The sequence below is a fragment of the Prionailurus bengalensis genome, chromosome B4, assembly GCF_016509475.1.
Source record: "Prionailurus bengalensis isolate Pbe53 chromosome B4, Fcat_Pben_1.1_paternal_pri, whole genome shotgun sequence".
In the NCBI taxonomy this organism is placed as follows: domain Eukaryota; kingdom Metazoa; phylum Chordata; class Mammalia; order Carnivora; family Felidae; genus Prionailurus; species Prionailurus bengalensis.
In genome coordinates, this window is record NC_057358.1 from 88,911,657 (window position 1) to 88,983,745 (window position 72,089).

Sequence of the window (72,089 nt, forward strand, 5' to 3'; positions counted from 1 at the left end):
GGTGCAACTTTCAGTCTGATATGCTCTGCTTCCACGTGTCTGTCAAATATGGGCAATGGTCCAATATATAGAACACTTGTGTGGTTTCCACAGATGATCAACCAATTTAACAGGACTTCTAGATGAATGCAGTTGATAGTTTGGACCAAGAGAACATGCGGCTACAAAGAAAATTTTAGGGCACAAATATACAAACTTTGCCTTCTTAGTTAAAGAGTAGAAAATTCAACCCAGCAGCAAGTTTTTTGAAATGGAGGAGTCAGACCTGTAACAATGGAAAATGAAAAGCAGAATCTCGACCAGTGCAAGGGATTCTAAATGGAGTGCTTGAGTGGTAAATACGAAATGAGATAGCAGTAGTGTGGCGTGGGCTTACTAAGACTATGACACAAACTGCTGCTAATAAAATCTGTCGTAGAGCGAGGGAGGTGAGCATGTTCACCTGCATCAGTCTACATTAGGAGAATCTTCCTGAGTCAGTATTTAGACCTCAGATCTACCGTGCACATAATCCAGAGCTGAACTTTGATTCTTTTTTTTTTTTTGAACATTTATTTATTGAGAGACAGAAAGACACAGAGCGTGAGCAGGGGAGGGGTAGAGAGAAGGGGAGACACAGAATCTGAAGTAGGTTCCAGGCTCTGAGCTGTCAGCACAGAGCTCGACGCAGGGCTTGAACTCACAAACTGTGAGATCATGACCTGAGCCAAAGTCGGTCGCTTAACCAACTGAGCCACCCAGGAGCCCCTGAGCTTTGATTCTTAAGGTGAGGACAATGGAGAGGAAGGGATAGGAAAGTGCTAAAGAGATTATGGCATTTGCCTGGACTTTGGTTTGCATGTGTATATAAATACAATATATGTATATATGTGTATATAAATACTCTCACGTATATGAGAGTACGTGATTTAAATTTCCTTCCTAAATGAAAAGTAACACCCACTTCCTGTAAAAACAAACCAAACAGTCTGGAAATGCATTAAATAAACAATTGTCCTCTCTTCCAAGTACTGCTTTCCAACAGAACCACTATTAACACATGGTGTATGTTTTCACAAACATTTTTCTCTGTGATTTTACATAAATGTACATATGTTTACATAAGAATAAGGAGAGGGATAAAGAGCTTTATATTTCTTTCCAAATGTGGGATCATATTGTAGTCTAGCTCTGTTTTCACTTCATACCTTGTGAACACCAATCCATGTCCTTAAATGGAAATCTGCATTTTTAAATGTTCTGAAAACAGAGAATAAGTCTTCCTTACATTGAATGTACCATAGTTTATTCAAAGAACTCCACATGAATGGGCCTTTAGATTGTTTCCAGTTCTCAGGTATCAGTATTACAAGCAGCGCTGCATGGTGAATTGGTCTATCCGTGCACGCTAATGCAAGTATTTCAGCATGTTCTTTCACACCCCTCTTACCTCTCCAGGTTCTGTCCCCTGTGAGGAAGAATTCAGGACACATAGGCAGAGAAGGAGGCTACCCTTCTGATATGATATGAGGCTCCCTAAAAGCTTTTCTGGCCTGAATTCATCCCTTCCCTGGCCTGCTCAAAAGTCTGGAATTCCCAGTATAAACTCACGTCTTCAGTAGCCTTCCACATCCCCTCCCTAGTTGGAACAGGGGACTTACAACCTCCTCCCTAGGTAAAACATCGGTAGGAATTTACAAATGTAATTTAATCAGCATGTCTTTCCATTTCAATGCTTGATGAAAATCTTTATAAAATTTTAGTCTATTTTTCTGTCCTTGCGATTTAAAAGGATTAGATTAATTGACTTTATTGCTGTTATTTTAGAGAGTGACAAAGCACAAGTGAGGAAGAGGGGCATAGGGAGAGAGAGAGAGAGAGAGAGAGAGAGAGGGAGAGAGAGAGAATATCTTAAGCAGGCTCCATGCTTAATGCAGACCCCGACACAGGGCTCCGTCCCATGACCCTGGGATCATGACCTGAACCAAACTCAAAAGTCAGATGCTCAATTGACTGAGCCACTCAGGTGCCCCTAATTTGTTTTTAAAACGTGAGGATGTTGGGACACTTAATATCATTCTTAAAGTAATACCATATTTTTCCCAATGTATAATAGATTTTTAGATATAGTGGGTTTCTTTTACATACAGTGTCTCCTTCCCTCCCAACTATCCAGTGAGTCAGGTAGGGCAAAGAGTACTTTGGTTTTATATATGAGAAAATTGAGACTTAGAAATGTTAAGGGACTAACCTAGGACACATGAGAAGAATTGTCGGAATTTATCAGTGATGGGTGCATCATATGCTAGACTTAGAAGCTCTTGGAAATGTGACTGAACTTGAACTGACCTTAGGAGATACCTTGAAATCTTTCATACTGGGAGTTTCCTGGTGCTTAAATACTGTTGTTCTTTCCTTACTCGGTTCTTAAAATATAATGGTGTTATTTGATTTACTTTTTTCTTATAAAAGCAAAGTGTCTTTTAACTTATGTTAATTAAAAGGTCTGATTAGCCACATGATGCTTAAGCTAAGGTTTTCCTCTACTACATACACTGTGACTAAGTATGGATGTATGTGAGTTCATCACTAGTGGATACACCAGCCAAGTTAACGAGGCAAGTCTGTGGGCCACCAGCAATAACCTTAACAAGAGCTAACCTTTCCAATGTTTTTTGTGTGTTTGTGTGTGTGTTCATCATTCATCTAAGATTTATTCACATCAACTCATTTAATCTTTTCAATAACCTTAGGTGGGTGTTGTTACCATCTCTTTTGTACATAAAAAAAATGGAGTACAGAACCGTAAGTGACTTACCCAATGTCATGGAGCAAGCAAGCGGCAGAGCTGGATTATAAACCCCCTTGGGTCTGACTCCACCATCCATGCTCCTATTTTTTTGCGTGTTTTTTTTTTAATTTGTATTTTACATAAAATAAAAGGACAGAGAGAGCAGGGGAGAGGCAGAGAGACAGAGACAGAATCTGAAGCAAGTTCCAGGCTCCAAGCTATCAGCGCAGAGCCCAGCATTGGGCTTGAACTCACAAGCAGTGAGATCATGACCTGAGCTGAAGTCAGATGCTAACCAACTGCGCCACCCAGGTGCCTCTTATCTGTGCTCTCACATCACTGGGCTATGCTGCAAGGTCAGAATGGCAGTTTCCCACCGTCCTGTGTCATTTTCAAGTGCTTCAGGAAGCCAACACTTCAAACCACAACTTATAGACAGTCAGTTCAGTATAAAAATAACTCCAACCAACTCAGAGGAGCCAAAAAGGACAGTTGTAAAGATTCAGACAATTTCCTCAAGATCCCTACTCTTAGCTGCATCTGACCTAATGTGACTTTGCTGTGGGCCAAGAAAAATAATGGAAGGAATTTATTCAGTTTTATTAAATTAATATTCCTAAGTGAGCGAGCTGTACAATAAGACACCCATCCTTACCCACTGGATTAAATTTCATCTAAACGTGGCCCTTATGACCACATTCTCCTTTTATCTCCTAGAGGAAGCTTCAGTTACATGGTTGTAGGAAACTTTTGTTCTTTTCCTCTTGGCCTTAATAGGCTTTACTATGTTTTTATTAGCGAGAGTCCGATCTTAAAGGCATTTTTGTTATGCAGTAGTCAACATTTTAACAAAATGAGACCTAATCTTGAGAGTGACACTAAAATTTAACAAACATTTCTCACGTATACTAGAATTATGGTATACAGTCTTAAGCTACAGTGCTTGATTTCAAATCTCAGCTCTGCCACTTGCCAGCTGCATACTCTTGGGAAAATTACCTAATTGTTTTGCCTCTCCTTCTTCTATGAATAGGAATTTTGATATTAAAATTAGTCCGGGTTCTTGAGAAACAGAACCATTAGAATATACGTAGCTAGAGAGAAAGAGATTTATTATAAGAGACTAGTTCATGAGGCTAATGGAGGCTGAGAAGTCCCATTATCTACTGTCTGCAAGCTGGAGGCACAGTAAAGCCAGTGGTGCAGTTCCAGTCCAAAAACAATGGCCTGACAACCAGGGGGACCAATACTGTGAGTTCCCTGCCCAAGTCTGAAGACTCAAGAGTCAGGAGTACTGGTATCTGATGGCAGGAAAAGATGGATGCCCCAACTCAAGCAAAGAGCAAATTCTCCCTTCCTCTGCCTTTGGTTCTATTCTTGTCCTCAGTGATTAGATGACATCTTCCCACATTGATGAGGGTAATCTTCTTTACTAGGTCTACCAATTCAGATGCTAATCTCTTTTAAAAACACTCTCACTGACACAGCCAGAATTGGTGTTTTTTCAGCTATCTGGTCATCCCTTAACCCAATCAAGCTGACACCTAAAATTAACTGTCACATCTACCTCATGGGGTTGAGAATTTTTTGAGTGCTTGCTATGTTGACCACTGGTCAAGGCTCTTTACCTCTCTTTACTCATTCAGTCTTCACAACTACTGAGGTACTACTAAATTATGGCCAATTTAAAGGTGAAAAAACCTAGGCACAGAATGGTTAAGGATCTCATCTAAACAGAAAATAAAAAGTAAAGAGTAGAGTTTAGATAGGAACCTAGCCAATCTGGTTATAAGTCTAGTGTTAGTCACCGCTACTAACTGCCTTTTTTTTTAACTTCTTTTTTTAATGTTTATTAATTTTTGAGAGAGACAGAGACAGAATGTGAGTGTGTTAGGGGCAGAGAGAGAGGGAGACAGAGAAGCAGAAGCAGGGTCCAGGCTCTGAGCTGTCAGCAGAGAGCCCGACGTGGGCCTCAAACTCCAGAGTTGTGAGATCATGACCTGAACCGAAGTTGGATGCTCAACTGACTGAGCCACCCAGGAGCCCCGCAAACTGCCTTTTTGAAAATTAGCAACAGAACAGCAAATTTCAAACCCACTTGACAAAAGCAAACATGTTTTCTGATGGTTTTGCCACTCTGACCTTCTGTCTATAAGTAGCCGAATTAACCCTGTTTTGCCATTCAGATGGCTCTGGTGTTCAATCCACATAGATCATGATTAAAAGGAATCAAAAATCTGTTTATTTCTTTAATTCCAACTCCCCCAAGTCCCTTCGTCTGCCACCAGGTTCACACCAATTGATATAATAGATGCTTGGTCAGGGCCTATGACAGAACAAACTTCCTCATTAGAATCCCATGCAGTGACAGTTTTAGAATCACTGGAAATTCCAAGGCTTCTTTATTCTAAGATAAAATTTATAAGCGAAGCCTTTAGAAGAAAGACTAAAAAATAAAATGTCACCATGAAAATCCTGTATCCTCAAAGATTTTTTAATCCAATAATTTATGCTTAATTTTTTAAAAAAATTTTTTTAACGTTTATTTATTTTTGAGACAGAAAGAGACAGAGCATGAACAGGGGAGGGTCAGAGAGAGGGAGACACAGAATCCGAAACAGGCTCTGAGCTGTCAGCACAGAGCCCGACGCAGGGCTTGAACTCACGGACTGTGAGATCATGACCTGAGCCGAAGTCAGACGCTTAACCGACCGAGCCACCCAGGTGCCCCTATGCTTAATTTTCTTAAGTTTATTTATTTTAAGAGAGACTGATACAGTGTGAGTGGGGGAGGGAGGGCAGAGAGAGAGGAGAAAGAGAATGATTTATGTTTAATTTTATAGAGAAAATGGTAAAATTGACATTGTTATTTTGGATGTGGAAATACTTTATTTTCATTACTCTCATGCCTTTTAACCAAAATAAGATAGAAGACCAACTTAGAGGACAATACTTCAAAATATTTTCAAAATGAGCACTGTAGCCACATCATGCTTTTTGCTGAAATAGATCTCCATTTTCTCGTTCACTCTTGATAAATCCAGTTAGTTGCCCCCAACTACAGTACTTTGCTGTTTGAAGTGAGTCCAATCCTTTCACAAAAAAAGATTTGATTTTGGACAAACTGTGGGAAGCTATTTTTAAAAGGGCCAATTACTGTGTACTGAACTTTGATCAATCTTTGTGATTACTTTATAGTGTATATATGTATATATATATATATATATATATATATATATATAATTTTTTTTTTTAATGAAGAAACATGCTCTTTGAATTAGGCTTTAAAAAAAGAACATGTGACAACAAACAGTGTTTGGGGACTGATGAGACTTTTATGTTTAGTAACACTGCTCAGTGGTGCTGAAGGAACATTTCAACTCCTCCATAGCAGGAAGACTTTCTCTACCCATGGAGTAGGTGACTGCAGACACGTGATGACTTGAGAATTTCTGGAACAGCTATGTACCTCTGAAAGAAGCACAGAGAAGCTTACATCATAGAGTCATAGAGTCCCAAGATTTGAAGGAACGTAATGGTCAAATACTGCTACCAATCATTCTGTGTTTTAATCCCTTTTCTCTGTGTCCCTAGCACGTCCCCACCGGCCTATGAATCGTATCTCTGATGACAAGAAACTCGTTTCTTCCTCAAGCTTTAAATGCTACACAGTCATTCCTTCTAAAGACCACCTTTATTCCAAGAGCTTTTCTAGACTACAGGTGTTTCATTCATGTTTATATCATGGGTGACTAGTAAAACATGGACACACAGAAGTGCTCAGTGAAGTTGGTTGAAGTGAATTGAAATGAATTTCCTTGGATCTGGTACAGCCTTGCACCCTGGTCAGTTGTGCGTATGTTTTATTTCTCAATGAGATTGGAAAGTCTATGAGGGGAGGCATCTTTTTCAGACATCTTTATGCACTCTGCATTCCATAATGTACCATGTGTGTAGAATGCCCTAAATAACTACTTATTAAATTAAAAAGTGTGAATGAGTGAATGAATATCTAAATGAATCTTATTTCTATGCTATTTTTGAAAGATACATTTGTATACTAGTCTTCGAAATCAGGAACAAATATTTATATTCTATTTCCAAGACATCAAAGAATGACTTCAATTATAATATTCCTGTAACTAGAATTTCCACACAAAGCAACCTATAAAGACTATATAAGTCGAGCTCCTTGATTTTGAAGCTGGTCATTTCTTTCTTGGGAGCATGCCGGGGTTTTTATACATGATTTAATAGAATTCAAAGGCTTTTCTATCTCTCCTTTTTTTCTATCATTTTGAATCTATAAATATAACAGATTGGAACCACATTTAAGACAAAACTAGATTTACATCTCACATGAGATTTTCACATCCTTTTTGTACTCAAGGGATACACTGAATACAAAAATGAGCAACTGAAAATGAATAGAACCAATACATATATAGTATAGAATATAAAAGTCAAAAACACTTTATCTTTTCAGCAGAATATGTATAAATCTCTGCTTAAATGTTTTTGGAAAGACAGAAGTTGACATGTAATTATGCATATTTCAAACTTTGTCCATTTAGTTTGACCTAATGAAATAGTACATGCGCAGAATATACCCTTGTTCAAATTCTGAGTCTGCTACAAACTGATCTTGGACAAGTTACTAAACTTTGTGCCTCAGTTTCTACCTTGTAAACAGGTTTTTTTTGATGATTAATATATATATATAAACTATTTAGCACAGTATAAGTTATCCATAATTATCAGCTATTATGCATATATGCAGAGGAATAGTGCATGGCTGTTTATTGGAAGAATGATTTTAACACACCATTACTATCATTTATGCAATCAGAAAGAGCATACACTTTCAAATAAGGCACTTTATAAAGCTATTTAATTATTCAGGAAATGCTGCCTCTACTCAATTTTGGAATGCGTCTTCTGAAATTGCCCTAAAATTACTGTCTGAGCCACTTTGAGCAAGAAGACAGAATCCTAAAATCAACTTTATTTACTTTTAAAAAGTAGTAATATGCTTCTGTATTACTCAACTTATTCATAGGATTTGGCTATAAATGAATGACTTTGAGATGTTTATAGAAATCTAACCATTTTCCAAAGGAGAAAAAATTTCTACCATTGGGAATAAAACAAGATTCCAAAAATTCAGAAGACTATTACAGAAGGTATTTTACACAATGGTATTATTATTGGCGTTAGAGTCTGCTACCCTAAGAATTTTTGAAAGTAACTGCTATATATTTGATCATGTAAGTTCTATAAATACTATACTTTATTATATATTTGATAATATGTTTTACATATGTAGTGCTTTATTACTATGAAACTCTATTTAATTATGCAAGGGGGAAGAATGATTAAGGCATGTGATTAAGGCACTAAGTACTGTCCAAAATGGATAGCAAGAGTATCAGGTCCTGTGAATGCCTCAGCTCCCTCATCAGGCTCTGACACATAGCAGAGTGGTCCAGGACACTTAACTAAGTGCTACAGATTACCTTCTAGCGCTGGAGATGACATTCAGGAAGGCAAAACCATGGCAGGGAGTGCATAATCCCTTCTACTCTGATATTCTCCTGTACACTAGGAAATGAGATTTTCTCCCGGATATCCATTCAACGGTTTTCCTCATCTTTAATCTCTTAAGCAGAGGTTGGAATGCTAAGGAGTGGCCTTCATTTCCACATATTTTCTTAGTGGTAAGGTCTTGGAGAAAACAGTTGGGGGACAATTCTTGCGTTTGCACACATCATGTAAGGAAGGCACTAATTGTTCTTGGTTCCAGATCACCTTTTCAAGGATATCTGTATAGCAAGATAGAGATAGTGTCTCCATTCACAGCAAAGGGCAGGTTTACTTACTGTCTTAAAAGATAGAGATAGTGTCTTCTTCCAGATGAAACTGCAGACATGCTTACTGTCGAGTGTGATAAAGATAATGCAACACTGTAGAGCAAAGGGTAGGCGTGTTAACTGACCATTAAAGAAAATTAAGGTTTCCTAAGCTCAGGATTCTTCTGTAATGCCACCCTGTGAGTGTGTAGGTAACTTAATATTGCCCAGGGGAGCCAAGACTCTGGGAACTAGTGGGGGGAAAATGCTGATGTTCTGGCTACTACTATTGCTATAAATAACTATCCTTTAATTTTAATCCATGAGTTTTATGTCTTGGACTAGCATCCTTGAAGCTGTGGCAAGCTGACTTGTTAGCATGAAAAAAGGATGAAGCCTAGACCTTTCAGTTCTTAAAAAGAACCTAGACATCAGACAGAATACTGAGCAAATAGGACAGAGAGCAGTGCTGTATGAAATAAATAGAATTATGGCCAGTTTAAATTTCTAGTAGTCACACTAAGACACTTAAAAGAAAGAGGTGATGTTAGAAGGGCTAAAATGAACAACACAAGAAACAGTAGAAGTTGGCAAGGGTTCAGAGAAAAGGGAACCCTCTTGCACTGTTGGTGGGAATGCAAACTGGTGCAGCCACTCTGAAAAACCGTATGGAGGCTCCTCGAGAAACTAAAACTAGAACACCCTATGATCCAGCAATTGCACTATTAGGTATTTACCCAAAGGATTCCAAAATTCAGATTTGAAGGGGTACATGCACCCCAAAGTTTACAGTAGTATTATCCACAACAGCAAAAGGACAGAAAGAGCCCAAATGCCCATCAACTGATGAATGGATAAAGAAGATGTGGTGTAAACATAGAGTGGAATATTACTCCATCATCAAAAATAATGAAATCTTGGCATTTGCAATGACCTGAATGGAGCTAGAATGTATTATGCTAAGCGAAATAAGTCAGAGAAAGACAAATGCTGTATGATTATACTTATATGTGGAATTTAATAAAACAGATGAACGCAGGGGGAGAAAAGAGAGGGAAACAAACCACAAGAGACTCGTAGTGATAGAGTACAAACTATGGATGTCAGACCGAAGTGTGTGGGAGATAGGCTAGATGGGTGATGGGTACTAAGGAGGGCACTTTGTGTGATGAGCGCTGGGTGTTGTATATAAGTGATGAATTCTACTCCTGAAATCAATATTGCACTGTATGTTAACTAAAATTTAAATTAAAGGGAGGGATACCTGGGTGGCTCAGTCAGTTAAGCGTCCAACTTCAGCTCAGGTCATGATCTCACAGTTCATGATTTTGAGCCTTGCATCGAGCTCCATGCTGACTGCTCAGAGCCTGGATCCTGCTATGGATTCATTCTCTCTCTCTCTCTCTCTCTCTCTCTCTCTCTCCCCCCCCCCTCCCCACCCCCCCCATCCCCAGCTCGTACTCTGTCTCTCTCTTTCAAAAATAAACATTTTAAAAAGCTGTTTTAAAGGGGGAAAAGAAAAGAAATGGTGAAATAAACTTTGTTAACATCTTATTTAACCCAGTCTGTCCAAAGTACTGTTATTTTAGCACATAAACAAAATAAAAATTAAGATATTTTACATGTTTTTCCACACTACAGCTTTGAAATGCCATATGTATTATTTTTTTCTTTTCTTTTCTTTCTTTTTTTTTTTTTTTTTTTGCTTCAAGTCTTTATTTAAATTCCAGTTAGTTAAATAATTATATCAGTAATCCTATTTCCAGGTACGGTCATGTTCTGAGGTCCTAGGGGTTAGGACTTTGATATGTGCCTCTGGGAGGAATACAATTTAAGCTGTAACAATATATAAAACATATGCACTTAGCAAATATTTGTGAATGTTTACTATATGCCAGGATGCCTGCTCTTTTCCTCAATCTACAGATTCAACCCTGGTTTCCACAACTCCTCTACAAATATGTTAAACTATATCCAAACTGTACTACTATTTCCTAAAAAGGTATATTTTCCCATTGTATTAGTTTCCAATTGCTGTTGTAACAAATTGCCACTCAAAGACCTAAAAACACACATTTATTATCTCATAATTCTGGAGATGAGAATTCAGAAATGGATCTTACAGCCTAAATTAAGGAGGTAGCAGAACTATCTTCATTCTGGAGGCTCTAGGAGAGAATCTGTTTCCTTGACTTTTCTTGCTTCTGGAAGCCACCTGCATTCCCTGGCCCATGGCCCCTTCCTCCATCTTCCAGGCAAGTTACACAGCAACTGCAAGAATCGATCAGCCTCTCTCCTTTCTCCCTCTCTCTTTCTTGCCTATGCTTCTGTCATCACATCTCTTTCTTTGACTCTGACCCTCCTGCGTTCCTCTTAGAAAGATCCTTGATATTACACTGGGTCCACACAAAAAATATCCGTATTCCAAGATCCTTCATCACATGTGCAAAGTGTACTTTGCCATAGACGACAACATATTCATAGGTTTTAGGGGCTAGGACATGGACATCTTTGGGAAACTGTTTATTCTGCATTCTACACTCCTATTGTATCCCCCCCCCAAATATTACCTCACCATCACCTCCTTTTGAAACCTTAGCTATTTCAGGGGCGCCTGGATGGCTCAATCAGTTAAGCATCCAACTTAGGTTCAGGTCATGATCTTGTGGCTCGTGGATTTGAACCCCACATCAGGCTCTGGGCTGACAGCTCAAAGCCTGGAGTATGCTTCAGATTCTGTCTCCCAATCTCTCTGCCTCTCCCCCGCTTGCTCACGAGTGCTCTTTCTCTCTCTCTCTGAAAAATAAACATTAAAAATGTTTTTAAACTTAGAAAATTTTAGTCATTTCCCAAGGTCAAGATCAAAGATACTTTTTTTTTTAAAAAGGGTTTTCCAATCCTCTAGTTAAATATGCTCTTATCCTCCACTGACCTACTAGAACGCTCTGTACGCCCCTCTCCCCTACTTTTCTGGTATGTTAGAATTTGTTCTGCTCTTATCTCTCCTACCAGCAGCAAACTCTGGAAGGCAGGAAACTTATTCATTTGTGGATCCCCAGGGTCTCTTTCAGTTGCTTATAATTATTAACAGTAGTTGCTCAATTTTTTTATTTACTGATTGATTATTAATGAGGCTGTTGGGTCTGAATGGAGTCTGATGGAATTCTGTTGGCAGCCAAGAGGAATTCCTGGGCAATGGATTCAACTTCAACTACTTCACCATTTTTTATCTTTTAAAGAGAGAAAATATTCTTCCCTGAAAACTCCTCTGTCGGCTCATCCCAAACTTAATGCTCTAACTTTATGGAAATGTTTCAATCCGTGCCTTGATTCCCGCTAGCATCCTGCTTTGATTCCTAACTGTTTAACGTGTTCAGCTGCACTATCCCAGGGTTCAAGAACCATGCATGTTTCCTTCTTCTGGTTCCAATGGTCTAGCATATAGTGAGCACCAAATGAGACAAAAATTTGATTTATTAATAAAATCTAAACTCACCTTCAAAAGAAGTAAAACAAAGAAAAAAACATTTCCACTTCAAGGAAGGTATTTAATCCCAAAGCAAATCATCAGAATGGCATTGTTGTTCAACATTTCTTCTTGAAAAATGATTTTTTTCTCTTCCTCTCCCTCACCCCTCCCCTGGAGTTTCTACTCTATTGGAGTTAGCTTCTTTGCTGAAGGTATTTTCGTAGTACAATCCTGGAATATTGGAACATCAAAACAAAACAAAAAAAAAAATGGAGAGAGAGCATTTGTATGTATGAGTAAGGGAGAGGATTTAGGGTAGATTCAAAAGCGAAAGGTTTTGTCCTTTTTGTCCTTATCCTCTCTGCTAATCTCCCTTGAAGGGAACGCATGTATCTCTGAAGTAGATCCAGCTGAACTGTAAGCCCTGTTGTGGTCCCCACAGGTGGTTGCAAAATAAACACCCTTCCAACCATGTTTAATGGTCACTGGTTGCTATCATGCCAGGGTTTTACAAGTTGAACTTTCTTTAACCTCGAAATCCATGGAGCAAAAAACATGTTCAAGGGAGTCTAACTACAGCTAACTTATTACTTTTGATGTTTCTGTTTGATCTGATTTTCTATCATTATTTGTTCCTATTTATTGGATCCAAGTTTCCTAGGAGTTATTGGTTTAAAAGACCCATTGGAGCAACTGTGAATACCATTTAGTGATGCTGCTTTCTGGAGTCATATTACCAAACTACTGGCTTGTTCCTTTGGATTAGACCAATTAAGTTGCAATATAATAGGCTTATGCTGATATTTTCTTCCGTCTTAATCATTTCTATTGTCAAAGGGTGTACCAGGGTTGATTTGCCAGTATTCATGGGAGTGCTCAGGGCAAACACAATAAGGGATTTTCTAAACCTCACATTTAGTGCAGGGCAATTTCATTCTTTGCTGTGTTCAGAGTAATGATTCATTATTGCAATCAACTCCCACAAATACAATTAGCAAATGGTACTCTAAGGACTTGATAAAAATGCAAATCACAAATTCAATCTGCCTTTGAGTTGAAAGCAAGTTTTTCTTTATTGTCACCCTCTCTTTGGTGACTTTGATACATGATCTTTAGTCATTATTTGGGGGATAGTTTACTCAGCGTGATTCTTCCACTAAGAACACCTTTAAAAACACCCAATATCAAATATCTAGTATATGAAAATATCCCTTTGATAAGCAATATTTTCAATCCCCCAAACATATAGCATTACACAGACCCCACTTCACTTTTCCTGGAATGTGTATTTCTTGGGAACACATATGACCTTACTAAAGCCCTAACATGGTTAGATAAGAAAACTCAAGAATGAGCTTGGAGGATGGTGTTCTGCATTTTTAGAAGCAAAGTTAATAGACTGTCCCTAAATGTTCTCCTCACAATTAATGAGGAATGATTTCCATGTTTTCTGTATCCAGGCAACTAAAGATAGCATGATAGATCAGCAATACATAGGACAAAACCATCTCATTCGAACATGTAGTTCAAAGCCTTTTTTTCAGCTTCTTCATAAAATAGGAAGAAATTCCACCCTGGCTGCACAGAACCAGAAAAAAATTTTAGATAATTGAGCACCATCTCAAGATTCTCTATGTGAAGTTCGTAGTTTTGAATATCAAATGTTAAAAGAAGCTTAGAGATCCTTTCTTTTCTAATTCACTCTTTCTTCTCTTTTATAGATACAAACTGAGACCCAGAGAGGGTCTGTCCCAAACAGTTACCTAAAGGCAAAGCCCAGGCTAGAACTAAATTCTGACTCCTAACTCATTGATCTTTTCTCAGCCATTCCTTTTATCCAATAACCAGCCCCTTGTCTGTAATCAACTGACAACAGCAGAAAATTAAACTAATTTATCTGAAACAGATTTCTCAAGAGCCCTACCCCATCACCATAAACTTAAACCTTTTTTTTTTCTAAGTATAGAGGTGGTAAAATTTTTCTTTAGTATAGAGGTGGTAAAATTCAAAGACCTAGTTCAATCACTGGTTTTTATTACTTGCTCACTGTTTGACTTCAGGCCATGATGTAACCTCTACAAGCTTCAGTCGCTTTATTTATAAAATGAGGTGACAATTTTGACCTCTTCCTTTCTACTGCTCTTTAATAAGTGTTATATTCATGGAGCCATCCATGTGCAAACATGATGAGCACGTTAGATGCAAATTATTTTATTTTCATACAAACTCTTTTTTTATGTGGAAGGAAAAGTTTCCTCACACAAGGTGCTATGAAGATGAAATGATATATGTAACACACGTGTGTTGCCCTCAGTAGGTGGGTGTTTCTTGTTTTCTTCCCACATTCTGAATAGTTTACATAGAACTTTGTTTGACTTTACTCCATCAACAAGTAATGAACATGTATGTACTCATTGCTGTGATGAGTACTGTAAAGGTTACCTGAGCAATGGCTCTTGTTCTCAAGAGGCTTATAATATAATTGATGATGTGCAACTAGTATTTGAACCAATTAAATAAATTGGTACAAAATTATAAGCTAGTGATTGCGGTTAACGTATATTTAGTAGCTACTACTTATGAGACATGTGCACAGAGAAAGTATTCTAAAGCCACCTAATTCAAAGCACTTATTTCTCTCCCTTCAGCTCTTATTTACTCTGCAATTTCATTTAGCATTTATGAAAAAAATGTGTGAATTCTCACAAAGTGCTGTGAGAATATATATTTGGTCTCAAAAAAAAACCCACAGGCTCCTTTAAGATAAAAACTGTAGATGCCAGCCATTTGAGTATAAATAGAACCCTGAAGAGGTCTATACATGTTTATCAATTAGGAATTACCTCTAGAAAATTGTCCATGTCTTTAATCAGCTATAAAATTAGTCCTTCACTACGTAGATGTAACTGAAAAAAAATATCTATGAGTCACTTGGGATTAGGTTGTGTGAAAGAAGTAGAAAGAATTTCAACTGGGCTCTAAAAGTTCTCATTTAACTGATCGCTTTTAGTGTAAAAACAGACAAAAATGATCCTAAGTTTTGAAGCTCCTGCAATATTAGTGCATGTTCCACAATTGTATTGCACAATTGTCATAAACCCATTTTTGAGCGAGAAAAGAAAATGAAAATGGGAAGTCCCTCAGTGATTGGCTTTTGTAAATAACCAGTTATCCACTTATCCATAACAACATAACAGAAGTGTGGCATAGCATACTTCAAAGGGGTATACCTCCTTTTAGATTGGGCCGGTGGGTGAAGGGAGAGAAAAATTAGAAAAAGTCCCCAGAGAAAGGAATTCTTAAGATTTTATTCTCTTTTCTCTCAAATTTTGGTTAAGTGCCTGTTTGCAGGCTTAGAGTAAAATATGAGGAGGTCATCTCTGTTTCCTTCAAGAATTAAACAATAGATATCCTTTCTTTCCCAATGGAATTAAAATTCAACTTTATAGATAATGCCCTAGATAATTAAGAACTTTATATATACAGTTTATGAGATTTTATTTTGTACTTGCATGATGGTGCTTTTTATTCTCCGTATTTTTAACTGTACTTGACACGCTGTTAGGTTAGTTTCAGGTGTACAACATAGTGATTTGACAACTCGGGGCATTATGCTATGTCACCACAAGTGCAGCTCCCATCTGTCACCATATAATGCTATCACTATACCATTGACCATTTCCCTAGCCTGTATCTTTCATCCTCATGACTTATTCATTCCATAACTGGAAGCCTCTATCTCCCTCTCCCCTTCACCTATCTTGCCCATCCCCCTACCCACTTCCCTTCTGACTCCCATCAGTTTGTTTGCTGTGTTTATAGGTCTGATCCTTCTCCTTTTTGTTCGTTCATTTGTTTTGTTTTTTGGATTCCATATACAAGTGAAGTCATAGTATTTCTCCTTCTTTGTCTTACTTACTTCACTTAGTTCATAATACCCTCTATAGGTCCAGCCATTTTGTTGCAAATGGCAAGATCTCACTCTTTTTATGGATAATATCTCAGTGTGTGTGTGTGTGTGTGTGTGTGTGTGTGTGTGTATACACAAAAACACCACACTTTCTTAATCGATTCATCTATGGATGGATACTTGGGATGTTTCCATATTTTGGCTATTGTCAGTAATGCTGCAGTAAACATAAGAATACATGCATCTTTTCAAATTAGTATTTTCATTTTCTTTGGGTAAATACCCAGTAGTAGAATTACTGGATCATAGGACATTTCCATTTTTAATTTTTTTTTTTTAGAAACTCCCTACTGTTTTCCACAGTGGCTGCATGAATTTACATTCCCACCAATAGTGCACGAGGGTTCCTTTTTCTCCATATCCTTGATAACACTTGTTATTTCTTGTCTCTTTGATACTAACCATTCTGACAAGTGTGAGGTGATATCTCATTGTGGTTTTGATTTACATTTTCCTGATGATGAATGACGTTGAGCTTCTTCTCCTGTGTCTGTTGGCCATTTGTATGTCCTCTTTGGATAAATGTCTATTCAGGTTCTCTGCCCATTTTTTAATAGAATTGTTTGTGTTTTGGCATTGAGTTATATATATACTCTTTACATATTTTGGATGTTAATACCTTATCAAATATGTCATTTGCAAATATCTTCTCTCATTCAGTCGGTTGTCTTTTAGTTTTGTTGACTGTTTGCTTTTTATTGATTGAAGCTTTTTATTTTGATGTATTCCCAACAGTTTATCTTTGCTTTGTTTCCCTTGCCTCAGGAGACATATCTAGTAAATTGTTGGTATAGACGATGTCAGAAATCACTGCCTGTGCTCTTTTCTAGGATTTTTATGGTTTTAGGTCTCACATTTAGGTCTTTAATCTATTTTGAGTTTATTTTTGTATATGGTATAAGAAAGTGGTTCAGTTTCATTTTTGCATATAGCTGTCCAGTGTTTTTTCAACACTATTTCTTAAGAGACTGTCTTTTCCCCATTGTATATTTTTGCCTCCTTTGTTGAAAATTAATTGGCAACGTAATCATGGGTTTATTTCTGGGCTCTCTATTCTGTTTCATTGACTATGTGTCTATTGTTGTGGCAATGCTATATTGTTTTGACATTTTGATATCTGGCATTGTGATACCTCCAGCTTTTTTCTCCTCAGTATTGTTTTGGTTTGATTGTGCTTTCTTTGTATTGTTTCCCGTTACTCTAAATGTATACGTATTGTACCTACAACTGAATTAGGGATTCTTGAAACTGTATCTTCTTCCAAGGAAGAGAGTTGCACACAAAATAAGCAATTATTTTGCACACAAAAATAAGCAACTCTGCAATATCTTATTAAGTAAAGAAATTAATGAAAGGAATAAACACACTTATAAGCACAAGAAACATGTGGTAGCTCCTGTGCATGATTGGACCCCTTTCTCCCAGACATAGTTCCAGCCATTTCTTCTCAAGGACCTTTTCATCTCTCCTACAGCTCGGCTCAGAGAGGGGGCTTGAGTTTCTTCTGTTCCTGCACTCCACAAAAAAAAAAAAAAAAAAATGTGCGAGTTCTAGCTTCCCCCTGGGCCTGAAACTTCCTGCTGTGGGTTTAGGAGAGAGGGGAATAGTTCAGAGCCCCATTCTTTGACATTCAGTGGCATCTACGCTTTGCCTTTGACTCTCCTTCTCCCAACCCAGGAAACTCCAGGGTAGGAACCCTTACCTGATCCATTTCAAGGTCTTTCAAATCTCTTGCTTATGGTTGGAGCCCTTTGTATTTCCTTCAGAGTCAAGAATTTTGGAACTTAAGCCTAAGTAAAACTGCTTTTTTCTTTTTTTCCCTAAACCATCTCTTTCCTGATGCATTAAACTCAGACTGCTTGTGCTGCCTTAATTAGAGATGAAATGATCAAGAAAAAAAAAGAATTATCAGCAGAAAATTACTGTGGGTGTGTGTTTGGTGGGAAAATGAAATCCCTTTTGAATAGGAAGAAACAATTCCCTCAAGTGGATAGAGATTCTCACTAAGAAGCGTGGACCATGGAGGTGACATAAAATTAGATGTAAGAGAATCCTGGAATGTGCCCACAAGTATCCATTTGTTGGGGCGTCAGGATCATGCCAGTTTTCTCTTTTTCTCTGGATGGTAGAAAGAAGATACTAAGTTTATAATTTAAAATGACTCCCCTAGACATCTCACGGTCTTTGTAACCTATAACCATGTAGCAAAGCCTAATTTGCCAATACTGCCTTGACACTTGGAACTGAAGAGAACGAAGGTATTAGGAACAGAAAGGAGGAAGACATCTGCCATTCACTTCATGCCTGAGGAAGGCCCTGTGGACCCAGCAACACCATTTCCAGAGTGCACAGTGGCCCACAGTGCAGCTAGAACAGTGAAGAATATATCATGCAGAAAAGTGCCTGGTGGCTAGATGACCTTGGGCCAGACATGAGACACACTCCCCTCTCCTATCCCAGAGGAAGTTGAACTGGAAACTTCTTAGAAGGTGGTATGAGACAGGAGAAGTCTTGTGCTAAGGAGACATAAATAGCAGGAAAGATTTTTCAGGAGGTACTCAGCCTGTCCTTTTTAGCTCATTTCTTTCCACTTCCTTGACAACTTCTACTCTACAAAGAAGTTGAATGAAGATTTTGAAGTCTTTGAAGAATTAGGTCATCTTTCTCACCTTTCCTGAAACAGAGTTTAATATTTGGGTTTCTGTGATCCCAAAACACTTGGTTTATTTCTTCATGACAACATACCACATTTCTGGAGCTCTTCAGGAAAGGATTGTTTTCTCTCTAGTTTCTGATAGTTAATACGAGTGCTCAATATACTTTCAGTGAAAGAATGAGCGAGATTAGGCCCCAGGTTGCTGGAGACTATGAATCTAGAGACAAAAATACTTCCATAATTACACCATAGCCATCCAATTTATTATTTAATTTGCTTGCCACAATGCATTTATAAATTATCTCAAAAATTGCCTAAAGTTAATTCAATAATGTTGGGTTCAGTTATTCTAATCCAAATCTTCAATTGTCCCACATTTCCCAATATAAAAGAATCCCTTCAAAAAGATCTGTATTCACGGGCGCCTGAGTGGCTCAGTCAGTTAAGTGTCTGACTTTGGCTCAGGTCATGATCTTGCAGTTCATGAGTATGAGACCCGAGTTGGGCTTTCTGCTGACAGCTCAGAGCCTGGAACCTGCTTTGGATTCTATGTCTCCCTCTCTCTCTGCCCCTCCCCCCGCTTTTTCTCTCAAAAATAAATAAATATTTTAAAAATTAAAGAGAAAAGAAAAGAAAGAGCTGTGTTTACCAGGACGAGCCGGACTACATTCTGGAACAAACTGCCCTTCAGATTTCTCACTCTCATGCTACTTGTCTTTGGTAGATTGACTGGAGGCCCACTCTACATCTCCTCATGCTGGCATCTAGACTGATTTGCCCTCTCTCATGTTTTCAGGCATTTTGGTAAAGGGAAAGCCAAATAAGACTGTTAATACCAGAAATGATCCTCAAAGAAGATTCTAAAATTCTTTCACTTTCCAGCATGATGGTAACAAGGACCCAATTGCTAGTGATTAAGTGGGGTGGTAATAAACCAGTAGTGTGGTGGAACCAGCTTATACTGCCTTGTGTGACCTGAATGTGCACATCTCTTCCCAACTCCTTGTTCAAGGACCTTATAACGAAGGCTGGAATTTGCCACAGTGGGACTACTTATACCATCGATACTGGCCAATGCTGCAAGTCAGAGTTGGATTTGATTTTGATTTTGTGTTTTCAGGGCGTCCGTTTACTAGCACATCACTGTGATAAACCAAGGCACGCTGTAGCAATTAAATGCTTCAGCCTAGAAGGGGCACAGAATTTCTATCTCTTCTGCTCACAAATCCTTGTCCAGAACTAGTCACCGGGCCACAAGGTAACTAAAAAGTGAAATCCTTCCCTGTTGCCAGGAAGCAAAATTGGAAATATTTGTCTACCACAGCAGATGTATCTGAACAAGGTAGACATCAGCAACATATATAGTCACAATTCCAATGGACAGGGTAGACAGGTCAGAGAAACACCTCTTCTAAAAATACTGCATAAAAAGGACCTAACTTTTCCTGATCGGCTATACATTATAAGCACTGTATATATTGGCTGCCTTCCCTTTCCCGTTTCAGTTCCCTCTGTTTTTTTTTTTTTCTTCTTTTTTTCACCTACTAAATAATCTACTTGCACTCAAATTCTTGGGTTAGGGTTCTCTTCTTAGGAAACCCAAACCAAGACTTTAGCAGAAGAGATTCTGAGAAGCAGATCCTCAGGATGATAGATTGATTCACTGACCAAGTGGCAACAAGGACCCCTTACTGGTGAGAAAAACCTGGCTTTTTATAATATCATAATTATTAAAACTCAACTATGTAGATTGGGGTAAAATACAGGCAGAAGGAAATGTACTGGCTTCTTGCATTGCTTTCATATTTTGTAAATCTAGGGCCAACGGTAATTTTAAGAATTGCACAGGTTGTTGGTTGTTAGGTGCAATTTAAATGCTGAAGGACGACAATGACAAGTTGAGGTCAGCCTGAAATTTACACCTGGGATTTGACTGTGAGAGAAGCCAAATTATTAAAATTTCTAATAGTCTCCTGATGCTGCCTTAGCAAATTGCCACAAACTTAGTGGCTTAAAACAACACAAATTAATTCTGTCACCATTTTGTAGGTCAGAAGTCTGACATGGGTCTCACTGCACTAAAAGTATCAGGAACTCTGCTTTCCTTTCCGGAGGTTATACGAAAGAATCTGTTCCCTTTCTTTTCCCAGCTTCTGGAAGCCACCAACCTTCCTTGGCTCATAACCCCCTTCATCTTAAAACCTACAATATTATAGGGGCACCTGGGTGGCTCAGTCCATTAAGCACCAGACTTCGGATCAGGTCATGATCACAGGGTTTGTGGTTCAAGGCTCACGTCATGCTCTGTGCTGACAGCTCAGAGCCTGGAGCCTGCTTCGGATTCTGTCTCTCCCTTTCTCTCTGCCCCTGCCCTGCTTGCACACACTCTCTCTCTCAAAAATAAATAAAAACATTAAAAAAATTTTTAGACCCTACAGTATTACACATATCTATGACCATTTTTCTGCAGTCATCTCTCCTTCTGACCACAACTAAGAAAATTTCTTTGTTTTTAAAGACCCATGTGATTACATAGGGTTCCTACAGATAATTCAGCATTTTCTCCCATTTCAAGATCCTTAATCACATCTCCAAAGTCTCTTTTACTATGTAAAGCAAGATATGCACAGGTTTTAAGGATTCGAATGTGGACATTGGGGGGACCATTCTTTAACCTACCATAGTTTACTCTCAAGTCCCCAAAGATTCATGTCCATTGCACATGTAAAATAGACTAACCTATTCTAACATTTCTAAAAGTCTTAACCCATTGCCATCTCTATCAAAATAACACCAGCATTCTTCACAGAGCTAGAACAAATAATCCTAAAATTTGTAGGAAACCAGAAAAGGCCCCGAATAGCCAAAGCAATCTTGAAAACCAAAGCTGGAGGCATCACAATCCCAGACTTTAGCTTGTATTACAAAGCTGTAATCAAGACAGTATGGTACTGGCAGAAAAACAGACACTCGGATTAATGGGACAGAATTGAGAACCCAGAAATGGACCCACAAACGTATGCTCAACTAATCCTTGACAAAGCAGGAAAGAATATCCAATGGAATAAAGACAGTCTCTTTAGCAAATGGTGCTAGGAGAACTGGACAGCAACATGCAGAAAAATGAATCTGGACCACTTTCTTATACCATACACAAAAATAAACTCAAAATGGATGAAAGACCTAATCATATGACAGGAAGCCATCAAAATCCTTGAGGAGAAAGCAGGCAAAAACACCACCACAAAAACTTCTTACTCAATACACCTCCAGAGGCAAGGGAAACAAAAGCAAAAATGAACTATTGGGACCTCATAAAAAAAAATCTTCTGCACAGCGAAGGAATCAGCAAAACTAAAAGGCAACTGATGGAATGGGAGAAGATATTTGCAAATGGCATATTAGATAAAGGGTTGGTATCCAAAATCTATAAAGAATTTATCAAACTCAACACCCAGAAAGCAAATAATCCAGTGAAGAAATGGGCAAAGGACATGAATAGATATTTCTCTAAAGAAGACATCCAGATGGCCAACTAACGCATAAAAAATGCTCTACATCACTCATCATCAGGGAAATACAAATGAAAACCAGCACTGAGATACCACCTCACACCTGTCAGAACAACTAACATTAATAACTCAGGAAACTACAAATGCTGGCGAGGATATGGAGAAAGAGGAACACTTTTGCCCTGCTGGTGGGAATGCAAACTGCTGCAGCCACTCTGGAAAATAGTATGGAGGTTCCTCAAAAAATTAAAAATAGAACTACCCTATATCCCAGGAATTGCACTACTAGGTATCTATCCAAAGGATACAGGTGTGCTATTTCAAAGGGACACATGCACCCCAATGTTTATAGCAGTGCTATCAACAACAGTGAAAGTATGGAAAGAGCCCAAATGTCCACTGGCAGATGAATGGATAAAGAAGATGTGGGATACACACACACACACACACACACACACACACACACACATACATACACACAATGGAGTATTACTTAGCAATCAAAAAGAATGAAATCTTGCCATTTGCAACTATGTGGATGGAACTAGAAGTATTATGCTAAGCAAAATTAGAGAAAGACCTCATATGAGTGAAGTCATATGATATTTTTAAGATACAAAGCAGATGAACATAAGGGAAGCAAAAATAATAGAAAAAACAGAGAAGGTGACAAAACATAAGAGACTCTTAAATATAGGGAACAAACAGGGTTACTGGAGGGATTGTGTGAGGGGGGATGGGCTAAATGGGTAAGGGACACTAAGGAATCTACTCCTGAAACCATTGTTGCACTATATGCTAACTTGGATGTAAATTTAAAAATAAGTAAATTATTAAAAAGTCTTAACCCATCACAGCATCAGTTCTGAGGTCCAAAATCTCATCTAAATGTTATCAGCTAAAAAATCTCAAATCTCACATTCCAAATAAGATAGAGATGAGACTCTGGGTATAATCCATCAAAATTTCTCTCCAGTTGTGGATCTGTGAAGCTGGAAGACAAGTTATCTTCTCTAAAACATAACGATGTAACAGGCATAGAAAGTTGTTATGAACATTTCTATTCTGAAAGGGAAAAAAAAGAAAACATTACCTTCCTGAAAATTGCTTTCAACCTTAAAAACTGGCCCAAGGCCTCTCCTGTCCTCCCTAGAAGCAGCCTGCTTTCAACAACTGTTCAATGTGGATCAACTCTGAAGGGACTTCCCAGTCTAAAATCCCCTAAGGATTTTGTTGCTATTGCATTGATGTTGACCTCCCTTATCTGCCTAATCCTACTTTTTTTCCAAAAGTGTTGATCCTAAGAGCACTTTCCCATCAATTTCCTATGTGAAAATTTCTATCTCAGAATTTTTTCATCACAAAGAGGGTAACAGGGGTCCTCCACCATGGGATCTCCTGTGGCATAACTGAGAATCTGCCAACCTGAGAGAATGTCTGAATGTCCTCCAGTGTGGATGCAGTCTCCTTTGAGATATGATATATACTTGAAAGTAGAAGATAAAGTTATTTCTATTTTGCTACTGGTGTTTCTTTCACCTCCAAAATAAAATCTGTAACAACTATGCAGCAATCATAAAGTTGAATATTAGCAATCCCTCTTCTTAAAATTCTGGCAGAATTTCCTACTACTGAAGGATTCCCATTACTCTACTCATCTGCTTAAAGCATCGGCCCCCTTCCATGTTGCTTTTCCCCCTTCAAACTTCTTCTTGTTCTTCCAGTGTTCATTTCCAGTCCTTTTTCCTTATCCCATACCATCTATACTATGTTCAGATATCCTCTTCATAACCAAATAATAAAGATATGTTCCATAAAAAAAGTATTGTTCTCTTCCAAAGGCAATTTTTATTAGCTCTTAAAATTATACTTCTGTAAACCCAGTTGTTAAAACCACCGAGGACTATGTTACCAAGCACCTGGACAGCAAGCAGATTTTACACTGGACACACAGCTCCAAGCTGGCCTTCAAGATGAGCATATTCAGGATGGAGAAAGATCCAGAAACTCTGAAGCATCACCTCTTTGGTTTTATCATCCAAAGGTGAGACACTCTAGCAGTAGAGCTTAGGTAAGAAAACTAAACTAGGGGGATACAGCAAAAGCAGTTCTAAGAGGCAAGTTCAGAACAATAAATACAGACATTAAGAAATGGGAAAAATCTCAAATAAGCAACCCAATGTTACACCTCAAGGAACTAGGAAACATAAAATAAACTAAGCCTAAATTAGGTTAACAGAAAGAAGGAAACAAAGATCAGCACAAAAATATTTTGTAGTATACAGAGACTACAGAGACAAAGATCAGTGAAACTGAGTTATATTTTTGAAAAGATAGACAGGGGCACCTGGGTGGTTCAGTCGGTTAAGCCTCTGGCTCCAGTCATGATCTCATGGTTCATGAGTTCAAGCCCCACATCCCGCTCTGTGCTGACAGCTCGGAGCCTGGAGCCTGCTTCAGATTCTGTGTCTCCCTCTCGCTCTGCCCCTCCCCTGATTGTGCTCTGTCTCTCTGTCTCTTAAAGATAAATAAACATTTAAAAAAATAAAATAAAATAAATTTAAAAAAAGAAAAGATAAACAAATTTGACAACCTAGAAAAAAATGGATAAATTGCTAGAAACATACAGCCTCCCAAGATGGAATCATAAAGAAATAGACAGTCTGAGCAAACCAATTGCTATTAAAGAGATGGACTCAGTAAACAAAAATCTCCCAACAGGTAAAAATGCAGGACTAGATGGCTTCACTGTCAATTCTACCCAACATTGAAAAAGAATTCATACTAATTAGTATTAGTACACTAATAGAAAGCACTTCTAAACTCGTGTTATGAGACCAGAATTACTCTGATATCAAACCAGACCGGGACACTGCAAGAAAAGAATATTACAGGCCAATACCCCCGAAAAGATGGTCAACATGGGTCCTTATCAGGGAAATGCAAGTCAAAACCACAGTGAGAATGAGAACCTCACACCTGTCAGAATGCTAAAATCAAAAACAGCAAGGATTCTCAAGGATGTGGAGAGGAGACTTCTCATGCACTGTTGGGGGGAATGTAAATTGGTACAGCCACTGTGAAAAATAGTATACAGGTTTCTCAAAAATTAAAAATAGAAATACCATACGATCCAGTAATTCCACTACTGGATATTTACTCAAAGAAAACAAAATCACTGATTCGAAAAGATAGGGGCACCCATACATTTGTTGCAGCAGTTTTGATAGTAGCCAAGATAATGGAAGCAACCCAAGTGTCCATCAATAGATAAATGGGATCAAGAATATGTGGTATAGATGTGCAATGGAATATTACTCAGCCATAAAGAGGAAGATTGTGCCATTGAAGACAGCATGGATGGACCTCGATGGCATTATAAGTAAGTGAAATAAGTTAGAGAAGGATGAATACCATATGAATTCACTTATATGTGGAATCTAAAAAACAAATGGACAAAAAATAGTCTCTTGAATATAGAGAACAAACTTGTGGTTACAAGAGGAAAGTGGTGGAAAGAGTGGGTGAAATAAATGAAAGGGATTAAGAGGTACAAACTTCCAGTTATAAAACAAGTCACAGAGATAAACAGTACAGCATAGGGAATAAAGTCAATAATATTGTGATATCATATATTGACAGTGACTACAGTTACTATATGGACAACTGAGTAATGTACAGAATTGTTGAATCAATATGTTGTATGCCTGAAACTAATATAACATCGTATGTTAATTATACTTCAATTAAAAAATTAAAAAGATACTAGGGATGTGTTGGTAGAGAAAAGTCCATATGAGGACACATAGAGGGAAGATGAGGACACACAGAGAAGGGAGAGAGGCCTCAGAAAAGAACCAACCCTGCTGATACCGTGATCTTGGACTTCTAGACTCCAGACTGCGAGAAATAAATGTCTATTGTTTAAGGCAAAGGAGAAAAAAAGGGGGGGGGGCTGCATTTCTTCAGAAAGACATAACAAACTTAAATATATTTTCACCTAATAACAGTGCCTCAAAATTCATGAAGCAAAAACTGGTACAACTTAAGAAAGAAGGAGACAGGGATGCCTGGGTGGTTCCGTCAGTTAAGAATCTGACTTCGGCTCAGGTCATTGATTTCACGGTTCATGAATTCAAGCCCAGCATTGAGCTCTCTGCCATCAGCTGTCAGCACAGAGACTGCTTGGCATCCTCTGTCTGCCTCTCTCTCTGCCCCTCCCCCACTCATTCTCTCGCTCGCTCGCTCTCTCTCCCCCTCTCCTCTCTTTTTTCTCTCTCTCCCAAAATAAATTTAAAAAAAGGAAGGAGACATATTCACAAATATAGTTGAATTATTACCAGCTCACTCATGCCCCAGTAACTAATAGAAGAAATAAACCAAAAATCAGCTAGAATGCAGGTAATCTGAACAATAGTATGACCAATTTGACTTTGTTGACACCTATAAAACACCACATCAAAAACTGTAAGATAACCTTTTTAAGTGCACATGGAATGTTCACCAAGATAAGTCTATACTGAGCCATAACATAAGTATCAATAAATTTCTAAAGATTAAAATCTGAAGAGTATGCTCTCTTACCCAAATGGAAGTAAATTATAAATTCATACCAATGAGATATCTATAAGATCCTCCAAATACTTAGAGGATTTTAAGGGTCAAATAACCTATGGGTCAAAAATAAACCACAAGGGAAATGAGGAAAGACTTCAAACTAAATGATAATAAATATACCACATATCAAATTTGCGGAATGCATCTAGTGTTTTATTAAAAGATTAGTAAAATTAGTAAACTCTCAGCAAGATTACTCAAGATATAAAGAGAGGACATAGAAATTGCCAACATGAGAAATAAAAGGAAGAATAGCAGACAGTATGAGTTCTATATAAAAAAATCCCAAAGAATCTACCCAAAACTACTAGAATTACAGAGTTTAGCAACAGTACAGGATCCAAGGTCAATATCAAAAAAAAAAAAAAAGATTTAATTTTATATTAAGCAATTGGAAAATGTTTCAGAACACTGTAATAGCATCAAATATATAAGATATTCAGAAATATACTTTATGAAAAATCTGCAAAACCACTAACCTGAAAACTACATACACCAAGAGAAATTAAAGGTTATCTAAATGAATGGTGAGTTATGCCATGCTGACTGATTTTAAGACGATATCAGTAAAATATCCATTCTCTCCAAAATAAGATCTCCCCCAAATAATATACAGATTGAATGCAATACCAATCAAAACCCTAGCAGACATTTTTGTAGAAATTGATAAGGTGGGTTTTTTTTTTTTTTTTAACTTTGATGAGAATGAAAAAGGCCTAAAATAGCCAAATAGAGGTGCCTGGGTGGCGCAGTCGGTTAAGCGTCCGACTTCAGCCAGGTCACGATCTCGCGGTCCGTGAGTTGGAGCCCGCGTCGGGCTCTGGGCTGATGGCTCAGAGCCTGGAGCCTGTTTCCGATTCTGTGTCTCCCTCTCTCTCTGCCCCTCCCCCGTTCATGCTCTGTCTCTCTCTGTCCCAAAAATAAATAAACGTTGAAAAAAAAAATTTAAATAAATAAATAAAAAAATAAAAAAAAATTATTTAGAAATAGATTATTGGTCTAAATATAAAAACTAAAACTAAGGGCACCTGGGTAGCTCAGTGAGTTGAACATCTGATTCTTGGTATCCGTTCAGGCCGTGGTCTCATGGTTCATGAGCTCGAGCCCCGCATCAGGCTCTAGCACTGATAGCGCGGAGCCTGCCTGGGATTCTCTCCCTCTTCTCTCCCTCTGCCCCTCCGCTGCTCATGCACTCTCTCTCAAAATCAATAAACTATCTAATTATATTATAAAAAAGTAATAAAGTAAAACTATTAAATTCATGGATGAATATATAAGTCTTTGCTACCTTGTGTTGGAAAGAATTTTCAGGTAGGAAACCAAAAGTATTTCCCATTAAAAATGTTGACAAATTTAACTTTCATCAAATTGGAATTTTCAACTTTTCAAAAGACAGTAAGAAAACAAGGATAGAAGATACATACTGGGGGACCTGGCTGGCTCAGTCAGTAGAGCACATGACTCTTGATCTCGGGTTTGTGAGTTCAAGCACCATGTTAGACATAGAGATTTCTTAAAATATTTTTTTAATAAAAATATTTTTAAAAAATTATAAAAGACACATACTGAAGAAAATTATGCATGTATTTTTTTCATCCATAATACAAAGAACACAATAAGACCAAAAAAAAATTTTTTTAATGTGCAAATGCCTTGATTAGATCCTTCAATAAAACCTGGAGAATTAGTGAATGGCCAAGAATCACATAGGAAGCTGCACAGCATCATTGCTCACTAGGGAAAAACAAAAGTACATGAGGTATTACTTCACACATACTTGCATGGCTAAAATTAAAAAGACTGTCACTAAAGCATGTTGATGAGGATGTGGAGCCACTGGAACTCTCATAGTTGGTGCTGGGAGCGTAAAATGAAGCAACCACTGTGGACACTCAGCCTCGTCTTAGAATGTTAAACACATGTTTACCTTATGACCCAGCCTGTCCACTCCTAGGCCTTTATCTAAACAGAATAAAAATACATCTCCACAGGAAGTCTCACACACAAATAGTCACAGCAACTCTATTCATAGCCATCAAAAACTGGAAAAAAATCCAAACATTAATTAGAGGAGAATGAATAAACAAGTTGTGGTATATACACATAATAAAAGAACACAGAGCAACAAAAAAAGATTAACTTCTGATGCACACAACACAGACCAATTTTAAGAGCATCTACTGAACAAAGAAGACAGACATAAAGAAATACTTGTTGATATTTCATTTACATGAAATTCAAGAATATGCAAAGCTAAGCTGAGATGACAGAAACCAGACTATCGGTTGCCTCTGAAGGAGTGGAGATTGACTTAAGGAAACGCAAGGGAATATCTTAAAGTAATAGACATTTTCTAAACCTGATCTACATACTAGTTACAGAGGCATGAAATTTGCTGAAATTACCTGCGTAGTACACTTAAGATTTGTGCATTTTATTTCATGTAAATCACCCCTTAATAAAATAGTGTGGGCATAAAAAAGTAAAAATGATTTATGACAACACATTTTCCACTTTAATTTATTGATCACCTATATACAAATCAACATTCCACTAAACTGCCACACAGTATCAATTTGGGAACTTAACCAAAATGACCAGGTATGGTAACCTCATAGAGGAATAGGGATAGCTTTATTTATATTTTTAATGGAAAAATCCTGCAAACGTTTATTTTGTCAAGAATGTGGCAAAATCCCCTCCTATGTGGGAATTCTCTCTACTTTAATGAGTTTATTTTCCTGGTAGTTTGGTTGCTTTTCTGGCTTTCAGCTTTGTTGGTTTTGATGGAATGCAAGATAGGCGCACATTGCTTCAGAGCTTGGGCTCTATAGTGAGATCATTCTGGGTTCCTTCATTTACTCGCTGTGAGATCTTGGGTAAGGAAGCAAAATTTCTAAAGTTCAAATTTCTTATTTCCTTCTATTTCTAAAAATTGGTAGTTCTTTATGGGACTGTGTAGATGATTCAGTGATATAATGTATATGAAGTGTTTAAAAGACTTATGACAAACTTGGTAGCATATCTAATATAAGTTGATAGTAGTCCTACAATGTTCCAAGATATAGACCTGAGGCTTCTAGGAGATTCTGAAGCTGGTGGTCCTCTGCGTTTAATGAACTCTTCGTAATGAAAAGGCCCTCCAAATAGCAGTTCCTTGACATCATTCCCTCACTAGATTTATTTTTCAGTTACTTTATGTGAACTATCCTACTGCATTAGAGTAGTAGATCTCAAAAACTATTGTGCATAAGAAGAATCAGGAGAGTGCCTTTAAAATATAGATTTTTAACATAGTGTTAACATAGTGTTGAAAATCCTAGCCTCAACAATCAGATAACAAAACAAAATAAAAGGCATCCAAATTGGCAAAGAAGTCAAACTTTCTCAGTTTTAGCAGATGACATGATACTCTACATGGAAAACCCAAAAGAACTCCACCAAAAAACTGCTAGAACTGATACGTGAATTCATCAAAGTCACAAGATATAAAATCAATGTACAGAAATTGGTTGCATTTCTTTACACCAATAACAAAGCCACAGAAAGAGATATCAAGGAATCAATCCCATTTACAATTGCACCGAGAACCATAAAATACCTAGGAATAAACCTAACCAAAGAGGTGAAAGATCTGTACTCTGAAAACTATAGAAAGCTTATGAAAGAAATTAAAAAAGACACAAATAAATGGAAAAATATCCCATGCTCATGGATTGGAAGAATAAATATCTTTAAAATGTCAATAGTACCCAAAGCAATCTACATATTCAATGCAATCCCAATCAAAATAGCTCCAGCATTTTTCACACAGCTAGAACAAACAATCCTAAAATTTGTATGGAACCACAGAAGACCCAGAATAGCCAAAGTAATGTTTTAAGAGAAAACCAAACTGGGAGGCATCGCAATCCTGGACTTTAGCCCGTATTACAAAGCTGTAATCATTCAAACAGTATGGTATTGGCACAAAAACAGACACATAGACCAATGGAATAGAATAGTGAACCCAGAAATGGACCCACAAACATATGGCTGGGTAATCCTTGACAAAGTGGGAAAGAATATCCAATGGAATAAAGACAGTCTCTTTAGCAAATGGTGCCGGGAGAACTGGACAGCAACATGCAGAAGAATGAGCCTGGACCACTTTCTTACACCATACACAGAAACAAACTCAAAATGGATGAAAGACCTAAATGTACGTCAGGAAGCCATCAAAATCGTTGAGGAGAAAGCAGGCAAAAACCTCTTTTACCTCAGCCACAGCAACTGCTTACTCAATAGGTCTCTAGAGGCAAGGGAAACAAAAGCAAAAATGAACTACTGGGACCTCATCAAGATAAAACCTTCTGCACAGCAAAGAAAACAATCAACAAAAGTAAAAGGCAACCAACGGAATGGGAGAAGGTATTTGCAAATGACACATCAGATAAAGGGTTAGTATCCAAAATCTATAAAGAACTTGCCAAACTCAACACCTGAAAAACAAATAATCTAGTGAAGAAATGGGCTTCACATGGATTGACACTTTTCCAAAGACATCCAGATGGCAGACACATGAAAATATGTTCAACATCGCTCATCATCAGGGAAATAAAGATGAAAACCAGCATTGAGATACCACCTCACACTTGTCAGTGGCTAAAATTAATAACTTGGGAAACAACAGATGTTGGAAAGGATGTGGAGAAAGGGGAATTCTCTTGCACTGTTGGTGGGAATGCAAACTGGTGCAGCCACTCTGGGAAACAGTGTGGAGGTTCCTCAAAAAATTAAAAATAGAATTACCCTATGACCCAGCAATAGGACTACTAGGAATTTATCCAAATAATACAGGAGTGCTGATTCATAGGGGCACATGTACCCCAGTTTTATAGCAGCACTATCAACAATAGCCAAATTATGGAAAAAGTCCAAATGTCCATCAACTGATGAATGGATAAAGAAGATGTGGTCTACATATACAATGGAATACTCCTTGCTGATGAAAAAGAATGACATCTTGCCATTTTCAACAATGTGTCTAGACCTGGAGGGTATTAATCTAAGTGAAATAAGTTAGAGAAAGATATCATGATTTTACTCGTGTGGAATTTGAGAAACTTAACAGAAGACCATAGGGGAAGGGAAGGAAATATATAAGATACAAACAGAGAGGGAGGCAAACCATAAGAGACTCTTAAATACAGAGAACAAATTGAGGGTTGTTGTGGGTGGGGAGATGAGGGGGTTGCAACAATTGGTGATGGGCATTGAGGAGAGCATGTGTTGGGATGAGCACTGGTTGTTGTATGTAAGTGACGAATCGTGGGAATCTACTCCTGAAGATGAAACTACACTATATGTTAGCTAACTTGAAAATAAAAATAAAAATAAAAATAAAATAAAATAAAATAAAATAAAATAAAATAAAATAAAATAAAATAAAATAAAACACAGGTTTTCTGGCCCTATCCCTAGATACTCTGACTCACCAATTCTGGGTTAGTGCCTTAGAATCCTCATTTTTGTCCAAGTTTCAACTTGGATAAAACACTGAGAGATCCTGTTTCAATTGTTATTTCATTCTATTTTATTAAATTCTATTAACCCAAAGGAATCTTACAATGCACATCAGTAGCCATTATAATTATGCAAATTATGAAATAAAAATTGAAATTATAATTTGTGGTATTTAAACATTTAATATGAATTCATGTCAACTTATCATACTTAATTTTTATCTTATTGCTACAAATGACATTTATTCACAACTTACAGTTTCTATTCTTCAAAACACCCTAAATTATCTTCCATATGACTTTAGCCCTACGAGAAATTGTTCTGTTAAAAATCACAAAGTCTATAAATCACCAAAGAGCTTTTTTTCCCCCATCTTTTCCTAGTAGCTGATTGTGTGGATCCTTCCCTTTCTGAAAATCTCTACTGTTTCTTTTTTTTTGAGAGCTATATCATCTTTGATCAGTTACTATTCAGTGCACCTGCACAGGCACTTTCCATGTATGTTCTCATTGAATCCTTAGCACTATATGAAATAAGTGCTAGCATTGTCCCTGAGTTGAGGTTAAGAACATTGTCGCAAAAGAGATGAATATGTGATAGGGATTAAGGAGTGCACTTGTTGGTGATGAGCACTGGGTGTTGTATGGAAGTAATACACTATGAAACTAATACACTATATGTTAACTCGAATCTAAATAAATTTTTTTTAAAGAGATGAAGTAATTTTCCCTAGGTCCCAAGTAAGTGGTAGAGACAGTATTTGAGTTCAAAATTATTTGATTCCATGTGCTTGCTTTTGATATGATGAGCTTTTTATTCCCTTCCTTCTTTGCCAGCTCCTCTCTGTCTTGCAACCTAAATTACTTCGTTTTCCAAAGTCTTTCTTTAGCCGTCTCCTCCTTATAGTCTAACTCCAACAGATTATCAATAATCATTTCACCCACATTACCAGGTACGCTGCATCCCGTCATTTGTCAGCCTTTATGGTCTCTTTTCCGGGACTACCTATTTCACATTTCCTCTTTTCCCACCTTTACCAGGTCACATTCTCATTACCTCTTACCCATAATTCAGTAACTTCCTAGTTCCGGTCTTCCAACCTTCTTCCATTAAACACATCCTCACATTGTTTCCAGATCACTCTTCAGAAAGACTCTAACCATACCACTCCTCCATTTTAAAAAATAAAATAATGAAATTCGAACCATCTTCAATGATTCTCTTGTCAAAGGCACTCTAAGCCTTGTGTTAAAGACCTATAAGGGTGTCTTGCAACCATTTTGCCTCTTTCCTAGTAAGAGTGCCTGATCTTCCGGGAGAACACCCATCCCCTACTTTTAGTCATCTGATTTACTGAGATTTACTCCACTCCCAATTATAGAGGTGGACTCTGAGCACCCTGTTTCTCTGACACTCCCATTAGCTTTGGGCAAAACTGAAGAAAGTAAACCAGAAAACTAAATCTGGTCAAATCAAGGGAAAACCTCAGGACTTTTGCTGCATTAGCAGGACTGCCTTTTCTGCTGAGCAGGATGTGGTGGTAATAGGAGGCTTGGACTCCTGCAGTAGTCAAGAGTGCCTACTGCAGACAGAGCACACAGAGAAAGCAGAGCTGAAAGATTAGGTGAGGGATGGTGCTTGAGTCCTAGATCAAGATGAACCTCTATCTGGAGGATCTCCCTCAGGGCCGTTCAACCTACTAATTTCCACTTTGGTTTCAGTCAGTTGGGTTAATTTCTTGAACACCTGAAAGATAATTATTCTTGACTGATACAAGACTGTACTCATGAAGGTATCAGTTTTTCAATCCCTAATCATACCTGTGCTCCAGTTACATATGGTTCTTCTTCATTCTTTGTTTTAGAATTAATAATAGGACAAAAGATGACTCAAGTATAGCATTTAGCGTTGTGCCTACAAAATAGTCAACATTTAACAAATGTTTAATTATTGCCAGTATTCAGCTAGTAAGTGTTGGAACAGAAACTCCTCAGAATAGGGCATATGGCACATCTGTCTCTTTCTTTGCATCACTTTGCACATAATATGAGTCAGTACTTTTCTATTGATTTGAATTGTTGGATGATTATTAGAGTATATCAGGCCCCTTCCTCTATGGCACAGAAATGCTAATTTGGGGGAGGGGGAAAGGACAGAAGTGAATATAAATGGAACATTTGATTACAGCAATAGTGTTCTGAATGGTTTTAAACATTTTCGATAACAAAAGACATTAGAGATGTTGTGCTCTATGAAATAATCTCTGACCAAATCCACTCTTAAATATTAAGACTTATTAAGGTTAAAGATATATTATTTTTACAGAGCTAAACACATTTTGAAGCATCATTTTATTTCAGTTAGACTCAAGTAGAGTTTCTTTTCAAATGAACAATAAGTTTTGAGAAGGCCCTGCATAAATTCAAAATTAAATTTCTTTAATGTCAGTAGATCTTTAGCAAACACTGAGTGAGGAATTGGATTTGAAAAATCCAATATAATGACTAGCTATAGTAAGAGCTTTAAAATTGTACTTTCCAAGAAAAATATATTGAGCCTGGGATTACACTGGAACTAAAATGCATGCTGAAATAAATTCAAATATATGAGCTCATAAATTCTATGCTTTGTAATAGCATTATCATCTCTTAGACTACCAGGAGAAATGTGGCATTTAAGATGGTCTTTCTCCTTTATGCAAGAGCCATCAGTAATTTACAAAACTCCATGAATCCTAATTCTGATCATCTCCAAACAAGTAACTCCCAATTCATTAAGCATTGTATCACAACCAATTAACAGGTTAATTTCAGCATTTTGTAGTTTAGGACCAAATAAAAAGGTATATATAAAACAGATGGTGAGGAAAATTACATTAAAAAATTTTTTTAACACTTATTTTTGAGAGAGACAGAGTGTGCACAGGGGAGGAGCAGAGAGAGAGGGAGACACAGAATCCGAAGCAGGCTCCAGACTCTCAGCTGTCAGCACAGAGCCTGATGCGGGGCTCAAACTCACGGATTGTGAGATCATGACCTGAGCTGAAGCCAGACGCTTAACTGAGCCACCCAGGTACCCTGGAAAATGACATTTTAAAACACCTATAAAACCATCTGTTTTGATTCCCTCATGGTGAAATGACTATTTTTCTCTAATGCTTTTTGAAGAATATCAATGTAAACCAGTGTGTAAATGATCTACAATAATACACATTTTAACAATTGATTTTTCTAGATTATGGTTATTTTTCTTCTCAGTGATAATTGAAGCTTTTGAGTATTCATAGGATAATGGAAGTCACATAAATTTTAATCTCTTGCACAATTTTCAAAAAAAAAAAACCCACCCAAGGTCAATAAGGAAAGCAAATAAAATCACCGACAGCCCTTATGCCCACTGCACAATTAGAAGACAGAAAATACTCCACATTTCTTTAATATACACATAAGGGAGGAAATAAGCATCAGAGACCAGCAGAGTTTGGAGCCCCAATATTTCAGGGACTGTTGGATCCAGAAGCCAATATAGTAGGGTGGGGCTGCAGTCGTGCTGTAGCATGTTTAACACCAAAGAGGACACACCCAGAGGGAGAGTCGTTCCCTCCCGGAGAATGACCAAGGGTAGGTGTGAGACCTTGTGGATCAGAGCCCTGGCTACTGGGGCTGCGGTGGGGAGAACAGTAAGTGAAGGGAAGATGTGAACAGGACCAGAGGAGGCACTCTTGGGAAGGAATCTTCAAGTGGTGGTCCCGGGAGGTTTTGTGAAGAGAAGAAGCAAGCAGCTAAAGATAATGTCCTTAATGGAACAAGACACTATCTAAAGAACAAGAGAGATTTTCTGCCCTCCCACTCCCAAAATAGGAACCTTTCAGTAAAGAAATTGCACTTTCTTTTTTATTATTTTCTTTACTTGGGTGTAGTTGGCCCATAACGTTATATTAATTTCAGGTATAAAACACAGTGATTCCACAGGTCTATACATTATGCTATGCTCACCACACATGTAGCTGCCATCTGCCACCATATGACACTATTACAATATCATTGGCTGTATTCCTTACGCTGTGCCTTTTATTCCCATGACTTATTTATTCCATAACTGTAAGCTGTATCTCCTTTTCCCCTTCACACCTTTGCTCATCTCCCCCCACCCCCGCCTCTACCCTCTGGCAACCATCAGTTTGTTCTCTTTATTTAGAGATCTGAGGCTATTTTTTTGTTCATTTTTTTAAAGATTCCACATATAAGTGAAATCATATGGTATTTGCCTTTCTCTAACTTATTTAATTTAGCACAATACCCTCTAGGGCCATCCATATTGTCACAGATGCCCCCAATCTCATCCTTTCTGATGGCTGTGTAATATTCTCTGTGTGTGTGTGTGTATGTGTGTGTGCATATCAATCATGTATTCATCTCTTAATGGACCCAGGTCACTTCCATACCTTGGTTATTGTAAATAATGCTACAATAACCATAGGGATAATATAGCTTTTCAAATTAGCATTTTCGTTTTTTGAGGGTAAATACCCTGTAGTGGGATTACTGGATCATACGTTATTTCTATTTTAAAACTTTTTTTGAGAAATCTCCATACTGTTTTCCACAGTGGCTGCACCAATTTACATTCCCACCAACAGTGCATGAGGGTTCCTTTTCCTCCACAAACTCCACAACATTTGTTATTTCTTATCTTTTTCATTTTAGCCATCCTGACATGTATAAGATGATATCTCATTGTGGTTTTGATTTGCATTTCCCTGATGATTAGTGATGTCGAGTATCGGTTTCATGTGTCTGTTGGCCATCTGTATGTCTTCTTTGGATAAATGACTATTCAGGTCCTCTGCCCATCTTTTAATTCAATTGTTTGGTTTTTGGCATTAAGTTAAATAAGTTCTTTATATATTTTGGATATTAACCTCTTATCAGATATATGATTTGCAAATATCTTCCATTCAGTAGGTGGCCTTTGAGTTTTGCTGATTGTTTCCCTCACCGTGCAAAAGTTTGTCGTTGTTGTTTTTAATGTTGATGTTGTTCCAGTAGTTTATTTTTGCTTTTGTTTCCCTTGCTTGAGGAGACACCTAGAAAAATGTTGCCAAGCCTGATGTCTGAGAAATTGGTGCCTGTGTTCTCTTCTAGGATTGCTATGGTTTCAGATCTCATTTTTAGGTCTTTAATCCATTTTGAGTTTATTTTTGCATAAAGTTTTAGGAAGTGGTCCAGTTTCATTATTTTACATATAGCTGTCCAGTTTTCCCAGTACCATTTATTGAAGGGACTGTCTTGTTCCCATTATATATTCTTGCCTTCTTTGTTGTAGATGAATTGACCATATAATCAATCGTGGGTTTATTTATGGGCTCTCTGTTCTCCTGATCTATGTATCTGGCTTTGTGTCAGTACCAGACTATTTTGATTGCTACAGTTTTGTAGTATGTCTTGAAATCTGGAATTGTGATACCTCCAGCTTTGGTTGGTTGGTTGGTTTTTTTTCTCAAATTGCTTTAACCATCCAGAATCTTCTGTGGTTCTAAACAAATTTTAGAATTATTTGTTCCAGTTTGGTGAAAAATGCATTGGTATTTTGATAAGAATTACATTGAATCTGTATATTGCTTTCAGTAATTTTGACATTTTAACAATGTTAATTGTTTCAGTACATGAGCATGGAATATCTTTCCCTTTGTTTATGTCACCTTCAATTTCTTTCATCGGTGTTTCATGGTTTTCAGAGTACAGGTCTTTCACCTCTTTGGTTAAGTTTATTCCTAGGTATTTTATTCTTTTTGGTGTGATTGTAAGTGGAATTTTTTTTATTTTGCTTAATGTTTATTTACTTTTGAGAGAAATAGCGCACAAGTGGGGGAGAAATAGAGCAGGAGACACAGAATCCAAAGCAGGCTCCAGGCCCTGAGCTGTCCACACAGAGCCCAATGCAGGGTTCGAACCCGTGAACCATGAGATTATGACCTGAGCCAAAGTTGAATGCTTAACTGACAGCCACCCAGGCACCCCTGGAATTGTTTTCTTAATTTCTCTTTCTGCCACTTCAGTATTAGGGTTTAAAAATGCTACTGATTTGGGGGTATTATTTTTGTATCCTGCAACTTCACCAAATTCATTTCTTACTTCTGGTAGCTTTTTGATGGAGTCTTTAGTATTATCTAGGTATAGTATCATGTAATCTCCTAGTAATGACAGTTTAATTTCCTTACTAATATTGACAACTCTAATTTCTTTCTCTTATCCAATTGCTGTGGCTATAACGTCCAGTATCACATTGAATATAAGTGGGAAGAGTGGACATCCTTGTCTTGTTCCTGATTTTAGAGATAAGCTGTTTTTCTCCATTGAGTATGACGTTAGCTGTGGATTTTTCACATATGACCTTTATTATTTTGAGGTATGTTCCCTCTATACCCACTTTTAGTGGTGTCGTTTTCATGAATGGATGTTGGATTTTGTCAAAGGTTTCTTCTGCATTGATTGAGATGATCAGATGATTTTTATCCCTTGTTTTGTTGATGTGGTATATTACATTGAGTGATTTGCATATATTGAACCATTCTTCCATCCCCAGAATAAATCCCACTTGATTGTGGCAAATTGTCCTTTTAATGTATTATTAAATGCAGTTTGTTAATATTTTTTTGAGGATTTTTGCATCTATGTTCATCAGGTATATTGGCCTATAGTTGTATGTGGGGGGTGGGGGGTGTATGTGTGTGTGTATGTGTATTGTGTCTTTGGTTGGGGTATCAGGGTAACGCTGGCCTCCTAGAATGTATCTGGAAGGTTTACTTCCTCTTCAATATTTTGCATTAGTTTAAGGAGAATAGGTATTAATTCTGTTTTTAGTGTTTGGTTGATTTCATCTGTGACTCCATCTGGTCTTGGTCTTTTTTTCCTTTTTTTTAATCCTTTTTGGTTACTGATTCAATTTTGTTACTAGAAATCCGTCTCCTCAGATTTTCTATTTCTTTTTGATTCAGTTTTAGAAAATTATATGCTCCTAGGAATTTATCCATTTCTTCTAAGTTGTCCACTTTGTTGGCATATAATTTTTTATAGTATTCTCTTATAATCCTTTGCATTTCTGTGGTATCAATTATTATTTCTCTCTCATTTCTTTTTTTTCAATATATGAAATTTATTGTCAAATTGGTTTCCATACAACACCCAGTGCTCATCCCAAAAGGTGCCCTCCTCACACCCATCTCCCACCCTCCCCGCCCTCCCACCCCCCATCAACCCTCAGTTTGTTCTCAGTTTTTAACAGTCTCTTATGCTTTGGCTCTCTCCCACTCTAACCTCTTTTTTTTTTCCTTCCCCTCCCCCATGGGTTTCTGTTAAGTTTCTCAGGATCCACATAAGAGTGAAACCATATGGTATCTGTCTTTCTCTGTATGGCTTATTTCACTTAGCATCACACTCTCCAGTTCCATCCACGTTGCTACAAAAGGCCAGATTTCATTCTTTCTCATTGCCACGTAGTATTCCATTGTGTATATAAACCACAATTTCTTTATCCATTCATCAGTTGATGGACATTTAGGCTCTTTCCACAATTTGGCTATTGTTGAGAGTGCTGCTATAAACATTGGGGTACAAGTGCCCCTATGCATCAGTACTCCTGTATCCCTTGGGTAAATTCCTAGCAGTGCTATTGCTGGGTCATAAGGTAGGTCTATTTTTAATTTTCTGAGGAACCTCCACACTGTCTTCCAGAGTGGCTGAACCAATTTGCATTCCCACCAACAGTGCAAGAGGGTTCCCGTTTCTCCACATCCTCTCCAGCATCTATAGTCTCCTGATTTGTTCATTTTGGCCACTCTGACTGGCGTGAGGTGATACCTGAGTGTGGTTTTGATTTGTATTTCCCTGATGAGGAACGACATTGAGCATCTTTTCATGTGCCTGTTGGCCATCCGGATGTCTTCTTTAGAGAAGTGTCTATTCATGTTTTCTGCCCATTTCTTCACTGGGTTATTTGTTTTTCGGGTGTGGAGTTTGGTGAGGTCTTTATAGATTCTGGATACTAGCCCTTTGTCTGATATGTCATTTGCAAATATCTTTTCCCATTCCGTTGGTTGCCTTTTAGTTTTGTTGGTTGTTTCCTTTGCTGTGCAGAAGTTTTTATCTTCATAAGGTCCCAGTAGTTCATTTTTGCTTTTAATTCCCTTGCCTTTGGGGATGTGTCAAGTAAGAAATTGCTACGACTGAGGTCAGAGAGGTCTTTTCCTGCTTTCTCCTCTAGGGTTTTGATGGTTTCCTGTCTCACATTCAGGTCCTTTATCCATTTTGAGTTTATTTTTGTGAATGGTGTGAGAAAGTGGTCTAGTTTCAATATTCTGCATGTTGCTGTCCAGTTCTCCCAGCACCATTTGTTAAAGAGACTTTTTTCCATTGGATGTTCTTTCCTGCTTTGTCAAAGATGAGTTGGCCATACGTTTGTGGGTCTAGTTCTGGGGTTTCTATTCTATTCCATTGGTCTATGTGTCTGTTTTTGTGCCAATACCATGCTGTCTTGATGATGACAGCTTTGTAGTAGAGGCTAAAGTCTGGGATTGTGATGCCTCCCGCTTTGGTCTTCCTCTTCAAAATTACTTTGGCTATTCAGGGCCTTTTGTGGTTCCATATGAATTTTAGGATTGCTTATTCTAGTTTTGAGAAGAATGCTGTTGCAATTTTGATTGGGATTGCATTGAATGTGTAGATAGCTTTGGGTAGTATTGACATTTTAACAATATTTATTCTTCCAATCCATGAGCACGAAATGTTTTTCCATTTCTTTATATCTTCTTCAATTACCTTCATAAGCTTTCTATAGTTTTCAGCATACAGATCTTGTACATCTTTGGTTAGATATATTCCTAGGTATTTCATGCTTCTTGGTGCAATTGTGAATGGGATCAGTTTCCTTATTTGTCTTTCTGTTGCTTCATTTAATGTATAAGAATGCGACTGATTTCTGTACATTGATTTTGCATCCTGCAACTTTGCTGAATTCATGTATCAGTTGTAGCAGATTTTGGTGGAGTCTATCGGAATTTCCATGTATAATATCATGTCATCTCATTTCTGATTTTATTTCTTTGGGTCCTTTTTCTCTTGATGCATTTGACTAAGACTGTAAGTTTTGTTTATCTTTTCAAAGTACCAGCTCTCTGTTTCATTAATTTTTTTCTATTTTTTTTTTTTTTAGTCTCTATGTCATTTAATTCTGCTCTGATCTTAATTATTTCCTTCTTTCTACTCATTTCGGGCTTTGTTTGTTCTTAGTTCTTTTAGGTGTAAGAGTAGTGTTTATCTGTGTGTTTATCTGAGTGTTTATATGAGCTTTTTCTCATTTCTTGAGGTAGGCCTGTGTTGCTATATATTTCCCTTTTAGACTGCTTTCTCTCTGTGTCCCAAATATTTTGGAACATTGTGTTTTCATTTTCATATGTTTCCTTTTTTTTTTTAATTTACTTGATTAATTTGTTGACCACCCATTTGTTGTTTAGTATCATGTTGTCTAGCCTTCACATCTTTGTGGGTTTTTTTTCAGTTTTTTTTCCTGTGATTTATTTCTAGTTTCATATTGTTATGGTCAGTAAAGATGTATGGTATGATCCCTTTTGTTAAATTTATGGAGGCTTTATTGGCCTGACATGATCTATTCTGGAGAATGTTCCATGTGCACTTGAAAATAATGTGTTTTCTTCTGGTTTTGGATGGAATGTGCTTTATATATCTGCTAGGTCTGTCTGGTCTAACATGTCATTCAAGGGCACTGTCTCCTTATTGATTTTCTGCTTGGATGATTTAGCCACTGATGTAAGTGGAGTGTTAAAGTCCCCTACTATTATTGTATTACCATCAATTTCCTTCATTATGTCCATTGATATTTATTTGTTTTATGTATTTAGGTGTTCCAGTGTTGGGTGCCTAGATATTTATAATTGTTGTATCTTCTGTTGAATCGATCCCTTTATCATTATGTAATGCTTTTCTTTGTCTCTTTTTACCATCTTTAAAGTCTATTTTTTTCAGATAAACTATTGCTACTCCAGCGGGGTTTTTTTTTCACTTTGATTTGCGTAGTAAATGTTCTTCCATCCCTTCACTTTCAGTCTGTAAGTATCTTTAGGTCTGAGGTGAGTCTTTTGTAGGCAGCATATAGATGGGCCTTGTTTTTTGTTGTTGTTTTTATCTATTCTACCACCCTTTGTCTTTTGATTGGAACATTTAGGTCATTTACATTTAAAGTAATTATTGATAGGTTTATACTTATTTCATTTTGTTATTTGTTTTCTAGTTGTTTTTGTAGTTCTGTCTTCCTTTTTCTCTTGCTCATTCTTTGTAATTGATGAATTTCTGCAGTATTTTGGGTTTTTTCTCTTCATTTTTGTGTGTGTATTATAGGTTTTAGGTTTATGGTTATCCTGGAGTTCTTAACATAACATACTAAGTTTATGATAGTCTATTAGAAACTGCCCTTTACAGATACAAAAGAAGAGAGTCCTCTTAAACTAAGAAACCAAGGAAGCACCCTATACCTTACTCAACTACCTAAGTTTGCCTGCTCTTGATGTTACAGGAAAATCCAACACATATAATCATGAGTAAAAGAATCCTGCATTAAAAACAAAAAAAAAGGCCACAAGATGATAGTTGAAACTACTTCTAAGAAGAAAACATTAAAAAAAAAAAAAGCTAGGAAAATCCATAATCATAATTGGAAAAGAAGTCAAAAAAATCAGTAATGATTTTAAACAGTATGATTCAGCAAATTTGATCTAATGGACACATATAGATCACAATCTCCAATGATTACAGAATATACACTCTTTGCAAAGCATAGAGGACATTTATAAAAATGACCATATACTGAGCCATAAAGAAAATGTTTTAAAAGGTCAGGAAACATAAAAAATACTGTAATACAGTCCTTCAACACAAATATAATTAATCAAGACATAGTAGAAACATAACATAACAAATCAGAAATTCAAAAATTCAAGATGAAGAAAAACAAATAAGGCGTGAAGCCTGGCTGCCTGCCGAGGTCCATGGTACAAAATCATACAGAACATTATACAACAGATTGCAGATCTAGGGCTGCCCCTTTATTCAATTTCCTTGTATGCACTGAAAAGACTACACAAAACTCCTTAGCCCTTCAGCTTGTCTGAGTCTACCTTGATCTGGCACATCCCATCTTGGCAACACAATCCCAGTGAACCTTTGTCTAACAGCTGGTTTCATTCTGGCTCCCAGACCAATACACTGATCTGTTGTGCTTTGTGTCTTTATTACATATGCTTATTGGGCAACACATTCCCTGAAGATTCAAAAAATGGTCCTGTCAAGCCTGACACAGAAGTAGTTTATGCAATATCTACTTCAGAGGAATTACTCTGTAACGGTTGCAACCTTCGAGAAAGACTGAGCAGGGATCATTCTGATGGCTGTGGAGTTATTGGAGAAGCTCTTTATGGCTTGCCATTCTCAAGGCACCCAGCCATTTATGGAAAGCTTTATTCATACAGTATAAAGCTACTAGAATCTGTGAACTTCAAGTTTTTGGCAAATATTAGTGAAGAAAATTAATGGAAAATTTAACTTTCTGATTCAATACCATAGGCTGTTTTGGTTAGAGGATCCAGGAATACAAACAAAAATCACAAATGTTAGACTAAAGAGCATTCAAAGTATCAAAGTATGGCTTGAAAAATGGTTAATAATGAGCTTCAAACTACCAAAATTGTATGACATGGTTAAAGAACATGTAAACCACTATTAACGATGCTAAAGGCAGAAGTTGAGAGTCAGAGTGTTCCTGTTTCTAAGGCTGACAAAGAACAGAATTCTGTATTGCTGGCTAAAAACTTAATGGAAAATGGAGAACTCCCAATAAATACGAAGTTTATTGCTCTGAAAATATTTTGCACCATGTTTAGACTCAGCGTTTTCACCATATGGTGCAGGAGATTTCAAAATACCTTTATCATTGTAAAAATAATCACAGATTTGAGTAGGAATTATTCAAGTTGTACTGGAAGCTGTCACCATTGCATTTCTCCCAACTCTTGAATTAGAAGCAAATGAACTGAAGCATTTGCAAGCAATGCCAAATTCAACACAAGTTCCAAAGACAGTGAAGAGAAAATATGCAGAATGCCATCTTCCAAACTATAGAATTTCTTTTTGGAGTAATCTACCAGTTTATCAGTGATCAGAAATCCTGATGTGTACTTTCAGGAAAAACTTATAATTTGGATATCGTCAACTATGGTATTTAAGAATAAGGTGATGCCAACTGATGTTTCTAAGATCTTAAGAGAAACTCTGGGTACATAAAAACGACCATGGTTATTGTACTGTGTGGATCATTTCTTGACCCTTTATTATTTTTATTTCTCTTGGACTCTAATGTAATTATCAGCTTATGGGTTGGCATGATAATAAGGAACTCTTCATGGTATCAAAAGAATACCAAATGTAGATGATCCAGGGATAGAGAAAGAATTCCTATATAAGACATATGTTTCATGAGAAAAAAAAAAAAACACAGGCGGTAACTATACTAGTATAGTTGAGGGACCTAACAAGGAAAAGAAAATCCTAAAAGTATTCTGTGACTGTGAATCTCATGACTAAAGATGTGGTTATTGGTCTCATTCGCTTAGCCATTGCTTTATAGGATAACTGTCATGACTAAAAAGGGTAATTCACCCGTGTTTCATGAGTGTGGGATCATGCCACCTGTTGCAGGATACCTCAAGTGTATAAGTGAGAAGATGAATATTCCCACATTTTGGCAGCATTTTAGCAAGGTCGTTTAAATTTGAATGCTAGAAATCCCTCATTTTCCACGAGAGCATATCTTCGGAGATAAGTGCATATTTCCAAAAACTCCATAGTCTGAAGTGTGATCAGAACAAAACAAAACTTCACTTTCTAACAGGACTTCATGATCTTTAGGTAGAAATAAAGTGGAGACTGCCAGTATTATACATACCACAAATAATAGGTGAGGATTAATTTTCTAGAAAAGTCATGTGGCATTCTATCCAACAGATAAATATTTTGCCCAACGATATTCCTGCTGATAACTTGTGGTCAGGAGCACTGAAGAGTCAACTTTTGAAACTTTAAAGAAAATGGTTGAAAACAATGAAATCAAAGAATAGTAAAAATGAAGACTTGTGATAGAAAAGCTCCATGGGGTACCTGGGTGGCTCAATCAGTTAAGTGTCTGACACTTGGTTTTGGCTCAGGTCATGATCTCACAGTTCTTGGATCAAGCCCCTTTTGCTCTGTGGTCTAGCCTGGAGCTTGCTTGGGTTTCTCTCTCTCCCTCTCTTTCTGCCTCTCCTTTCCTCTCTCTCTCTGATCCTCCCCCACTCACACATGCTCTAAATAGATAGATGGATGATAGATAGATAGATAGATAGATAGATAGATAGATAAACTTAAAAAGAAAAGAAAAACTCCAAATAACATATTTTGAAGAATTAGCTTAGTATGAATCCAAAGCAAATTAGCTTCATGACTGACTTGGGCAAGTATTTAAAATTACCGGGGCGCCTGGGTGGCGCAGTCGGTTAAGCGTCCGACTTCAGCCAGGTCACGATCTTGCGCTCCGTGAGTTCGAGCCCCGCGTCAGGCTCTGGGCTGATGGCTCAGAGCCTGGAGCCTGTTTCCGATTCTGTGTCTCCCTCTCTCTCTGCCCCTCCCCCGTTCATGCTCTGTCTCTCTCTGTCCCAAAAATAAATAAACGTTGAAAAATAAAAAAAAATTTTTAAAAATTACCATATGTTCTCTTCTCAATTTATTAATAAAATGATAATTATATCTGGGCATGTCCTGTACTAATATTTCCCAGACTGTGTGAGTTTCAAGATCTGTAAGGGAATTGGGTGTCTGGAGATTCCTGCAGCATAGTATTTTAAAGCATAAATTAGGGCCTTGTGAAATTTTCAGCTAATTGCTCTATTCAGATTAATACACTTCTTGAAAATACCATGTAGCTTAAGTTTAATCAAATAAACACTTGACACTCCAAATTACACATCTTGGAACCATGTTGTATATAGAATAGTTATAAAAATAGATTTATGCTATGTTACCTCATTTCTTTTGAAATTCCTCCTGTTTTTCTTTTTCTTGGTGTGGCTTGGGTTTACAATTTGGACATATATTATTCTCACACTCTTTTTTCTGTAACACAATAGCTTAAAATTTTCACGTATGTATATAATTTAAAACTTGCAGCCTTCAGAAAATTGCGACTATTTATGGTATACACTATATTTTTAAAATATGAATCTAACTGCTTTCGATATAATGACTTTGTTTTTGGTCACCTCTCAGTAACTGCAAAAGCTTTCTAGGTCATTTTGTTCTGTTCTTTAAAAAGAGTTATGAATAAATATTTCTCTACTTATTTACGGTAATAAATATGACTGATTGGAAATCTAAATAGTGTCATGGTGTATGGTCTTAAATCCCTGTACTTTAAAAAGGCTGGTCCTTATAATGGAATGCTTTCTTTTAGGAGAGTTGCTGTGCTATTTGAGAGGTTCAGAGGTTAGTGTGAGAGCACTGAACCCACAATATATTTCACATTATAACATATTAGCTTATAGCTCAGGCTTTAAATTTATGATAGTATCTTGCTATGTCTCCATTTAATATACATATACACACAACATACTAGATGTTTTTAAGCAACTACAACCTCATCTGTGAGAGTCCGTACATTGCTGTTAAATATATATATATATTTACATACATATATATGTAAATACATTTATATATGTAAATATATATGTGTGTATATATATATACATACATATACATAATATATACATACATATACATATATGTATGTATGTGTATATATATATATATATATATATATATATATATATATTAATTTAGGGCCCCTGGGTGGCTCAATCACTTGAGCGTCCAGCTCTTGATTTCAGCTCAGGTCATGATCTCACAGTTGGTGGGATCATGCCTCCCAAGGGGCTCTGTGCTGACAGTGGGGAGCCTGCTTGGTATTCTCTCTCTCTATCCCACTCTGTCCCTTCTCCCCACCTCTGCACGCTCTCTCTAAAATAAAAAAATATGTATACTTTAATTTTCTTTTGGCAATAATCTGCGTATTTATTCTAAAAGGTGTTCAAAACATGCCCCTATGTAGACTTTTAATTTAATTTATGAAATTTGAACAAAACTTATATGCATCTGTCTTTATTACATGCAGGCATGTCTGTGCTAGCACACACACAAATGTGCTAAGGATCATAAATCTCTATTAATCGATTGTGAAAATCATATGTATACTTCACAAGACCCTGGCAGACAGTAAGATAAGGTAGATTTTGACAAATTTCATGATACTTTAAAAATATTAACAACTTACTTTGCAACTTATTTTGAAATTCCCTTAGGAAATTTTAGAAATCATGGTCTTTCTACTTAGAATTTTTCAGATTCAATTTAAAATGAGACAAAAGGGGCGCCTGGGTGGCTTGGTCGGTTAAGCATCTGACTTCAGCTCAGGTCATGATCTCACAGTCCGTGAGTTCAAGCCCCGCGTCAGGCTCTGTGCTGACAGCTCAGAGCCTGGAGCCTGTTTCAGATTCTGTGTCTCCCTCTCTCTCTGCCCCTCCCCTGTTCATGCTCTGTCTCTCTCTGTCTCAAAAATAAATAAACGTTAAAAAAAATTTTAAAAATAAAATAAAATGAGACAACAAAAAAATAAGAAATAAAATGAGACAACATACACAAATAAGGGGTTAAAAAGTCATGTATTCTGATACATAATTGTGACATTTCATATATTATAAAATTCAGATATTATAAAAAATTTTTTCTCATTTGATTAAAGTATAGGCCCCTTTTAAAGAAAAAGCTTTTGAGACCTCTAGTATGAACAAAAATTATTATTATATTGTAATACTATAAGCTTGTTACGTATAAGGCTTATAGAGCTATAAACTAAATCAAATTTACAAATTAAATACATAGAAAATGATATAAACAGTAAAAGTTATATAAACAATACATAACAGGACATCAAATTAAAATTTTTACCAGGGTTTCAAAATAGGATCATATCAAATCCCAAATATTTAAACTGGAGTCTTTAAAACTGGTGTTCTCCCTTATCAGCCCCCTCATTTTCTTCAAGAATGTAGGAGAGGAGAAGAGAAGAGTTTATGAAAAAACTTGAGTCTGGTGGAGCAGAATTCTCAAATGATATATAAACCTCAAATGAATTCTGGAGTAACCATTCCAAAATTCACAACAGTTGAAATTACACTTAAACCTATTGGTAGGTCTCCCTGTTTACTTCCTAAATTCGGTAATGATTATTTTAGGTCATAAAGCATTAGGCAGCATTCACCCCATGTGGCACCTCCTTTTGACCCCCCTGTGGAATCATCCACTTAATTTGACTATCAATCGAGCAATGATTTGTTTATCATGTGCTTCTAAATCCTTATGCTTTTTATTTATTTTGCTTCTCCCTTTTTAACATTTTTTTTTACTAGAAAAGGAATGTATGGTTGTTATCTCTGTTATCATTTGAAATTAGGTTAAGATCTTGTGCTTGATGGAATTTAATAGTGAATTAGTTTGTTTTTAGAAAGAAAATGTTTTCTGAAAAAAATAATAATAATTAAACATGAATTAGTTACATTAATTTTAAGGGGAACTGAGCCTTTTAAAAAATTTTTAATATTTATTTATTTTTTTTTTGAGAGAGAGAGAGACATACAGAGTCCAAGCAGAGGGAGGGGCAGAGAGGGGTGGGGGGGACACAGAATCCAAAGCAGGCTCCAGGCTCTGAGCTGTCAATACAGAGCCCAATGCCGGGCTAGAACTCCTGAACCATGAGATCATGACCTGAGCCAAAGTTGGAGGCTTAACCGACTGAGCCACCCAGGCAACCCAAGGGGGAACTGAGCCTTTAGAATTTCAAAGAATTTACTTGTCAAATGTTTGTCATATATAAATATAAATAATATTTATATTTTATGAATTTTTCAGATTCACTACTGAGTTAAATGACCAATAATATTTCAATATCACCTATTCTAACTACCACACATAAAGTATTTCACATTTGTAAGAGTTTCTTAAAAAGCATTCTTTAAAAGTTAGACAAGCTAAATATATATGTATGTGTGTGTATATATATATATATGTATGTGTGTATATATATATATGTATGTACACACATATATATACATACATATGTGTGTGTATATGTATATATGTGTGTGTGTGTGTGTGTGTGTATATATATATATATATATATATATATATATATATATATATGAGAAGAGTATCTTTCCCCCAGCTTTATTGAGATATAATTGACATGTAACACTTGTGTAAGTTTAAGGTGAAATGTGTCGATCTCACACAGTTACTACCAAATGATTACCACCATTGTCTCCACCATGTCACATAATTACTGTTTCTGTTTTGTGGTTAGTTTGAAGAGAGCTCTTAGAAAGACATTGTGTGCTAGAAACAAAGTAACATTATAATCTAGAATCGGATCTAACAAATCTCCTAAGCTCTGTATCTCAGTTTTTCTATTCATAGAGTGGGTGAAATGATACACATCCTACCTTACTAAAATGAGATTATCAAGAAGAGTGATGCCTTGAAATTAAATCAGATAAAAATTCAAAGAACTGTTTTGTGAATTTAAATGTAAATAGTTTAATAATGCAAGCTATATTGACTGATATCTGAGATTTTGTCAAGAATCACATTCTGGTTTCCTTTCATGTTCTATCACAAGAAGCAAGATGCTATTCAATTCAATCTAAAAATAATTAGTCATCTGAAGAGAAAAAAATTTTTACTTAGCTCATCATCTTGTTGCAAAGACATCCTGAATGGTCAGAAAATGCAAATTATTCATGAAAATATTCTTTTAGTCCACTAAAATTTCCATTGATGAGCACTTTTCAATTTCCTTCAATTGCTGCAGAACTGCTGAGGAACTTCATTTCCAACTGGAAATTCAAGAAATTTTTCTCAGAGTAGTATGTCTTTTTCTGCATTTAAATCAAAACAGCTTCAGATCTGGTTATAATTCTACGTAAGGGCAAAGAGATAATCTTTGTAGTTGTTTCTTGTCCCACTAACTCCATTTGATTCTATCTGTCCAAAAGATCATTTCACGTTCTCTTAGTCATAATATTTGAGTTGTGAAGATAAAAGTGTATTCATCATATGGGGACCTGGGTGGCTCTTGATTTCAGCTCTTGATTTCAGTTCAGGTCATGATCCCACAGTTTGTGGGATAGAGTCCCACATAGAGCTCTAGACCCTGCTCGGGATTCTCTCTCCCCTCTCTCTGCCCCTCCTCTGCTTGCATGCACACTTGTGTGCGCATTCTCTCTATCTCCAAATAAATGAAAATAAGCATTTTTTAAGTTTGTTCATTATAACTTGCTCTGTCCACAGTAAATCTTATAAAAGTTCACTCCAAAACTTATTTCAATTTCCAAACTTCCAAGGTGAAAAGAAATATGAAATTCACTCTAAAACAAAGAGGAAAATGTTTCCTATCTACTTTTGATTAGTATATTGAAATTATTTTAAGCAAAGAAGAAATTTGACCTTTTCATCACAGTATAACAGGAAAGATAATTTGTCATTTTGTTCATTACTCTTCCCTCCTGTTGAACATCAGTGATATTGTAAAGCATATAATTGATAACAGAGTATGAATTAAATATATTTGTGCTATCTCAGAAGAGAGAAACATACTTTCCTAGGGAAACTTTCACTGAAAATATGGTTGTAACAGAGAAAAGAAATGCCAAATCGATCTACTTGCAAAGAACTCTGTCGTGTTTCTCTGAAGGTATTTGTGAGTAAATGAAACAACATAGAAGAAAAATTTGAAAGATGAACAAAAATCATTGGAGTTTTTTAATGCCCTTCTTTGTTTTCTCGCACCTTAATTAAACTTTCCTTACCTCAAGGTCTCAAGCTAGATCAGATAGCTGTAAAGTCCTAAGTTATTTCTTAGATAATAATGAGTATTCTTTCCCTGAATCTCCCTTCAGAACTCTCTCATTTAATATAGTAGCATGTGGGCCCTGCTTTTCTAAGTATCATAACATTTTTCGAACTTTTTATTAACTGTAGATAACGTGTACCAAAGAAGGAACATGAGATTTATTTCTCCTTTGGCCACTAGACAGCTGGGTGGCCTTGGACCTTGGTGTCCTCATCTACCAAGTATAAATATTGATAACTTATCTTCAGAAAGCCAGGCAGCTATGCCAAATCACCTCCCAAGTTCGAACGTTTTAACTCTAATTTATTTCTACCTCTAGTTTCTGGATTGTCTGATTCTGAGCCTAAGCTGTTTCCTGACCACATCAAGTTGGTCGTGCTAACTTTTGATGGGCACATTTACCATGTTTTTGTGGGTAGGGGAAGGGGTTAATCCTTTTCGGTGTAAACACTTCCAGAGTCTCCTCTTGCTTAGATCTTTGTGTGCATGTTTAATTCAGCTGTGCTTTGACTCTCTAGGTCTTGAGCTTTCCTTGAAGGAATGTTCTATAAAAGGTAATTGTTTGTATCATTCGGTATGAGGATAAGACACATGCAATATAATAATTGTGATTGGTGTTCATGACTCCAAATTAAGAGGAATGGAATATGTCCCTGAACTCATCTGTGACTTTTATTAGTGCTAAAAGGGATGGTGGGGGTGGGGGTGGGGGGGTGGAGACATAAACCAAAGAAATACATGCACTAAATAAGGGGCCGTAGAATCAGTTAAATCATCATTAAATGCAACAGATTGAAGTGGCTTAGTCCCATACCTCTTATTCTTTATGTGTGTGGATTGGGGGAAGTCACTTAGAAATTATATGAAATTAGGAAAATAATTTTGAGATGCATTCTTACCACAATATTATCTTTCCATGAAGCAGTCTCTTATAGAATTAGATGGCTTGGAAATAGAGAATATCTAATAGATCTGTTTATTTTCTCGCTGGGCTGATCGTCGCCAAAGACCCTGTATGCTTTTCATTTAGCCAAATGACCATCATGTCAATTCTAGTCTTCCATTCAGATAAATGCATTGTTTCTCAGACTTCCATTTTGTGTATATACCTGAGAGGTTTCTGAGCTCCTGGGATTTTCTCTGAGCTCTTTAGGCCTTTAGCGATGAGCTCCTCTCCCTCTCCCTCCTTTCTTGCCCTTCAGCCATTCAGGGAACCCCCTAGCCATTAGCATTATTGTGCTCCTTGCTTCCCACTACCTTATCTCGGTTTCTCGCTTTCTGTTCTGCTGTGTCTCAGAAACCTCCAACTCAAACCTCTAAAAAAAAGTATCTATTTTCTGTCTTCACCTATAGCGCCTGTTTGACTTTTCTTGCCATCCTACAGCCTACTGCAGACAGCATAGGATTTTCAGAACCAAGTTCTCAGTTCTGAGATAGTCACTGTTGTTGCTTCCAGGATCCTCATTAAGTTAATGAAGCTCCTGATCCCGGGCAGAACATGGAAGGAGGTCACCCCCGTTTTCCCCAGTTCAAGGTGTAGCTCCAGGGTCTCTTCCAGTGTCTCTTCCAGTGTCTTGAGCATCTTGCCTGGCAGAAACCCCTCTAAGGGTCCAGGTGTTCATGCTGTTCTGACTCCCCAGAGGCCTTCCTGTATGGGGCATCACCACGTCTGTCCTCTCTGGAAGCATGCCAGGCTTTAAGGCTTTTGGATTCCTTTCATTCAGTTCTTCAGCTAAGTGTACCCTTCTTGAGTCCCAGCCCCTCAGGCTCCTAATTGTTTCCAGATTGGATCTGATAATGATAATCTGATAATGAAAAGATTATTCATCTTTTAAAAAAATTTTTTAATGTTTATTTATATTTGAAAGACAGCAGAGAGAGAGAGATGGAGGCAGAATCGGAAGCAGACTCCAGGCTCTGGGCTGTCAATGCAAAGCCCAAGGCAGGGCTCAACCCCACAAACCACGAGATCATGACCTGAGCCAAAGTTGGACGCCCAACTGACTGAGCCACCCAGGCGCCCCTTATCTTTTGCATTTTAATACTGACTTACACTACCTTAAGATGATTGCCTAGCAGCAAAGCAGCAGAAAGGTCAGTGAGATAAGCCTGATGGTGACAGGAGCGTGAGATGTTTTGAAAGCACATTCTTAAAATAGTCTTTATGTGGGAATCCCATCGGGGTATACAAACCGTGTTATCCTGCTCTGGAGGCTTTATGTAATATTGTTGGTGGAGCCGTAAGCTTGCAGAGAATGAGAAGTATTGTCTGTAAAATGTATCATTGTAAAAATAAATAATAGGTAGTTAATACCAGGAACACCTACGTGAAACACTGTCTTTATTACTAAGTATAACTAAAATTTTTTAACAGAAAGAAAACAGAGCAATTGGGACAATAATGAGTTTCTGCCTTCTACTAAAACATCATCCCAAATTCATTTCTCCTCCTCCATCTGATATCATTGGCTTGGGGAATCAAGACCAGGAAGGAGTTTTTCTCGCTTTCACTGAAAAGTGATCACTACTGGTAGAAATTTCAGGCACGGTGATAGACGACGCAGGAGAAATGGGGGTCAGCAAAATCCTTTTAGGGACCATAAAAGACTTAATCACCAGTGTGGCTGAAAATGATTCTAGCAAGCCACATTTCCAAAGTGGATGAGTTCGCATGGACCAGGAGATGGTCGGCACAACCTTGCTGTGGGCAAACTGAGAAAAGGGACAGTGTCACCTGTAGCCATAAGGTTACAGATTCGAGCAGGGATACAGCCCCCTGGAGTTCATGTGATGTTAGGAAAGCATGAAGGGCATTCTCCTCCTCAGTGCCCCAGAGAGGAACACTTCCAAACTTGCTATTCAGAGAAGAGAAGGAGTCAAAGGTTTTTGAAGAGCCTGTTAGACCAAGGCCCTGTGCAGAGAGGGGAGATCTCTGCCCCTGGCTTCTAGAGGTGACCTACAGAGGTGGAAGGAGCTCTTTCCTGAAGCACACCAGGAGAGGCTGCAAGCAGCATCTAGAATTTTCCCATGCTTTCCTGGGGTTTATAATTTCTAGTGTGAAGATAGTAAGTTTATTTTTTTAAGCACTTTATTTTTGTAAGTTTATTTATTTTGAGAGGGAGGGAGAGAGAGAATTCCAAGCAGGCTCCTCACTGCCATCATGGAGCTCAATGTGGGGCTCGAACTCATGAACTGTGAGACCACGGCCTGAGCCAAAACCAAGAGCTGTAGACTTAACCGACCTAGCCACCCAGGAGCTCCTACAGGAAGTTAGTTTAAAATCTTGGGGCTTCTCTGGGGCGCCTGGGTGGCGCAGTCGGTTAGGCGTCCGACTTCAGCCAGGTCACGATCTCGCGGTCCGTGAGTTCGAGCCCCGCGTCGGGCTCTGGGCTGATGGCTCGGAGCCTGGAGCCTGTTTCCGATTCTCTGTCTCCCTTTCTCTCTGCCCCTCCCCTGTTCATGCTCTGTCTCTCTCTGTCCCAAAAATAAATAAACGTTGAAAAAAAAAATTAAAAAAAAAAAATCTTGGGGCGTCTCATCATACAAACTTCCTAGTTTTCATGCACTGTTACTTATTCCAAAGATTTCATTGGCCACTCTAAAATTTTTGCCATCTGCCCTCTAAATACCATTCTGCTTTTTTTTTTAATGTTTATTTATTTTTGACAGAGAGAAAGAGAGAGAGAAAGAGAGAGAGAGAGCGAGCATGAGCGGGGGAGGGGCAGAGAGAGAAGGAGACACAGAATCCAAAGCAGGCTCCAGGCTCTGAGCTGTCAGGACAGAGCCCAATGTGGGGCTCGAACTCACAAACCGTGAGATCATGACCTGAGCCAAAGTCAGATGCTTAACCGACTGAGCCACCCAGGCACCCCAGAGACCCTTCTGCTTTGTAAACAGACTCTCCTGAATCCTCAGTCTTTTGAGGATTCTGTGAAATACTACACAAGAAAAATGTGAAAGATGAATGTATTAGAGAAAGAGAACCAACAGGACATGTGTACATACAGAAAGAAATGTAGTATAAGAAGTTGGCACATGCTCTCAGTTTTTTTGTTTTTGACAGCAACATGTAGAAGAATGAAACAAGACCACTTTCTTACACCATTCACAAAAATAAACTCAAAATGGATAAAGGATCTGAATGTGAGACAGGAAACCATCAAAACCCTAGAGGAGAAAGCAGGAAAAAACCTCTCTGACTGCAGCCACAGCAATTTCTTGCTTGACACATCCCCAAAGGCAAGGGAATTAAAAGCAAAAATGAACTATTGGGACCTCATGAAGATAAAAAGCTTCTGCACTGCAAAGGAAACAACCAACAAAACTAAAAGGTAACCAACGGAATGGGAAAAGATATTTGCAAATGACATACCGGACAAAGGGCTAGCTTCCATAATCTATAAAGACCTCACCAAACTCCACATCTGAAAAACAAATAACCCAGTGAAGAAATGGACAGAAGACATGAATAGACACTTCTCTAAAGAAGACATCCAGATGGCCAACAGGCACATGAAAAGATGCTCAACATTGCTCCTCACCAGGGAAATACAAATCAAAACCACACTCAGATATCACCTCACACCATTCAGAGTGGCTAAAATGAACAACTCAGGAGACTATAGATGCTGGCGAGGATGTGGAGAAACGGGAAACCTCTTGCACTGTTTGTTGGTGGGAATGCAAACTGGTGCAGCTGCTCTGGAAGACAGTGTGGAGATTCCTCAAAAAATTAAAAATAGACCTACCCTATGACCCAGCAATAGCACTGCTAGGAATTTACCCAAGGGATACAGGAGTACTGATGCATAGGGGCACTTGTACCCCAATGTTTATAGCAGCACTCTCAACAATAGCCAAATTATGGAAAGAGCATAAATGTCCATCAACTGATGAATAGATAAAGAAATTGTGGTTTATATACACAATAGAGTACTACGTGGCAATGAGAAAGAATGAAATATGGCCTTTTGTAGCAACGTGGATGGAGCTCACAGTGTTATGCTAAGTGAAATAAGTCATACAGAGAAAAACAGATACCCTATGTTTTCACTCTTATGTAGATCCTGAGAAACTTAACAGGAGACCATGGGGGAGGGGAAGGAAAAAAAAAAGTTGGAGAGGGAAGGAACCAAACCATAAGAGACTCTTAAAAACTGAGAATAAACTCAGGGTTGATGGGGGGTGAGAGGGAGGGAGGGTGGGTGATGGGCATTAAGGAGGGCACCTGTTGGGATGAGCACTGGGTGTTGTATGGAAACCAATTTGACAATAAATTTCATATAAAAAAAAGAAGTTGGCACATGCAATTATAGAGACTAGCGAGTCCAAAATCTGCAGTGTGGGTAGCAGGCATGAGACCCGGAAGAGCCAGTGGGGCAGATGATGTCCTAAGGCAGTTTGCTAGAGAATTCACTCTTTCTTGGGGAGGCTGGTCTTTTTTTGTTTTATTGAGGACTTTAACAGATTGAAAGAGGCCCACTCACACCATGGAGGGCAATCTGCTCACTCAAAGTTCACTGATTTAAACGTTAATCTCCTCCAAAAACATCCTCCCAGTTGACACATCAAATTAACTGTCACAATGAAGCAAAACATAAATAGTTGTTTTTAAATAATATTTCCTTTCATTGTTTTCCTTTTCTCTCCCTTGATGAGACCTGGCTTTCCACAGTGAAACTCTTCTCCTTGCAACCTTTCCGTGGAGGCAACACATCCTCCCACATGGCCATGGGACTCAGAACAATGTTGGCATTCTCTTAGCAGCCCAATGTCATGTCCAGACCATCTTTTCTCCCCGTTTGTGCAAAAAGCTTCTCCCTTCAAGCCCGTGCTGGTAGGTTATGCTACCTGTTACTTCATGTTACTGTCGATTTCCCACTGGTCAGTCCCTCACGTTCCTTGAGGGCTCTTGCACACGATTCTCAATCCTTCCTCTTTAGCCCTATGCTGCCATGACCTCAGTGTCCATGATGCTGACGCCTCCTTAAAGAGTTTCTTTGTATCCCCTCTCCTATGGACTGTGATCCATACCACTTCGGCTACCCGGTCTGCATCCTAGGCCTGACCTTCCCACGGAGCCCTTAAATGGAATTTGTTATTTTTCCGTCCTAAGCATTCCCTAACCCATAGAAACCACTTTATTTTGTCAAGTCCCCAGTGAAAGAAACAGGGAAAGACTCTTAGCCAAACAGTCTGAAGCAAGTAGGCACTAGAACAGAGCAAGAATGCAAGAATGGAGTAAGCAAGAAATTTCTACCAAAAGGTCTGGAGCTGCCCCCTGTCCAGTCTTCTACTCACTGATCAATCCTCACTCTCTCCAAAACACTGAGCCAAGGTTGGTATTTCCGTACACAAAATGCTTCAGTGGCTTAGCAGATAAGTCCTAAATCCTTACCGTGGCATACAAAGATCTTCACAATCAAAATTCTTAAGCCCTCAACGTTCAATGTCTACATACATACTCCGCTGCCTATTTAGTGAAAGACTTCCGGATTGCATAAACTATGCTTTCTCAGACCTCATTCCTGTGCACATTATTCTCTGTGTCTGGGAACACTTCTATTTTTATACTTCTGTTCACATAGCAAACTTCTAAGGCAAAGCGTTCTTCCCTGGACTAGCCTTTCCTGAACCTCCACAAGCAGAGATGAAACCCCCTCTAGGTGTTTCCTTTCCACCCTAGTTCCTACCACTTTATACTGCAATTACTTGTTTGTATGTTGGTCCTCTTCTTTCTACAACAAACTTTTTTACAACTTTTACAAAAAAAAAAGAAATATTTGTAAATTGAACTGGGTTGGGGAGATAAAAGTGCATGTTTAGTAGATTGTTAAAAAATGAAACAACTGAAAACATTAGGGTATATCTTCTATAGCAAGGATAAGTATTGTTTCCTGAATGGGCATGTTATTTAAGTATGATCTTACTGTGGGCTGTGATTTTTTTTTTTTAATTTCTGAAAAGCACTCGGACATTGATTAGCTCCCAAAGGCCAGAATGGGGTTTCCAGGTGCAGAGACTGAGAGTTTCCTAGATCCTCGAGCTTGAACACACTAGGTCTAAACCAACTGCTTGGTGCTGGCCTAGGAGGGGAATGGGTGGTCAGGGAACAAGGATAAGGGTAAATTTTTATTGTACATCCTTTTGTAAAAATTTAAAAGTCACCTATTCATAAACAAATAAACATGCTTATTAAAGGGCAAACAAAGATTTTTTTGTTCACTGATTTCCCACAGTGGGCCTTAGGGTTTCCCTGAGCAAACCAGCAATGTTCCCTAAGAAAGAAAATGCTGCATCGTTAAAAATCTAAGGTAGCAGGATGGCGAAAAAGCAGTACTATGTGATGATAGTATGTTCTACTGATACCCAAAATCCAGAGGGATGTTGTTTGTTTATTTATATATTCAGTTTAATTTTGTCGAGGCAAATTCAAGAATCAAAAGTATTTTGAAAGGAGGAAAAGCAATACAATTTTAATGTAAGAAGAATCTCAGAGATCTGTGGTCCTTAACGGTGTGGGGAAAATGAGGTGTTTTCCTATCACAGAATGAATTAGAGGGGGTATTTACAGGGTTATATTTCCTCTTTCACGTTGGGGAATGGGACTCTAAACCTCAAAAGTTGAAATATTTCCCAAATGTCAGATATGCTGGAGGTCAATGCGCCAAGCCACAGAGTTGTTGCTAAGCCTAACATAGCTCTCTGTTTATCATGTCATCTGTATAGTATTCGTTTTATCATTGTCCTTCTAGCTGGGTGCCCTTCAATGACACTCTCTCACCTCGGTTTCTTCATTTGTAATTATAGACATACAGAATTATAGACATTGAACCAGATGTAGAAGATTCCTTCCAGTGCTAACAGTCTGTGGATACCTACACCAGCCCAGGAACCTGGGCCCCTTTCCCCCCTGAAATTATTAATGAAGTCATTTCCATAAACCCATTCTCAGATCAGTTTAACCATCACAGCTGCCCTGAGACGTGATCCTTCCCACGGCTCCCAGATCAAAAGAGAACAATTTCTACTGGAAAGTATTTCTGGCTACTTCCAGAAAGTAGTCATTGGCACACTGTGACGTTCAAATAACGTGAGAAAAACCAATCGACATGCCGCTGTATTTTACTTGCCAATTTTAGAAAGGCTACAATCTCTGCCTGCAGCAGAAGAGAAATTCTCTACATGCGTGTAAGCTGAGGCCCTCAGAGCCACTACGTACTCCTAAATGCTGAGGTCAGGAAGAGAATGCTTGTGTTTATTTCTAACACACCATAAGGCTACAGGAGACTGCTCTTGACCTCGCTAAAAAAAAAAAAATCCTCTATCTATAAATGAGAAAAGAAACTCAATTATCAAAATATTACAAGAAAATATTTAAAAATTAATTCATGGTATAAATGTTCTAAGCAACAAGCAACCCTAACTTTTTAAAAGAAATGATTGATGGATTAGACCCTATAAAGACTTCTCAACAAAAAAAAAAAATAAGAAAAGTGTGTCCCTGTGGAGACACAAACTTAAAAGACACCTTTAATACCTTACAATTTTAGGTGTCAATTATACCTCCAATAAAGCTAAAAAAAAAAAAAAAAAAAAACCAGCAACTGATGGAGAGAAATATTGGCAGCATATTAGTAAATGCACTTTAAAAAAATTTTTTTTAATGTTTATTTATTTTTGACAGGGAGACAGAGCATGAGCGGACGAGGGGCAGAGAGAGAGGGAGACACAGAATCCAAAGCAGGCTCCAGGCTCTGAGCTGTCAGCACAGAGCCCGACATGGGGCTCGAACTCATGGACTGCGAGATCATGACCTGAGCTGAAGTTGGATGCTTAACCAACTGAGCCACCCATGTGCCCCAATACACGCTTTTTATAGTACAAAAGAAAATCCCAACCCATACTTTAACCACTCAACTGACTGAGCCACCAGGTACCCCAGTAAATGCACTTTTAATGTCTGGAAAATATAAAAGCTTCTATAAATGAAAGTAAACTAATGCAAAAATTGGCTAAAGATGCAAAGATAGAAACAGCCAATATCTGAAAAAAAATTCAGCTTGATAAAAATCATGTAGGAATTATATATTATTAGTGATCAGATAAACAAACTTAAAAAATAGATAATATCAAGTGTTAGCATATAGGGAAATAACAGGCAGGCATGATTGGTATACATTAAGTTGCTTCTACCTGTTTGGTGGGTAATTAGTGATTGCAGTTATAATTTGTAATTGCATTCATAGACCTAGCAAGTTGTCTTAAGTATCTATTCAAAAGAACCATTCATACACACACACACACACACACACACACACACACACACACTCAAGAGTTACATAAGTATGTTTATTTCAGCATTCTCTAAAATTTAAAGAAATTATATAATATAAAAATAATATATAAGATATATGGTGAGTAAAGAAACATATTTTAATAAATATAAATATATAATATAAAAATGTATATGGGGGTGACTGGGTGGCTCAGTCAGTTAAGGGTCTGAGTTTGGCTCACGTCATGATCTCATGGTTGGTGAGTTCGAGCCCCACATCAGGCTGTCTGCTGTCAGAGTAGAGCCTGCTTCAGACCCTCTGTCTCCCTCTCTCTCTGCCCCTCCCCTGCTCTCTCTCTCTCTCTCTCTCTCAAAAATAAACATTTTAAAAAATTATAAAAATATATGATATATAAAGTATGTAATATAAAATCTTTATAAATACATAAGTAAATTTATCTCTATATAGTTTAATATATTATGGTATCTCTATATTTATATATACAGTAGTCAAAAAGAAGGAGGAAGATGAATATATACCCATATGGAGAGAACACCAAGGTAAGGCCAGGGCTCTCACAAAAAGCAAGTCACATTATGTGCACTTAAATGATTACATTTACATTACTGTAAGCACACCAAAAGAAAAACCAAAATGTACATTTGAGTAAGTACATACACGTGGTCCTAGAACTGGATTTAAATACTACTCTACCTTATCAGATGTATGACCTTAGTCCAGTTACTAGACCTCTCTGTACTTCGATGTCCTCACCTGAAAAGGGCAGGGAAATATTAATACCTACTCAACAGAGTTCTTGAGAAGATTAAATACATACGTCGTGGGGACAGAATTGACACATGGCAGACAATAAATGTTGGTTCTTACTATTAGTACTAATGGACATCATCTCTATGTTCTGGTTGACGATACCATGAAAGAGCCCTGCTCTTTTTCTTTCTTGAGAATACAGGGGGCGAAGGCTATTTTTTTCTTCTGTGGTATTTATTTATTTTTTAAATATAATTTATTGTCAAATTGGCTAACAAGCAGTGTGTACAGCATGCTCTTGGTTTTTGGGTAGATTCCCATGGTTCATTGCTTACATACAATACCCTGTGCTCATGCCAACAAATGCCCTCCCAATGCCCATCACCCATTTTCCCCTCTCCCCCATTCCCCATCCACCTTCAGTTTGTTCTCTGTATTTAAGAGTCTCTTATGATTTGCCTCCTCCCTCTTTGTTTGTAACTCTTTTTTTCCCCTTCCCTTCCCCCACGGTCTTCTGTTAAGATGAGAGAAGGCTATTTTGCAAGCCAACCCAGGTAGGAGTCAGAGTGGACAGCACAGCCTGGCCTTGTTCATTCAGCCTGCAGACCTAACACATAAAGTTCTAAGGCAAAAGGCAAGCAACGCTTGCATGGCAGCAAAAGGTCTGCCAGTAAATATGTGATTTTTCAAGTGCTTTCAACAAAAGAGGATCTCAGTAAATGTATATTGATCAACTTAAGAGCACAGTTACTGTGTAGCCTATCTGGGCACAGATTCTGATGTACAAGCCATATGATATTAGACAATAGCTTGAACTTTCCATTTTCTCTGAAAAACTGTGAACTGGAATGCCTACTTTGTGCTGTTGTAAGAGTTAATAATAGTATTTGAAGAGTGCTTAATAATACGGGAGCAAAGTAGGGGTTGAGTAGATGGTGGCTGTTATTATCATGGTCTGAGTATATCTACCCAAGCTGGCTTGTTTAACACTTGGAAATCAATTCAACTTCATGGGTGTCACTGTTTGTAAAGAAATTTTATGACTAAATATGTCTAACAGGACTAACAACCTAGAGTTTTTTCTAATTTTAGTTGTGCTGCTATATTATCTTATTCAATCTTCATAACAAATAACCCTAGAAATAACTCTTTCATGCATCTATTCGTTCAGCAAATATGTGTGGGGACCCAACTGCATATCAGATACTGTTTTAAGCACATTGAGAATTAACATTTGAAGAGGAGGGTGGTGGAAGGTCCCCATCCTCAGAAGTGCCTATAACAGAAAGAAAGAGAGAGAGCAAATAAACATGTAATAGAATATCAGGTAGTAATAAGTGTTATCCCCTCCCATAAAAAAAAAAAACTGCCTCAGGCAAAGAACTTGGGGGAGAGAGAGAGAGGGAATAGTTATTTTATTTAAGATGTCCTAAAAGTCCTCTTTGAAGAGGTAACATTTGAGCAGAGACCTGAATGAAAGTAGAGAGCAAATCATGCAGTTATTGTAAGAAAGAACATTCTAGGCAGAGAGAACCATAAGTGCAAACATCCTGAGATGAGAACATACTAGCTTAGTCAAGTGAGGTTGAAAATGTAGACAGAAACCACAGGCTACAGGGGCTCTTGGGTCACCGCAAGATTCCTCAGGATTTTTACTAACGTGATGATAAACAATTAAAGGTGCAGAGCAAGGGAATGGCATACAGGAGTCCCCCTTCTCTGCAATTTTGCTTTCCACAGTTTGAGTTACCAAAAGCCAACTGCAGTAAGGAAGTAGAAGAGTCTGACGACTCTTCAGAAGGCTGATAGCAGCCTAACTCTACGTCGCAATGCCTCCAACGTTCCCCTCACTTCCTTTCATGGGATTGGCATCTCATCGTCCCACCTCATCACAGGAAGAAGGGTAAGTAGAGTACAATAAGATATTTTGAGAGAGGGGGACCACTTTTATTAGAGTATATTGTTATAATTCCTCTATCTTATTATTACGAAGTTACTGTTAACTTCTTACCCTGCCTAATTTACAAGTCAAGCTTTATCATAGGTGTGAATGTATAGGAAAAAAACATGGTCTGTATAGAGTTCGGTACTATTTACCGGTTCAGGTATCCACTGGAGGTCCTGGAACGTATCCCTCACAGATAAGGGGGAACTACTGAAATCGTGATGACTTCTACATTAAACGCATGAGCTACTGCAGGTTGACAATAGAATGGGGGCTGGGACAAGAGTGGAGGCAGCCCTCTGTTTCCTTTTGTTAACACGTTAGGTATTGAATTTTATTAAGTGCTGCTTACACATCTACTGAAATGATCCATATGTTTCTTTTCTCATTTTTGGGGGGTTTATTATTTATTTGTTTATTTTTCTTTTCTTTCTTTTTTTATTTTTTATATTTTTTAAATATATGAAATTTATTGTCAAATTGGTCTCCATCTTTTAACTCGATTAGAAAATTACATTAAAATACATATTAATGTTAACCATCCAAAGCTCATGAATAAACCATATTTGCTCATAATGAATTGTTAATGCGTTATGCGGTTCCCTTTTCTTCTGTTTTGTTCAGGATATTTGCCATGTTTATAGGTGAGGCAGGCATACAATAATCTATTCTTACACAATATTTACCTGATTTTGTTTCAAGGTTATATCGGCCTCATGAGTTTGCTGGTTTCTCCTCTTTTACTGTTTCTAGAATGGTTTTTATAAGGTATAAAGTACACACTCGTTGGAGATTTGACAAAATTAGCCTATAAAACTGTCTGAAATAAGGCTTAGGGTAAGATATGTAATGAATGCATTTATTTAATGGTTATTAGTCTCAGATTGTGTTTCTTTTCAGCCCATTTGGATAATTCATATTTTTTTAGACAATTTAAAATGTTCTCTGAATTGTCAAATCTATTTATGTGAAGCTCTTAAAAGATTTAATCTATATCATCTATGTTTTGTCTTGTTTTTCATGGCCACCTTGCACCATCACCTTTGATCCAAACCCTCAAACTGGAAACCTAAAAGTCATCCTATATTCCTCTCTTTTTATCACTCCTTGCATTTATGTACAAGTCCCTTCCAAAGTACATACTGAATTCTTCTACTTTCCTCCATCTCTGTAGCCGCCACGCTGGTCATCATTCTCTCTCCTTTGCTGCAATAATCTCGTAACTGTTCTCCCCACTGCTGTTCTTGCACACGACCTCCTGAGTCCTCCAGCCTCCCCTCTCACCTCTCCCCCCATCACTCACGGCACTTCAGCCATATTTGTTCTCTGCCAGCTCTCAGAATAGGCCACTCTCATTCCTGCCTTCCAGTTTTTGCCGTAGGTGTTCCTCCTGTCCTGGAAAGTCTTCCCTCACTTTGGAATTGATGAATTCCTGCTTCTTTTATATCTCATCTCACGTTGTGACCTCCTCAAACCGTTTTATCAGCAGTACTTCTCCCCCATCCATTCCTGAACAGTCTCTGGTTCCATAACTTGTCCTCTCCATTGCCTTTACCATGACTGTGGTCACTATTCCATTTACTTTTTACTGATTTTCTGTTTGTTTTCCTCACTAGAACACAGACTTCATGAGGGCAGGGTCTATATATGTTGTTTCTCCATTGTCTAGCAGAATGCCTGGCACACATAAAATGCTCAATAAACATTTGTATAATGATTGAATAAATAAATAATGAGTTTCAATTAAAAGGATCAGTGTGAGCACAGGTAAGATTTAAGAAAGCTCAATATATAAATCAGGGAATTGCAAAATATTCCATCTGGTCAAAGCATGTACAGAGGTTATGGGGGGAAAAAGTAAAAAGGTCATTTAGTGGCCAAATATGATAGAAGAGTTGGAATTATATTCATTTGCCAATAAGGAGCTGTTAAAGTTCTGAACTCTCTACTCTGACCATATCTGGTGGTGAGACTTTAGGAAAAAAAGACAGAAATAACACGTTGGATGCAGTGTTATTTACACTGAGTTTTAATAAGGTACCCCCCCAAAATTTATGAAATTCACAACTGATCAATTAACAACTTTTCAGCACCATGCCTTAAGCCATCAGCGAGCTTTCTAGGCTTCTGGAACAACTCAGACACCTAAATCTACTAACAAGAAAATGAATGTAATGAATTCCACTGTTTTATTCGGGGCGTCTCAAAGTACTGTGTATAGAGAATCTCACTTATTCTCACAACCTATGAGACAGTGATAGGGTAGATTTTGTTCCTGTAGCCTACAATTAGAGTTTATTTTCTCTGATATGCCATCACTAGTAGCCTCTGGCATACTATGACTCTCAGTAAACACTAATAAAAATTATATAACTATAGCAGTATTTCTAAATTTCCAGTGGATCTTTTGTGGTTAACTGTTGTAAGCATGATTTTAAGCCTGAATATTAAATTAAATGAAAGCTTTAAAAAGCAAGAGGAGGAGCACCTGTGTGGCTCAGTCAGTGGACCTATCAGCCTCTTGATTTCAGCTCAGGTCATAAACTCACAGTGAGAAGACTGAGCCTCCCATTGGGATCAGTGTGGAGCCTGCTTAAAATTCTCTCTCTCCCTCTCCCCCACTGGTGTAGTCTCTCTCTCAAACTTTTTAAAAATGTTTGTATTTATTTTTGAGAGAGAGAGAGAAACAGAGAGAGAGAGAGGTAGCACACGTTGGGAGAGAGACGGAGACAGAGGATCCGAAGTGGGATTTGCACTGACAGCAGAGAGTCGGATGAGGAGCTCGAACTCATGGACCGGGAGATCATGACCTGAGCCAAAGTCAGATGCTTAACCGATAGAGCCACTCAGATGCCCCTCCTTACCTAAAATTAAAAAAAAAAGTCTGAGGAAATAGCATTTTAGAAAGGTGGAGGGAAGGAGTGTCTGGGTGGCTCAGTCAGTTAGGTCATGATCTCATGGTTGTAAGACAGAACCCTGTGTTGTGCTCCTCACTGACAATGTGGAGCCTGCTTTGGATTCTCTCTCTCCTCCTCTCTCTCTACCCGCCCCCTGCTCATGCTCTATCTCTCTCAAAATAAATAAACTTAAAAAAAAATTAGAAGGGTGGAGGGAAAATAAAGAAGCATATTATAAATGACTGTTTCCAGAACATATTTTTTAAGTTTATTTTTAGTTATTTTGAAAGAAAGATAGTGTGTACATGCATATGCACACATGAGTGATGGAGGGGCAGATAGAGAGGGAGAGAGAGAATCCCAAGCATGCTCCAAGCTATTATCATGGAGCCCGATGCAGGATTCAAACTCACAAACTATGAGATCATGACCTTACCCAAAATCAGGAGTTGGACACTTCACCAACTGAGCCACCCAGGTGCCCCTCTAGAACATCTTTTTAATTAAAATGAAAATCATAGTTTTGAGACTCCTTATGTTATTTCAAATTAAAATTAAGAAAACAAAATCTTATAAATTCAAAAGTAATTGTGGCTCACACACAAAGTTTCAGACTTGCATTTCTTTCATTAAACCCAGGAAAGAAAACTATTTGGATGAAAAGGAAATGAAAGTTAAACAGTCAAAATAAATATACGGGACAATATCCTAGTTATCATTTCTAGTTAAATTATTTTCTGCTGATAATATCAGGAGTGTGGTAAGCGGAAATACAAATGACCAAAAACCAATTCTTTCAAAGCATTTTGAGAATACAAGAAAGTTTTGTCCATTCTTTTTATTCACTTACTCAGCAAAAGTTTATTGCTTATTTTACTCCATGTCAGAAACACTGCCAACACTGCAAATATAAAGACGAGCAATAGATAGCCTCTGTTCTGAAGGAGCTCATTAATTAGCAAGATATACATTAAATGTACAATTCTTAGGGGCTCCTGGGTGGCTCAGTTGGTTAAGCATCTGACTTAGGCTCAGGTCATGATCTCACTGTTCATGAGGTCAAGCCCCGTGTCAGGCTCTGTGCTGACAGCTTGGAGCCTGGAGCCCACTTTGGGTTCTGTATCTCCCTCTCTCTCTGCCCCTCTCTGTATTTCTCTCCCCCAAAATAAATAGACATGAAAAATATTTTTAAAATAGAAAATGTACAATTTTTAATTAAGTAAAATTCAAATACACGGAGATAAAAGAAAGGACCTCTTAGGGAAATGAAAGGTCTAGAATGAAGACTTTGGAAAAAGCATGAAATTCAGATTGGCTGACCTATGAAAATCTCAAAATAAAGTAAAAAGAAAGCAAATCCAAGAAATATACTGATGTCTTTAATACCAGGCAGAGTAGCTTGGGCTACATTCTCAGGTAATATGAAATAATGAAAGACTCTATTGGGCTGTATTCATCCATAGAATGCAGGACTGATCTGAATATGGAGACACAGAGGGTAGGGAGTTCAGTTAGGAAACTATTAATACGGGTGAGAAATAGCAGGGCCAGTTTTAAGTAGAGAACTGGGAAAAGGGAAAAATAATTTTGTGAACTCTATTCTAAGCAATGTACCGCATATTACCCCTGCATCACTGACTCCTCACAGGAAGTTAATTCAATGGGATAATTAGTATTATTATCCTCTTCTCCCTTTTTACAGATTAGGAATCTGAGGTCCAAAGGGTTAAATGAGTTACCCAAGGTCATAGAGTTCAAAAAAATGCAGCCCTAATGGAAGTAGAACAGAAAGTCTTGGGAACCGGTTGGATGTCAGATGGAGAGAGAGATGAGTAAAAGGTGAGGCTTGGGTTGTTGGCCTGATTCATTTTTGTGGTAAGGTTAACATGAGTGGACAAGTCAGGAGGAAGGACTGGTTTGGGCAGCTGATGAGAAATTTAGTTTTGGACCTGATGAGCTTCTGCTACTGGTGAGGGATCTTGATGGACAAATCAATGGTCTGTCAAAAATACAAACCTGGACCTTAGCGGAATGGCCCAGGGCTGCTGAGAGAAACTCGGGAGTGCTCAGCTAAAACTAAACAGTGAGAGCAAATGAAATGCAGAACGAAGAAGCCAAGAATAAATTATAATGATCCCGTTGAGGGGATAGGAAGAAAGAATAGTGTAAATATAATAATGTGCTTCTCGCTTGGCAAAAAAGAAAGAGTAAGACATTTTCTTCATATTTTCTCTTCCTAAAAGAAGCCAACAACTGAACCTCAGGCAATTATCATCATATATAGTAAAGAAAGGTAGTTGCTGTTTCACAAGGCTGTATACTTAGCCATCTACTTCCTGTGGTCTCCAGTCCTCAAACAGCCTGATTTCCTTGTTAGAGGCATAGGAAAACACTTACTTCACTCAACTCCATTCCTCTGGCCTCAAAGCCTCCTTTTTAGCCAAGCTTCCTTCAGCTGGGGAATGGCTGTAGATTGATGGACATCTGCCCCCAGATCTCCTCCCACTCCCTCGCCTTTTTTATATAGCCAGAATAACCTGTGGATGTTTTAGAAGCACAAAACAGTATTAGTTTAACTTACTCCTTATTTACTTAGATTCCTCCAAGTGTCAATGGGTGTGGCAGTTAGTATCAGCTCAGCTACTCTTTTGTTGAGAATCTGGGTGACTGGCCCTCTGTGGATGGGGATGGGAGGAGGGGAGCGGAAGGAATAATTTCTTTCAAACAGAGTCTGCTCCACTACATCTCTGCTCAGATGGAGCTGACTGAGAGGTCAGCAACATCTCAAAGCAGGGCAGAACTCAGAGCAGTGCTAGACTGGCTTTCTTGTTTTGAGCTATTTGGGGACCATTACATTTTGTCCTAGAATTTTGTCGTCTCCTTCTTCCTAGAAATTTCGATAAAAATCCTGCATATTTGGCAAGATAGGGTTATTGCTTTGCTCGAATAGTCAAAACCAGACCCTAGCTATCTATCAATTTTCTCCTTTTGTTTTTCTTCTATTTGCTTGCCATCTGATAAACTAGAACTTTGAGGGCATCCACCGGCAAACCAGATATTTTGTTGTCAATAGTGGCAAAACAGAATTACTTACAGCCAGTAACTTCTACAAGTATTCTATGATTCTCCAAGACAAGTCAACAAAGGTCATCTTGGGGGATATAATTCCAGAACGACACTGTTCAAAACTAGTACTGCCCCATGACGATTTCTATCAACGGAAGGATAAAATAATAATGTTGGGCTATCACGACATTATTTGCAGGGTATACCCTTAGAAAAATGGAATTCTGTATTCAAAAGACACCATAGAGGAGGACCTGTCAAGTAAGAGGACAAGTGCCAGCGGGATGAGGTGCAGGGCCAGACAGACTGAGGTGAGAACCCAGCTCTGAATGTACTGTGTGACCCTCTGTAAGTTATTTCAGTTATCTGCAGTAATGCCCCCAGATTGCTGTGAATATTAAATATTAAAATATATTAAATGCCCAGCAGATTCTTTCAACAAGTAATTATTGAGCATCTAGTAGTCCCACCATGCTAGATGGGGGAAAAGAGAGACAGAAATAGGAACGAAGGAGAAAATAAGGTCTCTATCCTCAAGGTGCCACATTGAACGAGTAATTTTGAAAGGAGTGCATGGGGCACCTGGGTGGCTCGGTCGGTTGGGCGACCGACTTCGGCTCAGGTCGTGATCTCGTGGTCCGTGAGTTCAAGCCCCGCGTCGGGCTCTGTGCTGACAGCTCAGAGCCTGGAGCCTGTTTCAGATTCCATGTCTCCCTCTCTCTCTGACCTTCCCCCATTCATGCTCTGTCTCTCTGTCTCTAAAATGAATAAACATTAAAAAAAAAATTTAAGAGGGATGCATGTAACCAAACAGGTACAGGAAACTATCCAGTAGCAACTCAGTAAATAGTAGCTGTTATTATTAGCTGATAGCATTATCATAGGAGTCATTTTATGAATTATTTTAAGTTTAAAAACCTTGCGAATAGTTATTATATCAGAAAATAGGGAAAATAATTTTTTTTAAGAGAAAAACAAGCTATTAAGGGGAGTGTAAGATTTCAGTCTGTACTTGTGAGTAGAAATGAATTGGTTGGAGTAACAAGTTTAGGAAACTCATGTGATGAACTGTTAAAATCCACATTGCCAATTTAAACCTGTGCCAACACCCCTCATCTGTTTGCACCCAGGCTCGTCTTGAATGAAGAGCAGTCTTTGACGCAGTAATGATTGGTTAGTTAGTTCTGACACTACTTGCCGTATAGCCTGTGGCAAACTGTCGACCTACCTAAGCTTCACTTTCCTTATCTGTAAATTGAGAATTAGAATACATCTTCTCTCCAAGTGGTTGGGGATAAAGCATTTAGCAGTAAGTGCTTAACAAATGATAGCTTTCACTATTGTTCCGCTGTAGTATGCAGAGATGAGTGTTTAAATAAGGAATTGTAGACTAGCAGTCAATTGCCACAATAGGAAGAGAACACAGTACTACGTGAATACATTGCGGTGACCCAGACTAGGATGGAGTCTCTGCCTCTGTGAGCTATGCTAAATCAGAAGAAATTAGAGAAGCCAGACATGTACCTAATAAGCCACTAGAAGGCACGAGGTGTATAAAGTGGTCAGTACCTTAAGGAAGACCAGTATGTTGCAGAGATTTCTTGCAGTGGAAGACAGTCTCACCTTGAACATATGGTTTAAGAGCCAAGCTGTACTTCTAGGGAACAGGGTCTATGAAACCACAAAAACAGTGGAAATTTTACTGACACGAACCCTCCACTCTGCACAGTATACAAGGTTTTCATCCTCTAGTAAGAGATAGGTGAGGGCACTGGGATGGCTTAGTCAGTAGACCCTGCGACTCTTGATCTTAGCGTTGTGAGTTCAAGCCCCATACTGGACCAGAGGCTTTTTTTAAAAGAGTTAGGTGGCCCCTTTTATACATTTATTGTCCAGTTGTTTGTACCCACCCATACAAAATTTTATTGAAAAGATTCTTGAAGCTAGCATGTAATGATTAGATCTTGATTTTCAGTGTTCTGGTTTTTTTTGTTTTGTTTTTAATTGTTGGGTTTTTCTTAGTATAACTGAAACACAATGTTTCATTAGTTTCAGGTGTACAACTTAGTGATGTGACAAGTTTCCACATTCTTCTATGCTCACCATAACTCCCACCAGTCCCGTTACATCGCTCTGACAATATCATTGACTGTATTCCTTTATGATATGCCTTTTATCTTGTTTGCAGTGTTCTCTTTTGAGAAACTCAGATGGCAGGAAGATTTCAGTCATAGCAAATTAATTTCCATATCATAAGGACATAATCATCTGTTTTGCCTTAACACTTCAGAACAAATCCTGGCAGGGGGTTCCAACCTTCAGGGCTTTTGAAATAGTCAAAGTCTTTTAACGGTGGGGATTTGTTCTGTTGTCACTGCCGCTTTCTCACCACCGCAGCTGTGCACGTCAAATAGGAATAGATCTGTCAGGTGTCGGGATTGCTAAGGCAAAAACACTCAATACTCGGAGGTTTATTATGTATTAAAATAGTGATTTTTTTCCCCATAATAAGAATAAGCTCAAAACTCATGTTTCACTTAAAGAGAAATAAAAATAAAATCAGCAGAGACCTTATGTACATTCAAAACGTATCTTTCAAGTTTATTCATTATTGTTGACCTGGGCAACACGTAAGTTTTATTACATCGCGTGCTTTTTAGTGGAGAGCTGCAGCACAATTTAATGATGAACACCGAATGGATATGTGTTTTTGACTTGAGTCAGT